Source organism: Haliotis asinina, chromosome 13 (genome assembly GCF_037392515.1).
Source record: "Haliotis asinina isolate JCU_RB_2024 chromosome 13, JCU_Hal_asi_v2, whole genome shotgun sequence".
NCBI lineage: Eukaryota > Metazoa > Mollusca > Gastropoda > Lepetellida > Haliotidae > Haliotis > Haliotis asinina.
Window position 1 is genome coordinate 13786300 of NC_090292.1, and position 72089 is coordinate 13858388.

The following is a 72089-nucleotide window of genomic DNA, read 5'->3' on the forward strand; positions in this document are numbered from 1 at the left end:
ATACCTGTTGGAATGAGCAAGTGCTTTGTCGTAACATTGATTATATAACACGATGTGCAGCTTGACAATATATAAAGCGTCCATACCTGTTTGAATGAGCAAGTGCTTTGTCGTAACATTGATTATATAACACGATGTGCAGCTTGACAATATATAAAGCGTCCATACCTGTTTGAATGAGCAAGTGCTTTGTCGTAATATTGATTATATAACACGATGTGCAGCATGACAATATATAAAGCGTCCATACCTGTTTGAATGAGCAAGTGCTTTGTCGTAACATTGATTATATAACACGATGTGCAGCATGACAATATATAAAGCGTCCATACATGTTTGAATGAGCAAGTGCTTTGTCGTAACATTGATTATATAACACGATGTGCAGCATGACAATATATAAAGCGTCCATACCTGTTGGAATGAGCAAGTGTGTCTTACTAACATGGCATAGATGATACAATGTGCAATTCAAAAATGTATAATGCGTATATACCAGGAAAGAATGTGCAAGTGCGCTGTGCTAACATGTAGTTTATAACAAAATGTGAAATTTGACAATGTATAAATTGTCTATGCCATTTTGCAACGAACAAGTGCGTTTTACTAACATCGTATGTATAACACAATGTGCAGTTTGACAATGTATAAAGCGGCCACACCAAGTGGGAATGAGCATATGTGTTGTGTTAACACAATGTGCAATTTGACAATGTACAAAGGTCCAGGTTGCAATGCTGATTTACGTTGTGATAATATTGAATATATGTATAACACAATGTGCATTTTAACAATGTTTTCTACCCACCAAAAGTTTCGAATCACAAGTGTAAATATAACCACTTATTTCAATCAGTTGTTCTGAAATAGATTTTGAAAAAATATCCATATTCTTTATAGGTAATGTTTACACATGTACTGATGTATTGTAAAACAATTTGTAACGTTGACAGGATTACTGTCAGGAGTTCAATAAATGATAGAACTCAGCGAAAACTGGCGAATTCTCTTTCTAAACTTTACAGCAACTTTACATAGTCGCCGTTCAAATGCACTATATTTGCCATGATCGTTGTGCATTTCACCTGCATAAGGTTTGCAGATGGCTACCCCAAGGTAGTCCAGAAATTCATCTTCCATGTAACCACATCTTCATATGTAACATACAGTGATGGTTGCCCCAAGGTAGTCCAGAAATTCATCTTCCATGTAACCACATCTTCATGTGTAACATACAGTGATGGTTGCCCCGAGGTAGTCCAGAAATTCATCTTCCACGTAACCACATCTGCATATGTAACATACAGTGATAGTTGCCTCAAGGTAGTCCAGAAATTCATCTTCCACGTAACCACATCTTCATATGTAACATAGAGTGATGGTTGCCCCAAGGTAGTACAGAAATTCATCTTCCATGTAACCACATCTACATATGTAACATACAGTGATGGTTGCCCCAAGGTAGTACAGAAATTCATCTTCCATGTAACCACATCTTCATATGTAACATACAGTGATGGTTGCCCCAAGGTGGTCCAGAAATTCATCTTCCATGTAACCACATCTTCATATGTAACATACAGTGATAGTTGCCTCAAGGTAGTCCAGAAATTCATCTTCCATGTAACCACATCTTCATATGTAACATACAGTGATGGTTGCCCCAAGGTAGTACAGAAATTCATCTTCCATGTCACCACATCTGCATATGTAACATAGAGTGATGGTTGCCCCAAGGTAGTCCAGAAATTCATCTTCCATGTCACCACATCTGCATATGTAACATAGAGTGATGGTTGCCCCAAGGTAGTACAGAAATTCATCTTCCATGTCACCACATCTGCATATGTAACATACAGTGATGGTTGCCCCAAGGTAGTCCAGAAATTCATCTTCCATGTCACCACATCTGCATATGTAACATAGAGTGATGGTTGCCCCAAGGTAGTACAGAAATTCATCTTCCATGTAACCACATCTTCATATGTAACATACAGTGATGGTTGCCCCAAGGTAGTCCAGAAATTCATCTTCCATGTAACCACATCTTCATATGTAACATACAGTGATGGTTGCCCCGAGGTAGTCCAGAAATTCATCTTCCATGTAACCACATCTGCATATGTAACATACAGTGATAGTTGCCTCAAGGTAGTCCAGAAATTCATCTTCCATGTCACCACATCTTCATATGTAACATACAGTGATGGTTGCCCCAAGGTAGTACAGAAATTCATCTTCCATGTAACCACATCTACATATGTAACATACAATGATGGTTGCCCCAAGGTAGTACAGAAATTCATCTTCCATGTAACCACATCTTCATATGTAACATAGAGTGATGGTTGCCCCAAGGTAGTACAGAAATTCATCTTCCATGTAACCACATCTTCATATGTAACATACAGTGATAGTTGCCCCAAGGTAGTACAGAAATTCATCTTCCATGTAACCACATCTGTATATGTAACATAGAGTGATGGTTGCCCCAAGGTAGTCCAGAAATTCATCTTCCATGTCACCACATCTGCATATGTAACATAGAGTGATGGTTGCCCCAAGGTAGTCCAGAAATTCATCTTCCATGTCACCACATCTGCATATGTAACATATAGTGAGTGCTTCAAGTGAGACCAAACTTTTAATGGGTAGTATATAATGTTATGTTCTATATTAATATGAAATATTGAACACAATGGGTAATTTGACAATGGGTTAAGCACTTCGTACCAATATGGAATGACCAAATTTCTTTCACTTTCTCCTAAAATTGAACACAATGTCATTTGAAGTTCAGCAAAACTCCTTACAAACTTGAAGTGATCAAATGCCCTGTACTAATTAACAAAAGAAACACACGATGTGTAATTTGAAAATGAATTAACTGTGCAGTACCAACTGGTAATGCACAAGTACTATTGCGTATTGTCGAATATTAAATAGGACGAGTAAACGGTGATCAGTGCTGCGCCACGCTGAGTTTGAATAACCAAATGAGCGCACTAACATGGAATATTAAACACAATGTGCAATTTGAAAGTTCACAACGCTCCCTGACAATGACGAAGAGACACTTTACGAAATTGGAAGACTAAGAGTTGGTGAATCTCAGTTATCAGTCTCAAGTCTATTGTTTAAAACGTTGGCTAGTCAAACTCTCTGAAGTCTGCCACAACAGGATGTCCTCACTTTGGGTGTTACCATAAATACTATATGGGGATCCCCCAATATCAGATTTCGTTATACCCAGATCACCATCAAAATACCAGACTCACAGACTCTAGTTTTCTTACTCAAATATACTTGACTGGCTTTACAACAATTACAATTTCAATATTTGTCTTTGAGGTGATCGGGTGGCATATTTGATGGCACATGTCGTCAGTTGCCAATTGCGCAGATCGATATTCATGTTGTTGATCACTGGATTGTCTGGTCAAGATTCGATTATTTACTAGACCGCCGCCATATTGCTTGAATATTACTAAGGTCGGCGTAAAACTCACTCTCTCACTTTGACAAAACTTAACTCTGTTTAACAGATATGCTGGACTGAATTTACAGTACTAATCTCAAGGTTTCCAAGAACAAAAGCGGCAAGGATGTGTCTTCTCCCCCTCCCGTTTGACATAATAGTACAACTCCAGCATTGATTGCAGAACATGAAACCTTGTTCACTGACGTATGCTGGTGACATCGTCAATAAAACATTCATCATGATCAGCTCTTGAACCCACTCTGATGTCAGCTATGAATTACAGTGAGTTAATTCATTTATCGTCACATCGGCAATATTTCATCCATTTCGAGATATGAATTGTGTCACCTGCAAGGTGGAAGTCATCTTAAAATGGAATAGCTTATAAGTAATATATATATATATATATGACGCAATAAGAAAGCGAAAAATGGACTAACAGGATCAAACCAGTGAGAGAGTGAATGGGTTTGGTTTTACGCCCCTGTTTGCAATATTCCAGCAAATGACGCCGGGGGACACGAGAAATTAGCTTCATGCATTTGCACCTATGTGGAGAATCACAGTGTGTGGTTCAGTTGTCACAACCCTTACTGTACTGTACACAGCCCTGTTATCACAACCCCTACTGTACAGTACACAGCCCTGTTATCACAACCCCTAGTGTACAGTACACAGCCCTGTTATCACAACCCCTAGTGTAGGTTACACAACCCTGTTGTCACATATCCTAGTGTACAGCACATAACCCTGTTGTCACACACCCTAGTGTACAGTACACAGCCCTGTTATCACACCCCCTAGTGTACAGTATATAGCCCTCTTGTCACACCCCCTAGTGTACAGTACACAGCCCTCTTGTCACAACCAACCTCTAGAGTACAGTACACAGCTCTGGTAACTCCTACTGTAGGTTACACAGCCCTCTTGTCACATCCCCTAGTGTACAGTACATAGCCCTGTTCACACAACCTCTAGTACGGGGTACAGAGCCATGTCGTCACATCACCTGGTGAATGACTGTATTTAGTGATGATGTCAAAGGTCCTATTACATATCAGAATATTGCAGAGACACAAGAAGCGTTTGGAAAATCAGAGGTACAGATGACAATTAAGGCTATGACTGTCAATGACAAAAACCAACATGTGAAGCGACCGTGATGACAGAAACACATTCCACAACGTAAATGCAAGAAGTGTGTATTTTCCAAGATTAATGTCTCGTTATGACAGCAGTATAAGAGCAGTTGCGTAAATGTATCGAGAGATGGAAATTGCCAGAAATATATTGGGTCAACACTTGTTCCGAAATCACAGTAAAGTGACCTTTTAATGTGAAGTAGAATTCAGATTCTATCACAGGAGTAACAGAAAGAAGACATACTCGCTAATCACATTCCGGTGCACTTAAAACAACCCATGAATCAGAGGGTGGCCACATGAATACCTGCCATCACTTAGTTGCGGGAACAGCAGCGCGCAGTAAACTTGCCAAAGGATAACATGCCTTAACTACGAGACTATGTCCCGCTACTTGTGAATAGGTATCTCGTAAGGATTGGAAAGTCGTAATAACTTGGTGAGCCAGGTGGATGCAAGAGTTGTGTGATTTTCATGTAGTTGGAATTGACGTCCAACGGTCTATGGGAACAATAAAGCGCCTGTGAGCAGCCATGCTGGATCTCGGCTCTATATAAATAGATCTTAATTTTACTATGAAGGTATCACTATGGCAGGCGGGAATTGTGAGTCAGTATAAAGTCAGAGGTAATGTATAGTTCAAGGTCAGTGCTTCCACCAGTCGGGTCAATAAGCAGTTGTAATCCGGTTTGGAAACACGCTCTGTGAGGAGAGTATCCAGGGCATGTAATGTGATATGACATAGAGGCACGAGTTTTCATGTCTGATACATCTCTTGAAAACTACACTCACTTCATGAACACTTTGTTTACCAGTTTACTACAGTGTCAGTGACTGGGAAAATGTCAAATTATTTATGTATGTTGTCAATGTTAGTGGTTTATGTTATAATTCGTGCAGGAGTGACGGAGTAGCCCAGTAGATAAAGCCTCCGGTTGTCACGCTGAAGAACCGGGTTCGATTCCCCACATGGGCATATTGTCTGAAGTCCATTTCTGATATGCCCAGCCACGATACTGCAGGCATATTGTTAAAACGGTGTAAAACCATGCTCATTCACACACTTCAGACAGAACACTCTGGAATCGGTTCCTTTCAACCAAGCATATTTCGGTGCAGTCATAGAATCGTGGAACTGGACAAGGGTCACTTTTAGTGAGTGAGTGAGTGAGTTTAGCTTTATGCCGCACTCCACCAATATTCCAGTTATATCGGGGGTGGTCTGTCAATAATCGAGTCTGGACCAGACGATCCAGTGATAAACAGCATGACCATCGATTTGCGTAATTGGGAACAGATGACATGTGTCAGCGAGCCTGACCACCCGATCCTGTTAGTCACCTCTTACTACAAGCATAGTGTAAGAACGTTGGTGGGTGCTTCTGTGAATAAATGAACTGTATATCAACTGTTCATTCAAGAGTCACGAGTTTCTGGGTGTACCTGAATGATACAGTGTGTCTGACGAGGACACCTTCATTGTAGGAAAACAATCGGTCCGGGATGTTAAATACATGCTTGAAGGCACGGTTACTAAAACAAGTCAGGGCGAGTGGAGCTCAACGACTTTCATGTGTTGAATCCTGTGTTGAAACATGCATGAAACAAGTGAAGGCTGTTCCTAAAATTGACCCGTGCACGTCCGGGGTAGAAAAGGCCTTCAGCAACCCGTGCTTGCTATAAAAGGCGACTATGCTTGTAGTAAGAGGCAACGAACGGGATCGGGTGGTCAGGTTCGCTGGCTTGGTTGACACATGTCATCGGTTCCCAGTTGCACAGATCGATGCTCATGTTGTTGATCACTGGATTATCTGGTCCAGACTCGATTATTTACAGACCACCGCCATATAGCTGGAATATTGCTTAGTGCGGCGTTAAACTAAACTCACTCACTCATTTACTATCTCAGTATCGTTGCAGTACGCTGAGTGTACAATGCCTTCAGTAACCATGCTTGCCATAAAAAGCGACTGTGCATGTCGTAAGATGCGACTTACGGGGTCGGGTGGTCAGACTCGCTGATTTGGTGGACACGTCATCAGTTCAACAGATCCATACTCATGCTGTTGATCACTGGATTGTCTGGTCCAGACTCGATTATTTTCAGACCGCCGGCATATATAGCTGGAATATTGCTTAGTGCGGTGTAAAGCTAAAGTCACTGATTAGTTAGTATATATGCTAGCACCGGCATGCTTCAGCCGTATTGTGACGAAAATAATTCCCCAGAAAATAAAACATTGATTTTCGTGAGTCCAGTTCCTTTTTTTCGTGCGTCTTCCTTCAATGGTAAGGGAATTTTTTCACCCAGTTAATCCAACTTTTGACTAAATATTCTTCAAAGCTGTACATGGTGTAGACACAGGAATTTAATCTGCGCCATCAAACTCACTGGCGTTAGTCACATCCCTTTGAAAGTCATCTCCAACCGACTTTCATTCCCCTTCTGCTGTCAAATCAACTAAGTTACACGTCGCTACACTGCAGGAGATAGCTCCTGATCATTCTTCATCTTTAAGCTTACAGGAGTTGTCTCCCACCTTTCTACATAATGTAAAACCGATGAGGTCCCTCCCATATTGACTACCCTTCCACATAATGTAAAACTTCGGAGATGCCTCCCATATTGACTACCCTTCCACATAATGTAAAACTTCGGAGATGCCTCCCATATTGACTACCCTTCCACATAATGTAAAACTTTGGAGATGCCTCCCATATTGACTACCCTTCCACATAATGTAAAACTTCGGAGATGCCTCCCATATTGACTACCCTTCCACATAATGTAAAACCTATTACCAATATTAGGAAGCAGAGACTTTCTCAATGATTTCTAGGATGACAATAAGAGATGGAACAGAAGTTCCAAAATTATGATCGATATTTGCATGTATGAAATAACGATTGTCCCAACTTAAATAACGTCGATTGCTGATTCTGGGCTTGGCGTAAACGTCGTACTGTTCGTATTCCCTAGGGGAACAGCGGGCCGGGGAGCTCTGGAATATTCTGATCTCTTAGGACATCTGTCACAAAACATTGACACGCGGACGATCATTATCTTGCTGTAGCATAAAGTCTCTGTCCCAGAATGCGTCCCAACTCCTTGACGGTAAACTGTTGTGTCTGACGATGCTCTCCCACACCATAACGTAGACTTTTGCCACCAAACTGTTGGCGTTAAAGAAGCATTCCGTTCACATCGCCGTCTGTACACCCGTGCCTTGCCATCTGAACTGCCCAGATGACATCTATACTCGTCAGTGAGCACAACATCATCACTATCATGTCTCCAGTACTGCAGATGCAGTCTGTACCACACACGTCGTGCCGAGTAAAAGTGGATGTACTGAGGATCGGTGAAAAATTGCCATCCCTGATTACCGGCCGTCAGAACCGGAAGTTCTCCTCAGTCGGTTCCATACAGTCCGGGAATAGACTGGAAATAAGCCAGGAATGGTGCCAGCAGTCAAACTGAGACTAGAATCGATTCTTCTAATGGGTCACCCGAATGTTGTTGTCTTGCTGATGTGACATCATGCGCATACGACTGGTCCGTGGCAAATCTCTGAGCACGGAGATGCAGATTTTCTGTGGGGCGTGGCATTATGTGTGTGCATAATGAACCGTTCTACAGTTTTCAGGCGACTGAACGTCAGGTGTCAAAACATGTGCAAAAAGTGAACCATGTCCATTTTGTACAAACGCAAAATTCATCGATATATCTTGCTTTTCTTAGCTTTACATGTTGTATTCAGACGTGTAATACGTCAGAAGTTTTGGGGATCATCCAGATCACCTTTCTTGGAGAGAAACATTGCCGAGAGGAACATCCATCACTTCCAACATATGTTCGAAATTGTACATGAGGAACAGCTTAATTTTAATTTTAATGAGTATCATCAATGTATTTCAAAAACGTTCCTTTGAAAAAGCATCAAAGACATGTGCTTGGACACACGAATTTCACACAATGCTTCCATTGTTTATTCGTTCATTCAGACCGATCACTATAAGCTTAAGTCCAATGATAAGGTTGTAGGTCCGTTGCCACAGTGACCTTTGCTGGCTCATGGACGTCCTGTATAATTCCTCCTGTATATTCAACAGGACGTGCTGGTCTGAGGCAGCGACGAGTGGGCAGCATGGACGCACAGCGGACCAGTCGCGACATCATCGACCTGTCTGCTAGCGAAGATGAAGGGGTGGGCATCTTGGAACTGTCGACAGAGGGCGCCCCTGAGGAGGTGACGGAGGAAGAGTTCAACAAGAAGACAGGTAATTCGTATCGGAGTCCATACTGCCACACCAACACACTATCATTACTCATCTTGGCGCTCTAACACCTGTACATTCTCATTCTCCTTCCTCATTATACCGCTGCGCTCTAATCCTTACGGGGGCTGTGTGGTTAAAGTGTTCGCTCGTCAGACCGAAGACCCGGGATCGATTCCCCATGAGGGTACAATGTGCGAAGCCCATTTCTGGCGTCCCCTGCCGTGATGTTGCTGAAATACTGCTAACAGAGGCGTAAATCTACATTCACGCACAAACTCACTCACTAATCCTTATGGACTCGCACACATTTTTCTCAACTTATAAAAATCCTCACTCACTCTCAAGATCATCACTACCATGATGACTGCGGCTACTGACTACTGCCCCTCCTCCCTTACAAAACACCCCAAAAACAAACAAACAAAAACAAGTGTCCACTTTCCTAGTCTTACCTGTTGACTAATCCTTACCTAAGGGTTCGAGTCCCCACGCAAGTGCTATGGGCACTTCCATGTTTGCCGTATAGCTGGAGGCAGTATTAAACCGCTGTAGTGGGTATAAGAAACGAAACAGTGGTGCAGCTACTCTACCACCGCCACTACGACTACATCTACACCAACAACGTGAACCACAATCACCAGCAAACAACAACAACCGCAACAACCGCAGCAGCTCCACTAGCTCCACCACAACAATTGAACACGACGGGGCATATGTCACTGTTATTTCACGGCCGCTGTGCTCGTTCATACAGCCATAAAATTGATTGACAGGTACAAATGTAGAGGAGAAAGCACAACGCATGACAACAATCTGGACTGAATAAAACAACATACACTTTCATGTGTAACCATCTACTATACCTCTATTTCAACATCACACGTGAAGATCCAGGTCAAATTTGATCTTCAGTCACTCATGCTTGTCGTAAGAAACAAATAGTGGCATCGGGTGGTCAGTGAAACTGAACCCACTCACTAATTATACTGTATCAATACCCATTTTCAGATACAGTCCAGCAGAGTCGGAAAGGGAAAAAGGAGAAGTCACAATCCACGCATGACGGAAGTCAGACTAAGAAACAAACACTGCCGGTCCGGTCAGCAACAAAAGGCGACAATGTCTGTCGTGAGAGGCGACTAACGGCATCGGTTCTCATTAGCGCAAATCGGTGCTCATGATGTTGACCACTGGATTGGCTGGTCCAGACTCGATTATTTACAGACCACCCGCCATATAGCTTGAATATTGCTGAGTGTGGCGTAAACTAAACTCACTCACTTACCCATGTTAGAATCCTTTTATACCAAACCCTTAGTCTGGTCATGTTCCGCCTGTCGCTACAACCCCCTGGCGCACTTGCACAACGCACCCGCAGCCGTGTGACTATCTTAAGTGTATGTTTGAGCATGAGATCTACAGTCATCGGTACGTTCCCCTTTTGAGTTTCGTCTTATCGGACCTTTGGCGGTGTCTAGTTAAGTCTTACCTTAAACAACTCTTAACCTAGTCCCAACATGCCCATCCCTTTCTAGATAACTATCTTGTCAAGCCTACGCTGAATAACCATTATGTTTAAAGGATACTTGAGGCTGGTTTTGTCTTACTTGCAACAATATCGTTATGTCTAACCCGTAGTAGACTACGATGTTTTTGAAATGATAGCGAAATATAGACATGCTCGGTTCATGATTCATCTATATAAGGTACATAATTATGTACCTAAAATGAGTGTTTGATTTTCATGATTTCCATTTTCATTTTCTTCGGGGAAACTTCTGGGTTTTTTAACATACTATATACATTTTCCTCTTCTACAGCCGGATGCACAACTTTGAAAACGAACTGTACACAACTGTTGACGCCATCTTAGAAATACTCGGCCATAAGCCCAAAGTAACACGTGATCAGTTTGATTCATGCGCATCTCCTACCTCCGGTAAAGATAAGTCTGTTCGTCCTAAGGGAGTAAAACTAATTCACTCGCCGAGCGACGGAGAGAAGAAGATGGGTTGAGGGAGAAACAGAGAGCTTGTGTTCAAGTGTTTGAATTCCGGAAACAAAACCACATGTTAAACGGCAACATGCTCGTGTAATTGTTGGAGGAAGTTCGTACGAGGTTCCTGAATAGTGCAGATCGGTTGAGGTAGCCATTTTGAGATGACGTCACGACCATGTTGAAAAAGATAACGAACGCCTTGCCCAGGAAGTTGATATGTCTGCTAGTGGTTACCAGATGCACCAATTTGTAACTGACTACGTCACACTGCTTAAGGAACCAAGTCCCGTAAAGTCACGGCCACAACGTTACGTTATTGCAACACTGCTTCCACTGTCGCAGGAGAATCGAATATGTCAAAGCTTGTTGAGAAGAGCTGGTTGTAGTTTGTGAATTTGCGTGCATTATGATGATATTATTTGATATGCTAGTTTTGGAATATTGATCAGTGTCTGATCGTGGTGATGCTCGGTAGACTATCAACGCTTTGCAAGCTGCGGTAGATGAACATTGTCTCTTGTCCGTTGAACAACAACATCGGAAGGTTGAATGAAGGATGTCGAAGTCAGGTTGACACGCCCATCAAAGTTAGTCACTTACATTATTTTACCTTGTGGTTTCTTGTTTAAAATCATCTCCAAGGCAACCGTGATCGTAAGGAGCGATACATTTGATCTTCCAGATTGGTTATGGGATGGTAACATAGCATTACATCCCGACATCACGTGTCTTTGCTCATTATGTCAACCCTATGTTTGCCATTACGTAAAGACCGCGTCATAAGCCAGGGATTTTCCTGAGGATGGATTTTAATAACTGAAATTCCTAACATGACTTTTAAATTTAAATTTCTCCCGTCATTAATCAGTGTCTTCTGTTATCACCAGTTTCTTCTTTGTAAAATGAGTGGAGTAGTTTAGTGGTGCAAGCGTTCGCTCGCCGATATACCTGGCTCGATTCCCGACACTGATACAGTGTGTAGAGCCAAGGTATTGCTAAAAGCGACCTTACAATTAAACTTACTCACTCACTCCAGTGTAGAATACCCTTGGAGCATGATGACTTTGTTAGTGAGTGGGATAATGTTTTAGTCACAGCGGCAGTACTTCAGCCATTTAGTGATTTAAACAGTTGTAAATTCATGATAAACAGTTATACATTCATGATAGATGCACAAATTACAAAACCCTGTGGACAAAGGAAAGTAAAACCAATTAGTATGTCACGGTACCATGAAATAAATCTAGCATATGTCTCTAAAGAGGAATTTCAGATTAGGACAATGCAATATTTAAAAAAGGCTGAGAATCACCCACAACCACTTTAGGGACCAGTTGGGAGCTAAGCTGACAGAATGTTTTGGGAGATGACTTGGACAACCTTCATTACATCGATGCCTGTGTAATGTTCACGTGCAATGTTAAACTTTAGGTACTCATAGTTGAGCAGAGTGCGTAGTTTTAGGTTACGTGTGAACGGTATTCGGCTTCACTGAAGCTATCATATGAGATTAATTCTAGGTCGTCTTTGGAATGTATTTATGCTTGTGCGTATATGTGTTCACGTGTGTGTGTCTGTGTGTGAGTGCATGTGCGTGTACATGTTCGTGGTCGCTTGCGAAGCAAAAACAACATTCAAGTTAGTGAAGTAAGCTAAGAGTTTATATGTCTTTATATGTACGAATATACATAAGGTTCGCATTAGGGTGAGATGTTTTTTCATGACCAGTCTTAGCTAGAACGAATTCCATTTTGCATAAACACCATTGTTGCAATAAAACGCTACAATCACAGCATCGTGGGCGTCATTAATATAATTTAATGATTTAGAAACTTTTAAACAATTAGAGACGAATATTTTCGAAGCGAACACGTATTTATTAAATAATTCATTCTTTTACATATTTATCAATGAAAATTTGTTTAATTATTATTATTTATTCATTTAGTTATTGCAATATTGTCTACGATTATTCTCATAAGACGAAAAAATGTTCATTTTATTGAGACACGGTTGGGTAGGTTAATCATTCGCTACCGGAGACATGAGTAAAATGCGTCCGTTCATTTTTTTCCCTCTTCTGAAAATTCTGGAGTATTGCACGAAAAACGATATTCACCCACTCATTATTTTACACAAACAATATTACTGGTGTAGAAATTATCAGTTGTTCAAGTTTAAATGGATCCTTTAAATGCTCGCTTACGTTGTTTCACGAAGTTTCACGAAGTCCGTTTTGCATCTTCGTGAAGTATTTGACTGTCTTCATGATCAGAGACAGGGTCCATAAAACGTGCGTAACATTATGCCATTCGTTAGACATTGAAACAGTATAGAGATACGTTAGGTCTTAACGCTACGAACGCTTTGTGGGTTGGGCACATGTGAATATTTCTTATATCTCAATCATACTTCCGGTCTGGGCCAAGACGATCTGTTACAGAACATTTGAGCTAAGACGATCTCGGACAGAACATTTGAGCAAGGGACATCCCGGACAGAACATTCGGTACATACACTGAAGCGAGCGTTGCGTCGTATGTATTTTGAGCGGCGTTGTACGTCTCCAAGAATAAATTTGTATATCAATGTAATATTTTTGTAAACCACTCATAATATCGTGTCGCATAGAATTGTATTACTGTGTCTGAGTTGTTAAGTTTACATACAATGATAGTCCGGCTTATCTAAACGAAATATGATCTGTTACTGTTCAAGTCTAAGTTAACCTGTTTTCTCCAATCGAAAGCACCACAAGTATCGACTTTCGGCAATAAACATCGAAAGCTTACCTGTGATAGAGTTACGTTGCAATAAATATTTGTATCTTGTGTGTGGTGTTCTGTTTCCTTGAGCCGAGTGTCCTGTTCACAGGGATATGTCATGAGTGCTGTTAGTATAGATGGGCGGTACGTACAAGCATACAGAATATTACACGAGGTCTCATTACCTACGGATTTTACGAAACGAGTGTCCTTCCTATGGTATCAGATACCATGGGAAGGTCACGATGGGAAGGTCAAGGTACCATGGGAAGGTGAAGATACCATGGGAAGGTCACAATGGGAAGGTCCAGATACCATGGGAATGTCACAATGGGAAGGTCAAGATACCATGGGAATGTCACAATGGGAAGGTCAAGATACCATGGGACGGTCCCAATGGGAAGGTCAAGATAAATGGGGGAATGTAGATATGCATATGTACATGCACATACAGGCACTCACAAGCACGCACGTAGGTACACACATAAATACATACAAACATACGTAAATGCGTAGATTCATCCACAAAAAAAACACACGTAGATACATCAGTGTATACATTGCATACCTTCGTACGTAGATCGATTCGTAAATACAAATATGCATCAAATTCACTGGCAACATCCATTGAATTACACATCCATTCCCTCTAGTCACGGAGAATTTATATTTGCCCTTCGTCATTCACGATACATACGGCCACTCAGCAGAGCAAAATGTCAATAACGACCAAAGGCAAAGCAATATGGCGATACTTGTACACAGATGACAGTCACCTTTGTCTCCATGAATGCGCCAGTCATCTTCAGTTCACAGTGGGACGTGGCTTATGATTGTAATCATAGTCTCCGAGCCTCAGCCTCTACATGGATACCTGACTCAGACAGAGAGAATCCTCACTTCTGAAGGCAACATCCCAGGTTGCTTAACGCAACGCCACGCACAGCACTGAACGTTTAAATCAATCACTGCAGTAGTATGCGTTTAGCCGATAGGGTAAATATTCCGATAACCCACGGGGCAGTGGGTAGCCAAGTGGTTAAAGCGTTTGCTAGTCATGCCGAAGATCTGGGATCGATTCCCCATATGGGTACAATGTGTGGAACCCATGTCTGGTGTCCCCCACCGTAATAATGCTGGAATATTGCTAAATGTGGCGTAAAAATAACTTTACTCTCCCTTCTTTCTTGAATCAATCTATTAAGTACCTGCACAATCAATTACATAACAAGCAATTCACTGATCTAAATACCGATATCTTCAGGTAGAGCCGAACTGTTCCAGCTAAAATGATCAACATATAGAAGAATACTTCACGGATACAATCCAGTGATCAACAGCATGAACATCGATCTACGCAACTGAGATACAAAAACATATATGTGTCAACCAAGTGAGCGAGTCTGACCACCCAATTCATCCAGTTGCATCTGAGGACAAGCAAAGGCTATTTAGGATCAGTTCTAACCCGGATCTTCATGGGACAAATCAGTTGAGAATTGGGCATGAAATCAAACAGACAAATCGTTACACATCCTTAGAGTCTTCAGCCTCCCCTCGTAGTTCAACGAGGTAATGTCCGTGTGAGGGGAAAGCTCAGTGGAGGCCTGTTTTATCTGAAATTTTCATTTACAGATCGTCAAAGAGCAACTCTGCAATTTGATCAGTGTGACTTTAAATAGTGCATACTGACGTAACTATGCGTGTCATCACTACATACCGTCATCACTACATAAAATCATCACTACATATTAAAATAACTACATACTATCATCACCATATACGATTATCACAAAACATACCATCATCTCTACATACCATCATCACTACTTACGATCAGCACAGAACATTCTGTGATCTCTACATACTATTGTGACAGAGCATACTATAATCACTACATACCATCATAACTTCGCACCATCATCTCTACAAACAATCATCAATACATATAATCCTGTCTACATACAATCATCACTACATACTATCATCAATACATTCTACCATCACTGTACACCATTATCAATATATATCATCACTACAAACAATCATCACTAGATATTATCATAACTACATACCATCATCGCTACAAACCATTTTCACAGAATATCCTATCATTACTACATACCGTCATCACTAAATACCGTCATCACTGGATACCATCATCACTACACACCATCATCACCATACACCATCATTATTACATACAATCATCACTAGATACCATTATCACTACACACCATCATCACTCAATACCATCATTTTTTATATCATTCTCACATACCTACGTTACTGTATCACACCATCAACGGCACACACTATGATGCATGCAATCATCACTATGGGTTATCACAGCCACATTCCATTGTCACCACTAATAATCATCATTACATATGTCAAGGGGCGATATTGTAGCCTTGGTTCAAACGTTTCCTCGTCACGTCGACCACTGGGTTCGATTTCCCAGCTGGTTACAACGTGTGAAGTCGATCTGTGGTGTCCCCTGCCCTGACTTTGTTGGAATATAGTTAAACAAAGGCCATCTTACTCACTAACTCACTCACGCATTCACATCTACATTCCATCATCACTACTTACTAGTATTTCTTGGACATTTTCCAGGCCGATTACGCGTTCTCTCCCGTGCAGTATTGCAGGTTCCATGTGAGCAGTGCTATTTATACCCTGGGTCACTGTCACCTATGCATACTCAACTACAACTTGTCTCGTAGTTTATCACTGAATGTGTATCAATATATAAAGCACAGAGTTTGAGTTATAGCAGCTGAGGGTTTGTCAAAGCGGTGTCAGCAGTCCGTGCTATACTCTTCACTAAATCCACTTCGAAGCTGTTTAACTTTAACTTTAACAAGTCGGAAAGTTTTATCAAATATACATCTTGAAAATTTAAACACGGCACTTTCAAACGAGAAATGTGACAAATGATCTGTTTTGCTGATGTCTGGGGTGTCATATTTAAGTACAGGGAACAAGAAGTTAGAAACCGATTTGGGATTCCAATATATTTTTCAGATTGGTGGTTGAATCCCGAATCTGACAAAAATATTCATAGATAAATAGATGCATAGATACGTAGATACATACACAGATACATAAATACATAGATACATGCATAGATACACAGACACATATACAGATGCGTAGTTACATACATAGGTACATAGACACATACACACAGAGATACATAGATACATAGGTACATACATGCATAGATACATAGATGCAGAGATACATACATAGACACAGAGATACATCGATACACAGAGACATACACACACACATATGCATGCATGCATACATACATACATACATACATACATACATACATACATACATACATACATACATACACACATACACACATACACACATACATACATACATACATACATACATACATACATACATACATACATACATACATACATACATTATGACTTCACTTCAGATGGCCGTTCTCCGTTTTCGTACAAGACGGCGGCTTTGCTGACAAGGGTAAACAGGATTTTGCGAAGACTCATCCCACAATTCAGAGACTGTTTGTACATATTTATGAGATGTAGCTTATCAGAATGACCCTCACTATCTGTGTATAGCTATATGGTTTAGTCTTTTTCATTTAAGTAAGAGAGGAACCAGAAATAATCACCATCGTCGTTCAGCGTGTTTGTGTCAGTTAAGGCGTCACTAAATTGAATGTTTCATTTTTCTACAGTAAACTACTCCGTAGCACCCCTTTTCTGGGTTTGCAGTTTCATCAGACATTTAACATCACTGGTGGAAACGTTGCATACCACACAGGTGTGACGTACGAGATTAGTATGCAACGATCCATACGTTACCCACGTGGATTTTAAATTCAGTTAACCAGCTAACTGCATACACTCATTTAACTTGATACCATCTACATAGTGCATACATTCAGTTTATATGATACCAGCTGAACATTGCCTACATTCAGTTAAACATGAATACCCCACTCAGACACAGCATACTGACTCCAAACCGACCAGTTTTGGAACTCACTGGTCGTCTTGACAACCATTAAAGGTGAAGGCTGAGGTATCGTCTTCCTAGACATTTAGTCACATGGAAGATCAGCTAAACTGTTCGGTGAAGAAATATGACATCTTCGTTTGCCTTGGCAGCTTTATGTATATAGTCCGCCTGCAACATATGAAACACAATAAACCATTGTTTGGGTAACAAGCGATCCACTGACACGTGATCCATGGACAACTCATGACATGTTCTTGACGTACTGGCGAAATAGTTAAAGGGCACCCCGTGACCTGATGCCAGATAATTATTGAACAGAATCAGGCGAAAACATTGATGGCATTAAGTTTCACGTGGTTTACATTTCAACTTCATGACTGACAGATGACATCTCTCACATTCCCTTTCTTCATATGGATGGTGAGTGAGTATTTTAGCAATATTCCAACAGTATCACGGCGGGGGACACCGGAAATAAATAACACACATTATACCTTAGTGGGGAATCGAACCTGGGGCGTCGGCGCGAAGAGCGAACACGTTATCCAACCGCCCCTCATCAGGATAAACAAATAAGTAACTATTTACACTGACTGTTATCATTAGGCGGTTAGTTTGTTTGAAACTGTTAGCATTACACAGACAATTTACCCGACGTCTCAGAACTGTTATCATTAGACAATTAGACAGTTTACCTGATGTCTCAGAACTGTCATCATTAGACAGTTAGACAGTTGACCTGACGTCTCAGAACTGTTATCATTAGACAGTTAGACAGTTTACTTGACGTCTCTGAACTGTTATCATTAGACACTTAGACAGTTTACTTGACGTCTCAAAACAGTTATTGTTAGACATTCGGACAGTTTACGTGACATCTCAGAACTATTATTTTTATAATGTTAGTGTACCTGACGTCTCAGAACTCTTGTTATTAGACAGTTATTTAGTTTACCAGACGCCTCAGAACTGGTATCAATAGACAGTTTATCTCACGCCTCAGAACTGTTTTATCCACTTAGACAGTTTAGACATGTCAGTCAACTTCAGTTAAGTTTGAACATCAAGAGGGACATGTTAGTAAGTCTTCGGTTCTATGTCAAGACCTGCATGTCAGTCTTAGTGCTAAACACATCTTTTCAATCTCAAGACTGACACAACCATTTCTACTATTCTTAAACAGTTTACATATCAACCTGAACTCTAACATGTCACCTTCAAGTATTGTGAATCAGGACGACATGTCAGTCACAGGTAGCGCCAAACTCTAATCACATAACTCCTGCTACAGCCGTGCATCTAAGTAAGTGTCAGTTTCGAATTCGATCCCAGGAAATGAGAATCATGGCTAAGTGAGAAAATTCTACAACGCATAAAGACGCCAGATACAGTTCGGTCTGTCAAGGTCGAAGCTCAAGGTGAGAGAAAACCGCAATTTGCCAACACAAATATGTTAGAACGTGCAGCTTGGCGCATCTGATTGTTAAAACAGATTGTAAAATCAGCGCGAATGCACAATAACATGTTCTTTCAACATGTACATTGGCACGGTGTAGTTTCTGCTGCTAATCTAAAGACTACAGTACAAGCTTTGAGGCTTTGTGGTCTTTTCCTTTCCTACCTGATATCTCTGTAGAAAACGTAAATTCCGAAGTCAGTGAGGATTGTTGAGCATTGTGAGTAGGTGATGTTGTATCAAGAAATTAATATTGTGCTTTTAATGTGTGAATGGCAAAGGGTTGAAGTAATATTGTGATTTACGTAAGTGAGTGACAAGTATCTAAGTAACATTGTAATCAAGCGTTAAAGAATTGAGTAATGGCGTGTTTAAGAATGTGGACGGAAGTGAGTGATTGTATCTGTTTACAGTATGTAAGCGGTACAAAGCACGTAATCAATGCAGTGATAAAGAACTGAGTCATAGTATCTGTTTACAGTATGTTAGTGTTACAAAGTACGTAAGACCTGGTATCATAACTGTGATTCATCACCTGTTGTTATCACTGTGATTCATCACCTGCTCTCTTCACTGTGATTCATGACTTGGTGTCATAACTGTGAGTCACGGTCTGCTGTATTCACCGTGAGTCATCACCTTGTGTCCCCACTGTGAGTCATCATCTGATGTCCCCACTGTGAGTCATCACCTTGTGTCCCCACTGTGATTCATCACCTTGTGTCCCCACCGTGATTCATTCCACCATGTTTCATCACCTGCAGTCTCCACTGTGAGTCATCACCTTGTGTCCCCACTGTGAGTCATCATCTGATGTCCCCACTGTGAGTCATCACCTTGTGTCCCCACTGTGATTCATCACCTTGTGTCCCCACCGTGATTCATTCCACCGTGTTTCATCACCTGCTGTCCCCACTGTGAGTCAGCACCTTGTGTCCCCACCGTGTTTTGTCACCTGGTGTTATAACTGTGAGTCATCACCTTGTGTCCCCACCGTGATTCATCACCTCGTGTCCCCACCGTGATTCATCACCTGGTGTCCCCATCGTGTTTCATCACCTGCTGTCCCCACTGTGAGTCATCACCTTGTGTCCCTACTGTGAGTCATCACCTTGTGTCCCCACCGTGATTCATCACCTGGTGTCCCCACCGTGTTTCATCACCTGCTGTCTAAACTGTGAGTCATCACCTTGTGTCCCCACTGTGAGTCATTACCTGGCGTCATTACCTGGTGTCCCCACTGTGAGTCATCACCTCGTCTCCCCACTGTGAGTCATCACCTTGTGTCCCCACTGTGAGTCATCACCTTGTGTCCCAACCGTTTTTCGTCACCTGGTGTCCCCACTGTGAGTCATCACCTTGTGTTCCTACTGTGAGTCATCACCTTGTGTCCCCGCCATGATTCATCACCTTTGTGTCCGCAATGTGATTCTCTTGGTGTCCCCAAATGTTTCCGTTTTGGCTTGAATCAAATTCTACAAACCATGAGTGGTTTTCCCAGTTTTGTTCTTTGTGCGGGTCGATATTCATGGTGCTGTCAATAAGCTCTATATCCAGTTATGATATGTCATTGCCCAATTTATCTGCAAGCAAGCATTCCTCATAAATAACTAATGAGGGGCAGGATCTAATGTCTGAGGAGATTTATATGAATCTGAAGTGTCAATGGCCCAAGAACTCGTCTGTGTTTTAGGACCCCTCGACAGTGGCCTGAGCTGTTCAGATGGTCTGTGAATGGTGTACCAGCCCAGAATGAATCTTAAGTACTAGAGGCCCGAGAACTGGTCTGGGCACAGTGACCTGAGCTGTTAATATGGAACAGACTGTGAATAGTGTACCGACCCAGACGCGTCTACTGAACGTGAGGTACTGTTTTCTCTTAGTCAGACATGTCTGGAGGTAACGTGGACACAACATTGGACGTATATCCCTGGATGTAGGTGCCAGATGTTGTGTTCCCTCAACCACTGGTGAACACTTCTCTCCGCGTGGCTATCTTCTTGTATTCACACGTCGACACTCGCCCCGCTGCGTGTATTTCTTTGCTCACGTCTTCAGAGATGTTGTTGCATATTGATGATCAAACTCGGTGTTCGCCATTCCAGTAAGCATGCTCATGGCATTCCAGAACGTCGTTTGTCAGCAATCTGTGCCACCGTTATAACATATAATGTATAATGCATAAATAGATAGTGCTGTAACTATGCAGTAAATCCCTAAGACAAATGACGGCATTTCGGGCGTGGCGTCTTCTCTTAATATGTGTTCTATAACATGATACACAACAGAGATTGTAATAGTGAGTGAGTGAGTGAGTGAGTGAGTTAGTATTTAACGTCACATCGGCAATATTTCCGCCATATTGTGACGACACACTTTAATATGACACGCAACATGTGTCCTGGAATCAGAGATACACGATATATCCTGTAAAATCACAAGTATTATGAGATGTAAAATATAACGAAGCAAGTGTCCTATGACTTATCATAAACGTTAGAGTCGCCATATTTGAGGTTCTCTTCCGCTTCATGACCGTGACATTCAAGTTTGATGTGCAGCTCAGCATTTCCATCTAGTTGGGCGCAAGGTCTACACACACTATTAGTGTAGCGTGTGGTTCCCCGAGCTGGCGTTGTTCCAGACACTTCAGTCGAGCTATATAAAAGCCTTTTAGCCAGCGGCGAGGCAGTTGCCTTCCTAGCTGCGTGTTCTTCTGTTGGCACAATGGAGCTATCAACAGTTGTATTCCTGAGTCTTGTACTGTGCGCTATGGGAGACGTACATGCTGGTGAGAGTTTGGAAATTCTGACTACACGTGTGAGGGTGGTTGAACAAGACCTCAACCTGTGGAAATTTTCAAGTATGAAAACTGAGACTAAACTGATGAACAAGATTAAGGTTTGGAAGGAGTCACTGAAAGAAGAACTGACTTCAACATTCCTTCCTTCACTGATAGAACCTTTCGTCAAACAAGCGATTACAAACATCCTAACTGAAGATGATATTGGGCATCCGACTAACGGAAAAGTTCTCGAGGAAGTTCACAGCGTAAAGGACAACGTGCAATACATAAAGACACGACTTCGAGCAATAACACGAGACTTAAGGCATGTTGAGCGGGAAAGAGACACCTACAGAAAAAGTGGTAGAAAAGAACGTAGCGTGTTGACCAAAGACATCCGGGCTCTACAGATGCAGGTGAATCAGGCAGTAGTTCGTGCAACCTCATATGCAAAGATGCTAAGGTCACAACTCAATCAGACCATTGATGACGTGCTTGAGACAAACCAGACACTTGCTGGCCTCACACAGGATTTCAGGACGCTGAATACCAGTTGTGTGGTAACGGAGAGAGAAATGAAATCATACCGGGAGGGCTTGCAAGAAATGCGGAGAAACGTATCCACAGACATTCGGAGTTTAAACATTCAACTGAATCAGAGCATTGGAGACCTGTCTGACTCAAACCAGACACTCTCTGGCCTCACACAGGACTTCAGGACGCTGAATACCAGTTGTGTGGTGACGGAGAGAGAAATGAAATCATACCGGGAGGGCTTGCAGGAAATGCGGAGAAACGTATCCACAGACATTCGGAGTTTAAACATTCAACTGAATCAGGCCATTAGTAACCAGTTTGACACGAACCAGACACTCTATGGCCTCACACAGGACTTCAGGACGCTGAATACCAGTTTTTTGGGGATGAGGAAAGAGATCAAGGAGTTTTCACCCATGACGTATCATGGAACGACAGAAGGTGAGACGTTTAGCAGAGATTTGTCGCTTAATTAACATTTTATTTTGATATGGCAACCGGAATACATAAGAATAACATTAATTTGTTTGGCAGCCTAGGGTTCACATAACGCGGTAACGTAGGATTAGGTTGGCATGGCAGCAAAATGTTTAATTTACACGTCAACGTGGAGTTTGGACATGGATAAATGAGCTTCATTTGATAACCTAGGGCCTACAATGCATGTAAACGTTGGATTAGCATGCAACCTAGGGTTTCCAAGACATGTAAACGTTAGCCAGACTAGGGCTTACAAGGCATGTAAGCGTTTATTTGGCAGGTAAAGACAACCTAGGGCTTACGAGGCATACTAACGTGGAGTTAGCAGGCATGATCCAATGTACATGATGGTTTACAAGACATATTAACGTGGAGTTAGCAGGCATGATACAGTGTACATAAGGGTTTACAAGGCATATTAACGTGGAGTTAGCAGGCATGACCCAGTGTACATAAGGGTTTACAAGGCATATTAACGTGGAGTTCGCAGGCATGACCCAGTGTACATAAGGGTTTACAATGCATATTAACGTGGAGTTCGCAGGCATGACCCAGTGTACATGAGAGCTTACAAGGCATATTAACGTGGAGCTAACAGGCATGACCCAGTGTACATGAGAGCTTACAAGACATATTAACGTTGTGATAGCAGACATGACCCAGTGTACATGAAGGCTTACAAGGCTAGTTGGACTAGCAGGTAAAGCCAACCAAGAGCTTGCAAGGCATATTTATGTGAGTTAGCAGTCAAGACGCAGTGTATATAAGCATTACAAACAACGGTACTTTTACCTTCATCTCAGGCCTAACTGCTGGTGGTCACGTGACCAACGACAGATGTGTTTGAACACATGGTCAGTCGACAGACAGCTGAAGACAGTCGACAGACAGGGGATTCTCGGCCGCAGGAACAAGAACAGACCTTGCTGAGGACAGTAATTGTCAACGCACAATCCCAAACTGTACCTTGTGATATGATACCCCAAAATAACTAGCAATCCATACTAGAAGATACATTTTATTTCTCTTCACTAATACTTCACACCATGTCTGATGTCTGTTTGAAAGCAAAGTAACACCAAACATCAAGATCAGCCAGTGTGTCAAGATCATTGACCACCCTGTATATCTTACCTCCACCCAGCTTCACAGCTGTTTCTCCAGTCTTACTAGTCTTATGCCTGGCATTATTTCTATTAGTAATTCACTCGTATTTAACGCTGAAGTGTACTGCCTGTAAATTTGAGTTTCAACTCTGCCGTGGTCGCACTGATTTATCTCTGTATCTCTACATATTTGGGTGAAATTACTGATTCAGTTAGGAACTGGACATCAAATTAGACGACCAAAGTTTTACCCCTATTCTGAATATTTTAACTTGCCTCGAATACAATCGCCCAATCCCCACTTGACAAGAAGGCCTGGTGTTTTCAGGTCAGAACCTTCAGGTCAAACCTGTCCAGCACAGCCCCGAGCAGTTAAACACAGCACGTTTATGTTTGAGATATTATGACCTGACAACTAAAAGCAATCTCAGTATGGCAGAAATCTGAACTTCATACTGAATGAAACCCTACACCAGATTATATCTTTTCTTGTCCGTGAATGCTAACGCTTGCCCTGGCAGAACTTGGTTCAGTATTACCCTTTAATGATTGACACCACACCTTCTGCAAGAATGGAATGTTACCCTGGGGAGTCAGGCAGTGCAAGACTGCAAATTAGGTCTTTAAATTACTTCACTGATAAAGAGCATGATTGTAAAGGTATATTTGTCGGGAATCTGATGAAATAAATCACCAGGTTATTACTCATGGGTGATGCAATGACAAACGCTGTGTACAGACAGAATCCCATGGTTCACTTTCATTTATTTTCAGTACACAATAATCATGACATGAAAGTAACAGGCCACTGACTAACACCCTGGTATTTTGAATAGGCGGGCGGCTTATGGCAACTGTATCTGAACATCAATGTACTATATATTGGTTATATTGCCACCGTTTGTAGAGGAGAAATTTAATCCTGGACTCAGTATAACCACATAAGACATTTAGAGACCCTTTGGAAATATAAAGAAAACAAGTCATTACTTTCTTGATCGTTTTATACGTGGCAGATGCATGCGCATAGCGCACGTACACACGCACATACATACAACATACAACTATGGTGCACTTTTTCTTGGTATGTACTTCACACCTAGACCGTTGATGCCGAGATCTTCACCTAAAAGAAATCAGATTCTAGTACTTTTTTTAGTTGATTCCTGTCCGGGATTCGAACCCGCAACCTTAGAGTCGAGCACCTAATCGCGAACACACAAAGTCAGCCGCCTAGCCCTCTCAGCTACCGCGACGTGGATGTCGTACTAGAATTTGTACTTTACTAAGAAAGTGTAATCCCAAATATGACATACGTTACATTTGACCACTTTCTAAATGGCATTTTGCAATTCGTTTGAGTTGAGCATTTTGAGCATCGTTTGAGCATTTTAAATTTCCTTTGTCTTGCTACTATGCTCTGTCCATACATATTCTAAACGTAATAAGCCATGACAAGCAATGAATAGACGTCTGGATGTCGTAAAATTCAGAACATGCCATGCAGTGTAAAATTGGAATTTTTCATTGTTTACATTTGAAACAAGCGCAGTCTTTCGTGCACAGCGTTCGTTTTCAAATCAATTAGCTTTCGTTTCATTTTTATCGAGAGAGTTGGTATTGGTGACAAAGACCAGCTGTAGTTTAATTCTAAACCGTAAGGGGAATGGGGGATCTTTTTGAATTTATCTTCCCTTCACTAATCTGCTAGGTGCGCTGATCCGGACGGTCCAACCTTAAACTGACAGCGCATGTCGTATGCCGTACGTGTTACTATTACCAGGGATAATCTACAACTATACAGTCTCCTTGTTATTACATTTAGAGAAAGTTTCACCTTTACTGGTAACGTTCACGCTTGTGCATTGAGCGTATATCTTTTCCCTCTCACGATGATATATCAAGTGTATTCCATGATTCTATCATACACCTGGGACAGTCGTGACTGCTTACATTGCAAGAATGAATGGCGCAAAAGTAGTTCGAAACGAGGCGGTGGAATCAGCTCATCATTTTCAAGTTATGTTTGTCGTTTTGTTGACGTTTTGCAATCGGTAATTTAAGTCTGGCACTAGACGTCTCAGTATCACATTTAAAAGTGCAGCGTATTTTCATTGTATATTTACTCAAATCGCTTTTCTATTACGGTCGATATGGCTGCATTCATGTAGCTCACTAAGGCGGGGAGCTGATGTGCATGAAATGTGAAACACTGAAAGTCTTGTTATGTAAATTTCATGGGTTGTACAAGATGGGATAGAGATTTTTGACAACACAAATATTTAGCAGGTAGAGAGAGAAGTGAGAAACTATGGTCAAGTAGTTGTAAAATAACAGTAACGGACGAATTATGTCAGTCATCGCCTACATGTAGCCAGTTTTCAAATGCGATAAACATGAGCATAACTAAAATCAATCTTTTACGTCTGTAACAGTTTGTGATGCATGAAATATAAAAATCACTGTATGGATAAATAATGCATAAAAACACTGCAAAATTTTAAAATGACCGCGTTTTAATTATTAAAATTATTATTCCTGAATTACGGTTATAAATTACCATATTTGGACTTTACTACGTATCAATAGAAGAAAATAATATTAAACTATCAGTTTATTTAACATACTATTTCAGAAGAAGTAAAATCACCGGTAGGTTAAGTACACATTCGAGGGCACTTTCCTAATTCTTTTTTTTTTTCATTACACAACTAAACAATGCATATATTCATATTGGTAATGAATTGCAATTTTTAATATAATTGGTACTGTTAAGTGTTGTCAGCACCAAATAGTTTACATTTTCCTGTAGTTTCTACATACATCTTGCCTTCACAATGAGCAGATTATTATAATAGTCTTGACAAAGCTCATTTTATTTTTGTAAATCTAGCTCTTCGTGTCTTGTTGCAATACACTGAGGTTTTGATATCCTAACACAAATATATTAATAAAGTCAATATCCTTTCGCACTTTACATGATATCTGCACTGCAAAATGTAATTCTGAGTTATTGTATGTTATTGTATTTGTATATTACATTAAACATGCATGACTTTATTCAATCATTGTACATATTATCTTTTAACTGTCTGATAAAATAATTAAATGCATAAACATATCTTCATAGAATAATTGTGGGGTTACATTCGAATCTATGTCATCTAAAATGTATATTTGACATTAAACCCCTTTTCTGATATTAAACCCATAACCTAAAGATTCTTTAAGAACTGTTGAATAAAAATCAGAATACAAAGTATACAAATTTAGATAATATGTGGTCTGTCATGGGAAATATTTGTCAACTTAATGTCACCAAAACAAGAAACACACGTGCAATGTAATTCTATCATACAGATCCGCTTGGGTGCTCAGAATTACATGTTGTTCATAGAGACAATTCTCTGTAAATGACTTTTTATATCAATAGCTTTAAGTGGTGTTAAACTATGATGAGTGGTGTTTCGGATGCAACCAACTGATTGCTTGGATAAACGGTGTATGGCATTTGCTTAAGTAATTTATATATAAAGATATACAGTAGAGTCAGAATTTAAAAGCAAATGAGGAACTGCTGCTCAAAAAGTGATTTATAGATTTATAACTAACTCTTACATTCTGTACGAAATTTCGCCAATTGTCAGGGATGTGTAATTATCACAAATGGACGAGAAAGACCTTCCAGGGATCGATTCAGTTCTAGTTGGTTGGAGTTGTATCTCCGATTTTTGCTTACATTGAGATCGGTATTAGGATGGGAACTATTTTTTAAGATTTTAATGCGGCAATATTTAAAGAATAACAGTTGGAAATAACTGAAGGATTGATAACATATACAAAGAAGTTTCATAGATGCTAGGACTTGCAGTAAGTTGAACTAGCACTCCCCCGGGTTCTGTCGTAGGAAATGCCGAGACAATATAACCGAATTTTCATGGCGTTTTCAGTCTTTATTTATATCCTGTCGATTCGCACTGCACTTGGAAATTAAGCAAACGATGCTTTTCTCAAGTAAAAGGCAAAGCAAAACATGTGTCAGTTAATGGCTTTTCGTCGAATGAAGGTGGCCAGGACAACTCGTAATCGTGGTTCTGTCTGTACATGTAGCAGGTTGTCGCAGCGCACATTGAGTCGGTAACCAGACCAGAAGCGAGAAATTGGACCGTCGCTTATTTCATTTCAAAAGGAGAGTTGTTGTCAGAAAGTAATTATGTGACTTTCGAATTTCAAGCAGATAAGAAGCCTAACCCATATTCGTTTCTTGACAGTTCGATAATTACATTCACCCGAAAACCTGATATCAGTGATCATTATCATGCTATTAACGGTAGTTAACGTGTTTTGATATTTCACAACACAGCAAATAACGCTGCGAATCGCGATTTTGTACTGTGTAAAAGGTATTTATGATGAAGCCTGTTTTGAAAGGTAATCTTAATCACTTTAGCTTTGTCTTAGATAATATTGAATGGTATCACAAAACAGGAAATTACCCACAGAATTCACAACTGTTAGTTATGTTTGTGCGCTTGATATATTTAGAATTTTATTGAAATTCAAAGTGAGGTTTGAAGTGGAAGGACATATATGTCTCTGTGGCATCCAGGGGGCTAGACTGAGCTGGGGAATGTCTGTCTACAAGTAGCACAACATACATTATAACCAGCATGCACTATATCTAGGTATCTCTGTTTCACATCTAGACTGAGTTGTGGAAAAGCGTCTATACTGAACGCAACAGGCTCAGAAAACCACAGTTAGTCTTTCAAGGTTATACTTAGGAGTATAAGCTCAATTCAAGTACCTCAATGTCCTTGTTTGACAGAGTGATCACAGCTATTTACACCGAAGTCTTTCAGGTCTACTAATATCCACATATCACCTATTTTGAAAGTGAACCTATATATGTTTTAAATAAATAAATTAGGAATGAAGCGATACAAACAGTCGGTGAATTACAACTATTTAGGGAAGTAGCCGATATGCTAATATACAATTGTCCACGTCATGCCACAGGTAACGCAAACTGTATCATAAAACGAAAGCAAAACTAGAGAGCAAACATGGGACAATTGGAAATATTTTCATATAGAGATGGTGATCAGTCCAAGCAGGTGAGCGCCAAACGTTGTCGTGCTCCTAACCTAACACGTCACAATGACGTCATAGCTGGCAGCTGTGCTTCGTGGCGTCGCCAGTCAAAGCATTTCTCCGCTAGCAGTGAAATGTATCTCTCGTGTTATTGGTGGGTAAGTTCTCAGCTTATGATTTTAAACTGATTTATGGAATTAGATGAAATGTATATTGTATGACTGCTGTAAAGCAGCATGAGTGTTGTAGGAAGCAAGTGTTTGCTTCACACAATGTTTACACCCAGACCTGTGTTTAGCCTGTCACCGATTGGGCACGATGGAAGGTCTGGGGAAACATAACAACGCAGCGTTTCACCTAATTTAATCGAATTATGTACTCTTTTTTTACCGTTATCCTTGACCTGATGGCGTTTACCTCCACACAGGAGACTTCATGAGAGTATCCTAAAGCTGTCCAGTCCAATATTTCATTTCAAATGCATTGTGGTTTTTACCCGGGGCTGCTGCATTGCACTGAAATACATCCCCGCTGTAGCACACGGCCAAACATATCCTTGTGCATGTCTGCAACATTTTATCAAAACTTCAATGGAAGGTAGATTATGGAAGGGGAATCATGCTGTATTTTCGCTATTTCTAATATTGAAACAAACGAAGAATGTCGGACAACCAAAATTTCGATCTTTACCACCACTCACTGCCATGTGTTTGCACCCTTGTCAACATTGCTTCCATCGACCAGTATGGTTGTGTCAGCTGCAGTGTCCGCCTGGGTTAGCAGTTGTTTGAGAATTGCTCTGTCTGCCACTGTAACTCGATATTCTATTTTTGTGAGAGTTTCACGGAGTTTGCCTGCCACAAATTACAACTGTGTTGCACAAACACCGAGTCAAGTTGCCCTTTTGTCCTTCACACTGTTTGATAAACACTAGTGTTGATGTGCTTCACTTTAGAATTTACGGAGTTGCCTAAAATACCAGGTAACTAAACAGAGAGGGTAGGGTTAGGACATCAAGGAAAGGCGGGTTTTTTTTAATATTCCAGCCATGGTTACTGAATTCAAACTAAAACGGTAGTCATTCCATAAAGAGGAATTAAAAGTACTGTTGCAATTGTGTGTTTATCTATCAACAACAATGTGAAAATAACATATGCTTATATATGAAGTCCCTGTAAAATGTGCATCCCTAACCTACCATAGCCATGAGGGTGAACTGACTGTTTTGTTTATACCATTCATGTTCATATTTTTAAAAAGAGACAATTCAAACGTTTCAACAAAGAGGATCTCAACTGTTATCAAACAGTCAATGCACAATGGACAGCTTATTAAATTTACTAAATCAAGCTGTGAAAACATATTGAGGAAATGAAATATCCTTCAAACTAAACCATCTGTTATAACAGATATATTTGGACTTTGTCCATACATAATACTGAAAGGCAAAATATTTATGGAAAGCAGAACCTGAGGCTAGTAGTCATATAACTATTTTTTTGTACATGTATAGTTCTGTGATTAAAATATTCCCTGTTTCAGCTTCGACTGATCCGAGCCCAAACAACACGTTTCCACCAGCGCCAGTAACGGCACAAGACCTACAGGGTAGGTGGGAAAACCCAGCAGGCAGGAAGTACAGAATTCTCACTGATGTATATGCCCGTGGTGATTTTGACTTGAGGCATGAATCTCACCCTGATACGGATCGCAATCACAGAATTTCGAACTGTAAAAAATAATAGTAGGAAGTATCACTTTTTTCTTGCTCCAAAGACTTACCTCAGTCAACATGAAAGATACATGATTAATCTTCTCAATGCTATCGTCGAACCCATACGACATGAGTGCAGGATAATGACATCTCCAAATAAAACTTCCAATAATTATTCAACGAGTCGGATTTACGTGTCATATGAATTATGTATGGAATGTACTAATTCTCACCTTTTTAAATATGTAATGTTCAATACGTTTATATACCTTAAAACGAAAACCCGCGAATTAAAAATGAGATCGCCGAATTTCTCGGCACGCAGTCGAAAATAACGGCCATTGTTGACTTCCAGCGCACCACGCCGTGTGGTACCCAGTCTAATATTTTCGTCATAATGAAATATTTTTTGATAGTTTAGTCGATATTTTTTTGTTCCTTGACGAAGAGAAAGCTCATAAGTTTCCCATTTTCTAAAAATTAGTAACATTCGGGTCAAATAAATATAAACAAAACCAATCTCAATGTTATATCATCGATTGGACGAACAGAAACGATCATGGCAACGGCGGTAAACAAACAACTCCACATGTATCGTGATGCCGAAGAAAATGTGCCATCCTTTTGACATATCCAATTATTTTATCTGGAATTAATTACACGGTGTGAATAGGTAAATGTTATTGCCTCTGCACAGAAATTACCAGATTTAGCGATTTTATTTTGATTTGGTTTGATAAACTTCCAACATTCAGTATGATTCACAAAGTTGACAGCCGTTGCTGACCCGAAAGGGCGTGGCCAAACTCGCGGTCTTTCTAAGTGACAAGATACGAAGGATGTTTGAAAATATGCGTTCATAAGCAGAATCTGAACACATATACATTGAAAGAAAACGACTCAATACCTATATAATGCAGATCATGAAACAATATCACAATATTTGTAATTGTACCCACCCTTGATGAAACCGGAAGCACGTACACGGCATGGCACTCGTGGAAGTAAAATGTGAACGAGTTGGAAAACGACCATTGATACATTTTCTAAACTGATTCAAATTCCTGTAAGATCCATACTATACACCAGAATTACCTTTCAGTCATCCTCAGTCATTTACTATTAGTTGTGTTCAATAGCAGTTGTCATTTGTTGCTTGTGTTGTAGTATTTCTCCTGAAGTTTGTGGTGGTAGGAAGGACAACTATCACAGAGGTTTGTGGGTTTATTTGTAGCTCAAAATGGGCTTACTCAGCCAACATGGCGAGACAGTGGCCATGTGCTCTCAACTCCTAGAACAAGGGCAATGAGAGTTATCTCCCTTACGTTAATAGTACTGGGGCCCTTTTGGGGATAGGGGCCTATTCAGGGTTGTACAGTTCATAGTGGAATAGCTGATACCACATTCCCCTTTGTAAGAATGGAACACTTAATCAGTGAACAAGCCAGAAATAATGAGTAACCTAATGTGCACTTGGCTGTGTATGAAATAATCACACAAAATAAACTTTATGCTAAGTTGCAACTATAATTAAACGTCCATAAGCTGAAAAAGAACACTAGGATATATTTATCTTATGCCTTCCACTTTCAACTGCAAGGTCACTAGTTTGGCTTGTCACACACTACACTACACTACACTACAGATCAAGTCTGTTTGGCTTGATGGACACCCTTCCTGATCTGGTGACTGTACAGTTTGGAGGCATGTCACTGCTTGACTGTGTCTGTGTCTGTGTGGAGACTGGAGAATGAGTTAGTTCTGCGTGATGTGCAGTTGACTGTTGTGGTGGCAACAAGACAAGATGTTTTCGATTTCTTCTCAGGAGACTGTCACCAGACTTCACATAGTAAGAACGTGGTGTGTTTGCTTTCTTGTATACTTCGGCTTCCCGAATTGCTTCAGGGTCACGGACGAACACCTTATCTCCCTCATTTACAGGTGGAAGATTGCGACTTCTGTGACGAGAGTCATAGTCAGACTTTTGTCGCTGTTTAGACTGCTTGAAAGATGAACTGACTTGCTGTGAAGAAGGCAGCTGAGGTTCAAGTTGTGATGGATGAACAGGAAGAGTTGTGCGTAGATTACGTCCCATCAACAACTGCGCTGGGGTGTAACCACATTGCAGTGGTGTGCTTCTGTATGTGAGCAATGCCAGATATGGATCAGTTGCTTTCTTCAGAGTTTGCTTGATAGTTTTAACAGCTCTTTCAGCTTCACCATTGCTTTGGGGATACCTCGGACTGCTTGTGATGTGATTGAAACAGTAGTCATCAGAGAACTTCTTGAAGATGTATGACGAGTACTGAGGACCATTGTCAGAGATGACGATATCAGGGATTCCATGTCTTCCGAAGATGGATTTTAGATGGTTTATAACACTTGCCGAGGTTGTACTTGTGAGTTTACTTATCTCGATGTACTTTGAATAGTAGTCTATGACAAGCAGGTACGGATTTGAATTGATTTCAAACAGGTCAGTGGATACCTTACTCCATGGACGAGTAGGGGTTTCTGATGGGATGAGTGGCTCATGAGGGTTAGGTCGACAGCGAGAGCAAGTACGACAACTCATAACAACTTGTTCAATCTGAGAACTAAGTCCTGGCCACCATACAGATTCCTTTGCACGAGCACGACACTTGGTTATGCCCTGGTGTGTAGAGTGAATGATATCAAGCATTTCTGCTCTCATACAAGATGGAATTACTAGCCTTTTTCCAAACAGCAAGAGCCCTTCAACAACGGAAAGTTCTCCTTGATACGGCCAGTATGATCTTGTACAGTTTGGAAGAGATGCATAAATTGGCCATCCCTCAAGACAGTATTTCATGATGACTGAACAGACAGGGTCTTGGCGCAACTTTAGACGAATTTCATCCAGACGCTGATCAGATGCAGGTAAGTTTGCTAATACTGAGTCAACGTAGATGTTTGTGTCCGCTAGAAGACGAGTTTCCACACTGGAGAGTGCCAAGTTAAGAGGAGCTCTGGAGAGTGCATCTGCGGAACACAACTGCTTCCCAGGAACATGAGAAATGTCATATGAATATGCCATGAGACGCATTCTGAATCGTTGTATTCACGGTGGGAGTTGGTCAAGGGACTTGTCACCAAGAAGAGTGAGAAGAGGTTTATGGTCAGTGTTGATGTGGAAGTATTCTCCCAGGAGATAATCACGGAAACGTTCGCATGCCCAAGTAATGGCTAGCGCTTCCTTTTCTACCTGTGCGTAGCGCCTTTCTGTCTCTGTCATCGAGCGAGAGCAATATGCGATTGGTGTGTATGTTCCATTGTCACACCTTTGTGAGATTACAGCACCCAATCCGTAGGACGATGCATCAGCTGACAACAATGTCTCTGCATTTGGATCATAATGTCCGAGAACTGGAGCACATGTGAGTAGAGATTTAATTGACTGAAATGCAGTTTGTTGAGGTTCCATCCATATCCATTGTCTATCCTTGACAAGGAGTTCACGGAGAGGCTGTGTGATGGAGGCAAGATTTGGAACAAATTTTGCAAGTTGGTTGACCATTCCAAGAAACCTTCGGATATCTGAGACATTCTGTGGTTGTGCCATGTCGAGAATAGCACTGATTTTGTCTGGGTCGGCTCGAATACCATTTTGATCAATGATGTGTCCGAGAAATTTCACTTGCGATGTGGAAAACTGACATTTTTCAGCATTGAGAGTTACACCTGCATCCCGAAGTCTGCATAAGACTGCTTCAACACGCTGATCGTGTTCATTGTCGTCACGACCATGTGTGAGAATGTCATCCATTTGACAAACAACACCATCCAGTCCTTCTAAGATTTGTTGCATTCTCTTCTGAAAGAGTTCAGGTGCAGACGAAATGCCAAATGGGAGTCGATTAAAGCAGTATCGACCGAAAGGTGTAATGAAACAGGTGAGAAGTTTGGATTCTTCAGACAATAGAAGTTGATGGAATCCCGAATTAGCGTCAAGTTTCGTGAATACTCTTGCTCCGCTTAACTGAATGAGAGTGTGATCTACAGCTGGGAGAGGATGATTTTCACGTCTCACAGATTCATTAAGTTTGCTGAGATCGACACAAATCCTTACTCTTTCCGAGGACTTGGGGACTACTACCATGCCGGCACACCACTCAGTAGGAACATCAACCTTCGATATGACGCCGTTGTCTTCCATAGACTGAAGTTCATGTTCCACACAGTCCATGAGAGGAAGTGGTACACGTCTAGGTGTAGAAATTGCAAAAGGTTTTGCATTCTCCTTCAGTTTGATGCTGTATTCACCTTCCATTTTCCCTAATCCAGAGAAAAGTTCTGGGAACAGTTCTTTCCAAGTGTCACCTGTAACACTGTCAATGTGTTTGATGAGGTGCAGTCCTTCGATTGCTGGTCTGCCAAGTAGAGAGTGTGTGAGACCTCTGGCCACATATATATCTTGTTCTGTTTCGACATCCCTGCTTATGCTATTCCGTTTGGCGCGAAACTTTCCAACGACGCTCAGGCAGGAGTTTGAGGGACCAAACAGTCTCTTGTCACTTTTCTGCAGACATGGAAGATACTGAGATGTGTAGACACCATACAGAATTACCGTCACATCAGCTCCTGTGTCAATCTTGAATTCCTCTGTGACAGATGAATTTATCTTCAAGTTTACAGTCCATGGCTGAGATGAACTTGTGCTAAGCATCCCAATAAAGGCATATTCAGGCTCACTTGTAGTAGGAGACTTGGGAGTAGATTGGACTTCAGAGAGTCTCGATTTTGAACTTCGACATACAACATCCCAATGTCCCGCTTTTCCACATTTGCGACATGTAGAATTAGATGCAGGACACTCACTTCTAGGATGAGAATTTTTTCCACAATATTTGCATGTTGATTTAGGTTTGAAGTGATCATTGAATGGACGAGATTTCTTTGATTTTGACTTGTGCTGTGATTTATTGGATTTTGCTGATGGAGACACTACTTCTTCCACACTGGAATTGTTAGTTACATCAGGCTTACTTGTGGTACCACGAATAACTGGTTGCTGTTTGTGAATAGTTTCTGACTGGCGCACATGACTAACAGCCGACTGTAGAGTGAGATTAGGATCATGCTGGAGTTTTTCTGACAGTCTCACATCACAAATTCCAACAACTATTCTGTCTCGAATCATCTCATCATGAAGAGAGCCATAATTGCAATTTTCAGCAAGAGAATACAGATCAGTAATGAAGGAATCTACAGGTTCTCCCTGTCTTTGGCATCGCTGATTGAATTTTGCCCTCTCAAATATCACATTTCTTCGAACTGAGAAATAGTCATCAAATTTCTGCTTTACAGTATCATAGTCATTTTCTTGATCCTCATTGAGAGAGAATGTAGGGAGAATATCATCTGCTTCAGGACCCATTAAATACAATAACTGATTCACCTGAGTGGTGGAGTAGATAGTCTGGAAGTGACCCGGTATCTCTCAAATCTTCTGATCCAACGAGTCCAACACTCTGGGTTAGAAAAGTCAAAAGATTCAGGAGGTGTGATCTGAAAACGTGCCATGATGAGCCTTGAACCACTTCTGACACCATGTGGTGGTAGGAAGGACAACTATCACAGAGGTTTGTGGGTTTATTTGTAGCTCAAAATGGGCTTACTCAGCCAACATGGCGAGACAGTGGCCATGTGCTCTCAACTCCTAGAACAAGGGCAATGAGAGTTATCTCCCTTACGTTAATAGTACTGGGGCCCTTTTGGGGATAGGGGCCTATTCAGGGTTGTACAGTTCATAGTGGAATAGCTGATACCACAAAGTTAGCCGTCGATGTGTTGATCTTTAGTTTAGCAAATCCGAAGTCGATGATTTTCGCGGTCTATTTTTTTCAAAGAATGTTCTGACACGGGGAGACATATAAATTGTCAGTGTGTCGTAACAATAACAGAATATTCTTCTGTGTATGAAGTACAATTTTGATGATTGAAGATCTCATGAAAAAAAATCATTTTTCCTTTTGCAGAAACGAACGAAACCAGAGCTAGTGTGAGAATGTAACGTACAGTAAATGTATTTCATAAAAATTAATTACTGCTTAGAAAACAACTGTCATCGTCTTTGTGAATCAGTATTTATTTTAGACATTAAAAAAGCTAAACATCACATCTTTTGTTCACGAATTTGGAGCAAAATTGAAATTATTTTGTTACTCCAAACAACAGAGCTTTCGGAGTTAATTCTACCTAGTATAATGCAGGTAATGTTTCAGATCAAATTGTTTGACGTGTGTGCATATTTGTATAAAAAAAAATCATGTCATGTGGCTCAGTCCGTGGTTCCATACAGCTTTTAGATATTGCACTAGTGCAATCTGAACTGCAAAATGTACCTCATGTTTATGGCCATACTTTTTACCTACTTGCACACTGTCTATGTTCATATTTTACTGTTAAAACAGACTTCATCTGGGAAACAGACTGATGATCCAAACTCTTGGAGCAGTGATTACACTGACAGTGATCGAAAGACAGACTCATTTTTTTCTTGTGATGAAATTTCATGAAGTAATATGAAATTATCATACCAGACCTAGAATAATTTTGTCGTAATGATGTTTTGAATATGGAATATCAAAACTACAAGTGACGGATAATTAAGTGTTGAGTAGGAGGTGCAACCTATGTTAGTCTTTGCCATCAAGGTAATCATGTGGTGGCAAGTATATTTCTTTTTTCCTAATACTGAGCTCTGCAGTGAGTGGTTTTTGTTGTCCAGTTTGGAGCTATTCTTTAAGATTTCAATTTGGATTTTTTTTTCATTGCCATGTGTATATGGCAAAGACATATATATCAAATGCTTCCAGATCTTTAACGGAAGACTGCTCAGTCCTTGGCATTTTGTTATTCAAGGAAGACTGGTCTTCATGTTTCTTGTTTCATGATGGTTTAGGCTATTGAACACTAAATAATTGGAGTATATCACCATCAGACACTTCAGCAAACAGAAACAATCCTTGAAAGTTCATTAGACCCATTTCATATTGTGACATTGCTCCTAAACCCAGGAAAAGACAATAAGGTAGAATAATATATATTTACAGAATATGAAGCATGTTTACTTTCACCAGAGACAATATAACTTCTTATATGTATATGGTTTCTTTTTTATCAAATGATAACATTTTCCGATAAATTTACATGTACTGTTACTTCAACAACATACATGACATTATTTGTCATGTGCGATTCAAAATAATCCAGCAAACAAAGTGGTACTGCTGAAAACAAAAATAACTCCATCACCCATTTGTATTTGATGTACATTTTGGCACGATATTATGAAGAAATAAAATACACAAAATAATTTGTAACATCTATCCATATATTTTATGGCATACATGTAGTTGTAATAAAAAATTGTGCAAAACTGTCAGCTTTCCACATTACTGAAAGACATTAATTAAAATTTGGTTATTTACACGTTGCAAATGCATTGACAGATTTTAAGTGTCTTTGCCTTTGTCTATTTGAGAGAGAAAAATAGTTGTCATATTATTAATATCATTTAACATATTTAAGTATATGAAAAGATTTAAAGTTGTAACCAGTTATGAAACATAAAGCATTGACAAATCTATCGTAATTATGCATCAAGAACGTTAATTCATTGCATAAAATTATGAATGTAATTCAACTTGTTCTAAAGTGAGACATATTATTTTCCCAATCATGTAATATGAACGCAATTTTTATCAAATGATCTCCGATTTCATGTGAAACTATAACTGAAAGTATATTAAAACATGTATACTGCAGTTCTTACTACACTACATCGTCATAAAAAGAAAACCATGAATGTTATTTTGAAACACAAATGCCACGCCCATATCCGCGCACCTGTTGTTGAGAATGATCTTTGTACACGTTTCTGTGTTGGACCATGTGAACAAAACAATAAGCTGGGATCAACATGCATCACAATTATATCTTTGCTATCTTTATATTCAGTGGACAATAAAGTAATGTGCCTAATATGAAAAAAAAATCAAATAAAAGATACTGAAAAACTTGCATCTGCAGTGTTGATCGACTACTGTTTCCGGGTCACGGGAGCATACAAGGTCAAACTGGTTCGGCTATGTGCAAATTATATAGTCAAAAATACACCAAGAATATTCTATGAGCTCTGATTAATCACTTTAAACAGTTATTTGTGCTAAATCCAGGCGAAATATCTCCAACTTTTCTGTTCATATTCAATAGCGAATGAATTTCATCAAGCAATCCCCGTCTGTGACATCACATCCGGTGACCTTTGCACTTACTAGAAAACAATTTAGATTTCACGATCTTAATTTTCGTCCGTCTTAAACGGAAAATGATACATGGAACACTTGTAGAATGAGAAATTCTCCCTCTTTCACCAGGTCTTACACAGAAGAGTTCTGTAATCTTTCTTCTGACCGAAAAAGCTATATTTTATGTAGGAGTTTGCGTAACACGATTTAACACCGTCTTTTTGTGGGTTTGTGCAAAAATTAATGAACCATAACACTTGATATTTGCACTCATGAATGCTTATGAATCATGTATTTTATTCTGCTATTTTCATTACATGACACGTTTAAATAAACGTAATAGTGCCATTTCAGTAAGACCTGTCATGACATCGAAAATATTATTTGTCTACGACGAACGTTTTCGATTATTTTTTTTCAGAATTATTTTTTAATTTGTCGTCGCGCGGATATTTGCCGATACAAATATACGAAATTAAAGTCAGATACTTATGAAATATCAGTAGTAAGAATATTGAAATCGGTTTGCGATAATTGGACAATTTATACGGTTCCTAGTATAAAACGCATCCGGCTACCAATCGAGTAATTCAGGTAAATTCAGGAAAATTTACTCTATTTATGTTTGTCTTGTAATTAATATCTGTACGTTTGAAATTATCTGGATATTTTTTGATAATAATGTTTATTTTTGTATGTAGTATTAATGAGCTGAATATTTTTTCAGTTGTCCCTTCTTTAGTGACGCACTGAGTGTTTGAAATCACCCACCCTCTTATTAGCGCCTTATGCTGAAATTAATTCAGCAGGCTAAAGGCTAATACTCTTTTTCCATAAGATATGTATTTAGAATTTAATCATACATAATATTGAAAGGCAAAACATATCAGGAAAGGCGAAAACAGACCAGAAAGTAGAAATGCTTATGTGCGATGTATAGTGTTCTGAACATCATATTGCCTGTTTCAGCGTCCACGACTGACGCGTGTGAGTATCTGACACCCAGCAAGACGGTTCCACCGGCGCCAGTGACGACACAAGACTCCGACACACACGGTAGGTTGGAAAACCCAGCAGCAACAGTTGTACTGACACTATCACCTTGTAAAGTTCAACAAACATCAACACTTTCAAGTCACAAAATAATGCTACAACATCTGACTCTAACAGAAAGTTATGTATTAAACACTCCGTCATTAATTCCAGAAATCACATGTTGACATTCCCGTCATGTTGGATTGTTGTCAGCCTTAAAATTGTTTAAATGAGGTAGCAATGTACGAGTCACGTATCAACATGATGTAAACATTGTAGATGTGTGACAAAGATGTCTGGTGTACATAGTTTACTTTGTGTTACAGCGACTCCATCAGCAGCAACAGGCCGCGACTTCTACGACGCCAGCATGCGCGGTGACCTAGAGAGAGTGAAGCGGATCCTGGCCGAGGGTGACGTGGACATCAACTATAGAGGACAAAACAGCAGGACACCGGTGATGGAGGCAGCATGGAAGGGACACAGGGATGTGGTGGAGTTCCTGGTGGGTAGAGGGGCTGATGTGTCACTGGTGGATAGGTACGGTGACAACGTCCTTCACTTCGCCTGTAGAGATGGAGACCTGGAGACGGTGAAGCTGATCGTGTCCATGAACGTGGTTGACATCAACAGTAGAGGATGGAACAGCATGACACCGGTGATGCGGGCAGCATGGAGGGGACACAGGGATGTGGTGAAGTTCCTGGTGGGTAGAGGGGCTGATGTGTCACTGGTGGACGGGTACGGTAACAACGTCCTTCACTTCGTCTGTAGAGATGGAGACCTGGAGACGGTGAAGCTGATCATGTCCATGAACGTGGTTGACATCAACAGTAGAGGATGGAACAGCATGACACCGGTGATGTGGGCAGCAGGGAAGGGACACAGGGACGTGGTGAAGTTCCTGGTGGATAGGGGGGCTGATGTGTCACTGGTGAACGGGGGCGGTGACAACGTCCTTCACTTCGCCTGTAGAGGTGGAGACCTGGAGACGGTGAAGCTGATCATGTCCATGAACGTGGTGGACATCAACAGTAGGGGATGGAACAGCAGGACACCGGTGTTGGAGGCAGCACGGTATAGGCACTGGGACGTGGTGCAGTTCCTGGTGGGTGGAGGGGCTGATGTGTCACTGGTGGACAGTAACGGTAACAACGCCCTTCACTTCGCCTGTATTAGTGGAGACTTGGAGACCGTGAAGCTGATCGTGTCCATGAACGTGGTGGACATCAACGTCAGGAACAACGACGGGCAGACAGCGGCCGACTACGCGAGAGGCTGGCGACATCAGCGAGTGGTGGATCTCCTGGTGTCACGTGGTGCACACTGAGTCAGTGTCGGTGTGGACAGAGACGGAGCACATGTCGTTACTGACACTGACGTGGTGTGTGCCGTTCACGTAGTCGTGGGTCACGATTCAGGTGATTTCCTTTTTTTCTTTGTGAATGTAAATAAACGTTGTTGAATGAATTGTCAGATATTTTGTCATGTTTTGTGTTTGGAACCTCGCATGATCAGGTAGGAAAATTATTAAGTGAGTGTAAACATAAACGGTGAGTGATTGTACATATATGTCGCCTGTCTTAACGTAATTCTGTGTTAATTTTAATGATTCTGTTCTGAGAATATCGCGAATTATGAAACAGACAACAAAAACTGTTTGTTTACATGTCGCTGCACCCTGTGACCTCAGACTGAGCCGAGGTTGACCCAACTGACGTGGCGCCATTTGTACAGTGACATGCAGAAGTGGTCGGCAGTCTTCTCAGCCAGCAATAGCGTCGCACTGCCACACAACACAAGCAGTGTTACTCAAATACCATGTTGTCGATGTTATTTAACAAAGGGAGACTGGAAATCTGTAGCTGATTACTGCAGGATTTAACCAGTTCGGTGATCATGCACCCATTCTGCAGTGACTAAACTCACAATATACAAAATTAAACTGAAAACAATCATCACCCGAAACATCTCAGATTTATTTAATCCTCGATGCCAGAAGGACAAATATATCTCCCCACTTCTCTGCTTCTCAATCTAACATACTGTTTTTAGGTAAAATACAATCATTGCCGAAATGACTGGCTGTAATTATGTACGTCTTAAATCTCGCCATTTCAACATATGACGAATTTGACATTCACGCCATTGTTTACTGTATGTATGCATTTAAATGTAACTTTTAATTGGGTATTTATCCATTGAACTCAATTTTGAGTGAATGAATGAGTTTCGATTTGCACACAGCAATATTTCAGCTATATGATGGCGGTCTGTAAATAATCGAGTCTGGACCAGAAAATCCAGTGATCAACAACATGAGCATCGATCTGCGCAATTGGGAACCGATGACATGTGTCAACCATGTCATGGAGCCTGACCACCCGACCCCGTTACTCGCCTCTTACGACAAGCATAGTCGCCTTTTATGGCAAGCATGGGTTGCTAAATGCCTATTCTAACCCGGTACCTTCATGGGTCGAACTTTGTTTGAAAAAGTTTGTTTTGAATAAAGCCACTTAGTGATCAGTGTCATGCCAATGATTATGCTGAAATCCCACCCATAAACATGTGATAAGCCTTTAAATGGTCTCGGTGGCAATCAAACAGAGACGCCGAAGTGTGCTTTACGTTATACATGTGTATTTGATAGTGTGAGTGAATGAGTTAGCTTAGATTTACGCCACTTTTAGCAATATTCCAGCAACAAGCTGGCGGGGGACACCAGAAATGGGTTTCACACACTGTACCCACGTGGGGAATCAAACCCGGATCGTAGTAGCCGTCTATCATCCATCAAATCGGCCTCTTTGAATCCACCTTGACCAGCGACAACCTTGACTTCACCTGTCCTGCGGTGTTTCTTTCACGAACTTGCTGATGACGCTGTCTTGTAATCAGTTGCAAGGACATGTCACCTCTCATGTCGCCATTTTGTGACTTCGGATTACTGGTTGTGGGCCATTTTACTGAATCGTCAACTCACACAGCACTACTCTTGAAACAATGTATTGGTAAATATGTACATGCATCCATTTCACCTGGGGAGGAGGGAAGAGTGAGTGGAACGACGGCGATGGGATGGGGATGCATCGTGTTTCAAGCAGTCTTTAGGGAGCAGGTGGGTGGCCCTGAAAAGGGCCGTGAGGTGTGGATGCTTCACAGATGAGTTGGAGTCCTCGGAAAACATATTTGCCGGGACAAATGTCATCGTGGAGGGATTACGTTCCTTTGGGGACACCCCCACCACAATAGAGACATACGTAAAACTTGGCTGTGGGGACGACATCGAATCGATCGGATGGACGGGCTTTCAGACAGGTAGGGCACATGATGAATCGCCATTGGTCTGCTAATTCTTGTAATGGCACCATTTCCGTGTTGGCTGTTTTCTTGGCTGTAGTGCCTGTTCTCGCGGTGGTTGTTGTTGTTGTTGGTGGTGGTGTTCGCGCTGTCGTGCCAGCTCCCGTCGTTCCGTCGTCGTCGTCGTCGTCGTCGCCGCCGTCTTCAATCTTGATGGTCGGTTCTAGCGGTGGTGAGGGTGTGGTGGTGGTGGTGGTGGTGGTAGGAATGAGGGGCGTTGTCCCTTCTTTTTCTTCTTCTTCCTTCTTCGGGCTGCACCGGAGACACTGTTTTCGTCCACAGTTTCTTCGGTAAGGGGTTGGTCGATCCATTTTCACTTTACGTGTATCCATATCTTTGTCACACACGGACTCGACGATATGTGAGGGTGACTAGTCATGGCCACGTTTATATAGCCTCGACGACGTCACAGCCATGACGTCGTGCTTGCACGTGAGATCGTGACGTCATCATGGCGCGTGAGGTCATGACGTCATGGTCGTGAGGTGTTGTCTTGTGATTGGCTGAGTTCTGTTATATAAGATGAGGAGGAAGACGACAGCGGACAACCATGGAAGAAAACTGGGATCTAGAACTGATCTCCGTGGAGACACCCCCACCATCGCCAGCGCCCATCCCTCCACCACCACCGGCTTTTCCATCATGGCGACACTTGCCGCCATGGCAGTGTCGCCAATGCCAGGGAGGGTTGCCCGTGTATTGCAAGGGAACGGATGACTACAGCGGGACTTTTCAATGCGTGTATTGCGGCACGGTGTTGAAAGATACCTGTCATCGCCGCTTGACTCACGGGGGCAAGTGCCCCGTGAAAACCAAGATAACCATTCACCCGTGTCAGTGCATGATGCCGCCCCTGTGGTCGTTGTGATCACCACAACGGAAAAAAACCCCGGCCCTTTTCAGGGCCATCCAACTTTCTCTAAAGAATGCTTTCATGCTATGACAATCATAACAAGGCATGTGTGTTGGTTTGTTTTTTTTTCAACGTTTTATTTCCCCCGCTAACAAGAACCATGGTGACAAAAGAGTCAGGATTAGGGGCGTCCCTGATCTTTTGTTTACAAACGGTAGGAACTCGAACATGAAGAGAACATCATAACATCAGAACCATAAGAACAACATGTTTGACAGGGCTGTGGATCCTGGACGTGGTTGTTGTTGTTGTTGTCTGGCAGGCGTGTGAGTTGAAACCAGCGTTTCACACGTTCTTCATTGACGAGGGTGTTGAAGGGATCAAACTGTTCCATCACGTCGTCGAAAGTCCATCCACGGGCACGATGAGCCAGGACAAACAGGCAGTACATTCCGCAAGAGCTACTGAACCAGGGTTGAAGTGAATTCACATTCCACCGCTGTGCGAGCCATCCACTGTAGGCCATGACATGCCGAACGTCCGGATGCAGTTGGTAGGGATCACTTATAGAATACCTTGGTCCATAGTAGTGGGTAGGGACGCCATAACTGTCAAAGTACTCAAAGACACCCGGTGCTGGACGATACACGCACACCCAGTGTTGTCCCGGGAGATGACTGGGGTCCGTGTTGACGATGTAAGCTTTAGGATAAGGTCCGTGTCGTTCACTTAGCACGGTGATGGCAAAGTGATCTCGGGCAAAAGTCCCTTGGTAAAGGGGTCGCAGCAGGGGGTCCTGTTGGACGTAGGCTTTCAAGTCCTTGGTCGTCAGTCCATCCATCCTTAGACCATCAGAGCGTTGCGGAACTGATCAATTTCCAACACGCTTTCGTATTCCTCGAAGCAGACGAGGGTGACCGGACGCGGTAAGGGTTCTGCAAACTGGAGTTCGAGTCCCAACTTGCCTGTGTGTCGTGGGTAGTTATGACCTTCGTCTGCTCCAAGATCTGCCGTCAAATCCACCACCCACAGTGTGAATCCGTTCCTGAACTCGTCTAGGGTGGGGTTGCAGGGATGTTCTTGCCACAGGTGTCCCGTGTTGCGAAACAGGTTCATGTACAACTGTTTGAGCGAACAACTGTTGTTCTGAAAGTCACTTTTGATTTCTGTGCCATGCACTTCCTGGCCATTGAGTTTCAGTTTGAGACTGGTCACGTTGTTGTGTTTGAAATGGAAGGGGTTCTTTTCCTTGCTACCGGCAAAAGCATCGTTGTCCACCAGTCCCAACACCACGCGTTTGGGCAGTTGTCCTCCCACCAGTTGATCTTTGTGGAAATCGCGCCCTCCTCCTGGAATGTCGTGAGCCGTGACTTGGACTCGGGTCAAAGGATATTTGGCCGTGACTCCTGGTGACATGTGTTTCACGTGCTGTTCCCGTATGGCAGGATCGATGTTGACTTCGCGTACGTAAAAATCGGCTTTGGTCAGTTCAAATCGACATTCCACATCTCCAGCACTCATCAAGTAGAAATCACTCGGGCTCCGAATCAGTTCTAGTTTCATGGGGACGCCATCCACCAGGTACCGGTCTTGGAGAAACAGGTCACAGTGGAGACGCCCTGTTAGTTCCACTTCTCGGGTGGGTAAAATGACCCGCCGTCGTGCGACGAGTCCTGCATTGACATTCTGAGCGACGGCATTGAAGTCATCCATTTTTCCAGCTTCATCGGTGTACCATCCTGGGCACTGGAGATGCGTCCCTTTGGCTGCCTTCCCATAACTCAGTAACGTTTCCAAATAGGCTCGGTAGGGATAGGTTCCCACGGAGGGGGTGATTTCCAACTGGTTGAGTCCCACTTGCACACGCACTTCTCGAAAGAGGGAATGCATCATGTTGTTCACCGTGGACATGACGAGTCGGTCATCCCCATCATGAGTGGCATCCGTGCCATTGGTATTCTTGATTTTGAGGCAGATGCGAAGGTAACACTGATTCAAATCGATGTACGCATTCACAGGGTTGGTAATGTTAAACTGGAGGGGACCCGCCACCGAAGGGGGTGTCAGAGGACTGTATCGAATCCACTGACCCTCTTGAACTGACGTCACCACAGGAGGAACCGAAAAGAGATCCAACTGTGACTTGCCACATTCACAAGCATCACGGCGCATCATCTTGGCAGGTCTGCCCAACAGGTCTTGACAGGTTCGTGTCTGGTGTTGAACTGACCCTTGTTCATGGGAATGATCCTTTTTTATGTCAAGTCCAATGTCACAAAGTTCCATGACGACTCAAACAAAGCTTGGCGTTTTTTGTTGTTGTTTCTTCTTCTTCTTCTTTATGGCACCAGATGACGGATTTCGTTTTCTTTTGTGTGCCGGTGATGACTGTGACTGCAAGGTGGTCAGTAAGGCCTGTTTTCCATGATGTTTCAAACTGTCCCGTACACTACAACGTCCAGAACGAATATCTTGCACTAAGCCTGGCAGCATCTTCACACCGGTTTTGAGAGCCGATTTTCCCAGCGTCTTCAGCATGGAGAGGGCTGAACGGCCCAAGCTTCCCAAGATGTTTCCGAGACCTCTCCCGCGTTGATGAATGCGACCTCGGTACGCGGCTAAACCTTGTCCTTGTTGTTGTAGGCCACCCAAGCCGGTGCTGCACCGGTGTCGGATACACTGATGTCCTACCATGTCAGTACGTGCCCAGACGACGGGGACGGAAATGGAGTGTCACGATGGTCTTCCCTTTCTGGAATGGCACGGGTCGTCCTATGTCATCCATTAAATAGATTTGAATGGCATCCGTGGTTCCCTGACGCAATCCCATGTAGCGTACATGCTGGGGAGTTTTCATCATGATGCTGTCTTCCATCATTCGACGAGATACGGGAACATACATCAGTAAGGGAGCCATGGTATCCCCAACAATTTGATCTTCTACCACATCCGAGTAGACGTAAACCATATCAAAGCCAGCCAGATGGTCGGCTTCCTGTTCCCCCACCACAAGAGGACGGTCAAACACACTCACATGGACAGGGTAAGTGGAGACTTGACTTATTTCCTCTGCTTCGTCGACCACGGGGAGCTGCATGAATCCGAGCATGCGTACCAAGGAAACAGGCAACACCAGTTGAGTGGTGTAGGCAGACCTAATGGCATCGTGGTCTGGTTGGGTGGCTGTTTTGCAGGAAGAACCCGAGATGGCCCTGCACATGTCTTTCGGTGTGGGAGCATAAAAGTTGACGTGCGTTGGGCCGCGCATTTCAAATCAGAGTTCTTCTTTGGGGTAGTTCACGGTGACGGTGTAACGACCTCTGGCATCCGACTGGTACACAGTAGCTGTATGCTTTTCCAACAATCGTGCACAGGCAAGCTGAAGCAGGATGTTCAGTCTCTGGACCAGTTCTCGAGCGGAATACACGTCTTCGGGAATGATCACCTTTTCGCTGACGGCTCGTATGATGCCTGGGTTCTCTTCGATCACGGTCGCATCCGGTGCTCCTGAACTGTAAATCCTGGTCAAGCGTTCCAAGTTCACGCGAAGCACAAACCAGTTGAAGGGGTACGACACGTTGTACCACGTCATGGGAAAATGAAGTTCACTGACACCCACTTCCCACTCTTGACGATTCACTTGAATGGGAAAGGGGAGTTTGACTTCGTAATGGTTCACCTTGTTGTCGGGATGAACATCCATGGACGCATCGCTGGGTAAGGTGACGTAAAAGTCCTGCTTGGAGGAAAACAAGGTCATGGCCATCCTTGCGCTTAGGGAACCAGACTGGACACGGTGGGAGTCGAAGATGCGGTAGCGGCAGCAGGAGCAAAAGAAGAAGAAGTCAACGATGACGGCGACGATGATACCAACGTGGGTTGTGGGAGCAAGTATCCCAACGAACTGGCCAACAACGCTGTCCACAACTGTTTCTCACCGTGGTCCAATGCCAACTGAACCATGCTCATGACGACCACGCCATATATCAGCAACACTTGGGAGAAAAACACCACTTCACTGCGTGGCAAGTCCATACCAAAACAACACCAACGTGAGGAGGAGGAGGAAGCCTTGTTGTTGTTCTCCTTGCACCTGAGCCTGGGTTCGCTCTGCATGATTGGGCAGGGAGTATGACCCAAATGACGGTGACAGAGGGATACCACCCTTATTTAAAAGACCAAATGAGCCGCAGGGATCCATGAATCGAAGCTGGCCGGGTAATCTGACCACCTCACTAACACTTCGTCCTTCTTTTGACGCCGTCGACGTTTCAAGACCTGATCGACTTTGTACACGTCATCCGTTTTCTGAATGGGTTGTAGTTCCTCGGGGTAAAAGGTGCCTTGGAGCACTTCTCCATGATCATCTTTCACTCGGTAGGCAGGAGGCACACGCCCTTTCACGACGCGATCCACGGTGAACAATTCGCTGGTCCAGTTGGGAAGATACCCTTTGTCAAAGGTCCCTTTGGCCTTGTTCAAGCAAAAACGGGTCCCAGGTAACAAGAGAGAACGCTGGTGTTGATGGTGCTTCTGCTTCTGCTGACGTTGCTTCTGCCGTTCCTTCTGGCGCTCCATGTGATCCAACACCCGAATTTCGTCGTAAGGGTTGTGGGGATGCACATCCACGGGTCGCTGTCCGATCGTGCGATGAATGCGATGATTGTAGGCATGCATCAGCTGGGGTAAAGCCTTGAGGTAGTGACGTGTTCCATGTTGGGTGAAATAACGCCACATACGGTTTTTCAACGTTCTTTGAAAACGTTCCACCACCGAGTCCCCTTCTGGGTCCTCCCCTTCTGGGGTTTCCCCTTCTGGGATTTCCCCTTCTGGGGTTTCCCTTTCTGGGGTTTCCCTTTCTGGGATCCCACGGCTTGCTGTTTGACTGCTGCTTGCCACAAACCACGCCACCCTCCATAGCCTGCTGGATCTTTGGGATCGTAATAAGTATGGTGAAGCCATCGTACCCAGGCAGGCGACAAAGAGGAGGAGGAGGAGGAGGAGGAGGACTTGCTGCTGTTGTTGTTGTTTCTCTTGGGACGTCTCATGCTAACACTGTTGTAGATGTCACCCTCTGCTCTCGTTTATGATTAAAAGTCAATCCATTGACGCACTCGGTTCAGAGGGGAAGAGGGAGTCTCTGTCTTCTTCTTCTTCTTCTTCTTGACGCCAGCAAGATTCGATTGAGGTGGTGTTAAAAACAAGGCTTCTCCTCCTGGACGTTTAACAGGGGTGTCAGGTGGTGTTGCCTGTTGTGTGCCAGGTTGCTGGGTGGTGGATGCTGATCCTTTTGTTTTCATCATCCAGGACCAACGGAGAGGGTTGCCAATCAGTTCATGAGGGACGTTGCTGGAAGCGAGATACTGAGCCAGAACGTTCCAACCCCGTGGAGGATCTGCTTTGGTACGTTGTCGCACCAGATCATTGATGAGATCCACCATGTGAGTCCCAGGCATGGGTTCCCCTTCCACCACGAATTGACCGTTTTCATTCCAACCCAAGTCAGGATGGGCTTGTATCCGTGCCATCAGCTGTTTGGCCTTGGCTTGCAGCGTTTTAGGAATCGTTTGCACCACGTCATTCAGAATGAGGTCAGAGGAGGAGGAGGAGGAGGAGGAGTGTTCTGAAACAAAAGAATCAAAGAACAACATGAGTCAGTGACTCTGTAACCGGCTTCGCGCTCTCCATGCTTAGGATGACAGCTCTCTTAGTCTTAAGACTTGTAGACCTAAAACTTCTAGGCGACCTCTACACAGGCCAGAGTGTAACTCAGTAAGTAAACCGTACTTACGGGGAGCAGCTAGGAGGGGAGGAGTCCCTCCTTTCCCGAGGGGTGTTGTTCCTTCCTGATTGGTGTTGGCAGGGATTCCGTTCCATGGTTGCGTGTGGCTGGTGCGTCGTGCTGTTGTTGTTGTTGCTGCAGCTGCTGCTGCTTTGTCTTGAAACGCCAACATCTGTTGCAACAAGGTGTTATACTGCTGCTCTCTGTCCCTGAAGGGAATCGTGTCATCACGAACGAGGGTATCCATATCGTGAAGCGTGTGTAACCGTTTCTGTTCCAATAGGTTGGACTTGAGCAAATGACGTCGTTTTTCGTCTTGCAGACTTTGCCATACCTCTTCGGGGACCATCACCATCTTCCGTGCATGCTTCATCATGGTGCAGAGACAACTAACCCCAATCCGAGAGGATCCCTGTATTTATGATCATCGCCCCAACAGACCAGACACCAAAGGACCCACCACCGAGGCCAAGGCAGACAAGAGACCCAATCCCCTGCCTTTCTGTTGTAACAGTTTGCGTTTCTTGGCCACAGACACTTTCTTTTTCATCAACGTATGCATGAGGGGTCCATGCTTTTGTAAACGATGGCGTTGCTGTGCTGTCATGGGAATGTTACCTCCATACAAATTCACCACACATTCGCAGATGGCTTGAATCAGTTCAGACGGAGCATGTTTCAAAATAGCCTGTCGCATGGCTGGTGTTGCTGTAGGACTACACACATGACAGAGCGCTTCTTTGTGACGTTTCAAACGGGCAGACATGATGTTCCTGCTGCTACTGCTGCTACCATGGAACTGACGAGGATAAGGATGGGATACCTCTATTTATTTAGGGTAGCGTTGGTGGAGGAAGTGGGAGTAATGCCGTTGTCTTCTTGTTCTTCTTCTTCTTCTGGCTTCGTAACACCATGCGGGTCAAGGCTGCCCCTGGGTCTGTTTTCTTGTTGTTGCCCTTCTTGGTCTGTTTCCTGGAGTGACGACGCCCCTGAGGTTTCCTTTGAGGCTGTCTTTGAGGTGGCCTTTGAGGTTTCCCTTGAGGTTTCCTTTGGCGACGAGTTGGATGTTGTCGCTTCTGTTGTTCCTCCTGCAGGTAGGACTGCCAGTTCAACAAGATGCGTGTCAACACACCTGCCAACGTTCCACTGCCACTGCGTTTCATCAGGTAACTCAGACGTTCATCCACAGGCAAACGTGGATTGGTCATCTTGGTTAACACGTCTTGGTGTCTCAACAGCCAGGTCTTGTGTTGCGTCTTCAAAGGAACACGTCCTGCTTGCATATTTCTCACGGCGATGGAAAACCATTGCAACAGCCGATGACGTCCTTTGATAGCCACACTCTCTGCCAAAGGCAAGCGTTTCACAAGGCGGATGGGTTTGACTCTTCTGCGTGTCGTCGGTTTGGAGCGTGTCGGTTTGGTGGAGCTAGGAGCACGAGGTCGTTGAATCATGGCCGGAGACGTCAAGGGTTGAAAGGGTTGAATCATGGTAGGAGACGACGACGACGAGAACGAAGGGGTGACATCAAAAGAAGAAGAAGAAGAAGAAGGAGGCGACAAGGTGACGGCAGGTGAAGCACGATGCGTATAGACAGGGACAAACGTGTTTGCTGCTGCCGCCATGGTGGGAGTGGCGGGGTACAACTCTTTTAAGGAAGGTCTTCTGGGTTTGGCAGAGGAGGAGGTGGAAGCAGGAGGAAGAGGTGTCCTGAGACTTTCGTACAACCGTTGTACACCCGAGCGATGACGTTCGGTGGGATCACGTCCCAAGGTGGTGGGGAGGGTTTTATGAGCGGGTTTAAACAAGCCTGTGGCAACAACAGCACGTTTGCGGGGCTGGGTCTGTTTTCGTCTGTTTCCCATGGCAGGTCAGACTCAACTGATGGGTCAGGTCGACAGTCAGCGCTATTTATCACTTGGGAACGTAAAGGGTGGTGGGGTTGCGAAAGAGATGGGTACGCACACGATGCTCTTTGGCCGTGGTGGGTTTCAAGTCCAGAAACAGATAGGAATAAGGAGCCAAGGTGGCATCCTCGTAGGCTTCTCGAAGGAAAGCCATCTGTCCTGGAAAGATTTGTCGAGCCAAGTGATCCATTTGAGAGGCATCTCTCGGGTTTTTAAACAGCACCAGATAGTGAGCATTTAAACTAATGGTGCGATGATGAGGTGTTGAGGCAAAGAGGTTTTGCGTCAGGTACAACACGGACGTGTTGCGATGATGACTTTTCTTGGTAAACCATCGCAACACGTCCGCCTCTTCCTCTTTGCTATGATCGCCCAGAAAATCGTCAATGATCAACCAGTGGGGTGCAGGCAAACCACCCCCACCCCCAGCCCCAACAGACCCTGTTGCAGGTAACTGCGTGTTGGCTTCGCTCATGGTTTGCACAAAGGTCAGGGGAAGGTTTAACTTTGATGTCAACACTTCCAAATCTTCGTGCATGGGTTGCCATTCACTGTACACCCAAACGATCCCCTGAGGCAGTAGATCGAGAATCCCTGGTTGAAACACGTGTTCCAGCAACGTTTTGACGAACGACGTTTTACCCGACCCTGTAGGGCCTGCAATCAACATGGTAAAAGGATGACGTAACGTGAGTGGGGTGACCATGGCATCCACCAGGTCGTCGCCCCTTAACAGTGTCCCTGACTGTGTCCCTGACATGGTCCCTGACATGGTCCCTGACAGTGTCCCTGACATACGTCTTATCGCTCTGCAGGTGACACCAGAAATGACCTCAAGGATCAATGAACCTTGAAGATATATACAACACATTCAAACCATTCACGTTGAATTTTATTGGAACAACACCAACAACTTGTGAACCACAACAACAACAACAACAGATCACCACCAGTTCAAATGGTCGTGGGGATTACAAGTCGAACAACGTAGAAAGTCCATTTGTCCAGGAATGTCTGGATAGTCCTCGGGAGGCATCATCTCTGATGCAGTCATCTCGGATGAAGTCGTCTCTGGAGCCATCACGGATGTCATCATGGGATCTGTCGTCATCAGGCCTGAATGAGCAGACGTGTCGGCAGAAGTCTCAGCTGACACTGTTGTTGTTGTTGCTGTCTGCTTTGCATCAGTCATGGGGATAGTCGACGGTGTCATCTCTGGTGACAGCATCGGTAGTAGATCATACAAGTCTTGTAGATCAGGAGGCAACTCATCGTGGGGTGTTGCGTCGGGGCTAGCAGGAGAGGTTAACTTGTCGGGGCTGACATCAACAGTTTGCTGATCATTGTTCCACAGCACATCAGACGTCATCTGTTTCTTGACACTCTGTGGGTCTGCTGCCTTGGTGGTGGTGGTGGTGGTGGTGGTGGTGGTGGTGGTAGGTGCTTCCTTCTTCTTCATCTTCTTCGTGGTAGGGGTACCTTTGGGAGGGGTACCTTTGGGAGGGGTACCTTTGGGAAGGGTACCTTTGGGAAGGGTACTCTTGAGACAAGTACTCTTGGGAGAGACACTCTTGGGAGAGGGACCCTTGTGAGAGATACTCTTGGACACCTTCTTAGGGGATGTCTTGACGGGAACCTTCTCCTCCAACTTCTGTTTCTTTTGTTTTGGAGGAGCCGTGGCAGGGGTATCCATAGGATTAACCAGGGTCTTCTTGGTGGGTGTTTTCTTCTTCTTCTCGCTGACCACCACCACCTCCTCCTCCTCCTTCTGTGTCTTCCTCGTCATTGTGGCGGCAGGGGTTGTCCCTGGTGGTGGTATCACCACCCATTTAGGAGGGACGGCCTTGGGTGTCTTGACTTTTGTCTCTTTGGAGGATTCCGACTTACGAACGGAATAAGTGACACAGATGAGGTCCTCATGGATGATGAGTACGTCCTTCACATGATAACGTTCATCCTGGAGAAGAGCAAAGTACCTCGAAGGGGATTGGATGTATTCAGCCCTCATGATGTGGTCCATGTTGGAAGAAGGGAGCAGTGGACAATCTCTAGTACCTGTAACATGGAATGGTAAAAAATATTAACATCAACGTTTCGACGGTTGCATTGTGCAAGCATGATGCCCTCGGGCCTACAAATGCTCTGTGCGGTCGCGTACTTTGTTGAGTTAAGTAAGTGAAAAACCATACTTACTGTGCTGACGTGGAGATGCTGCCATGCTGACTGAACTGGTACGACTGAAGACGTCTCGATGGATCCCGAGTTTTTTATACAGCAGCTGCACGTGCTATGACGTCACGCATTGACGTCACGCATTGACGTCACGCATTGACGTCACGCATGGCGTCACGAGCCTGTTGCTTCTGCACCGCCTCTTGCACCGCTTGTCTGATCTGTTCTAAGAAGTGTCTCTCTTCCAGATACGTGGTGATCACAAACAGCAACGTGAACAACATGATGATGAATGACAAGTCTCACACACAAACTCTTCTTTATATATACACACACATGCGATGACATCATGACCTTGGATGACATCACTCATTCGTCTCTGTCACTGTGACTGGTTCTGCATCGCTTCTCTGACCTGTTCTAAGAAGTGACTCCGTGACTCCGTCCCTCCATAAGATCAGCATTCTACGATCATCCCAAACATCCTGCAGAGTCAGTTGTCGTCTGTCACTGGGTGGAGCCTCTCCGGGAGTCTCTGTGGGAGTCTCTACTCCCAACACTCTCATGGCGTCTGTCTCGCCACATTCCTTCAACGCTTTGCAAAAGAGGGTGTAAGCTTGGGGTCCTCACCGGGGCAGAACATCTAATAAAGCTCTGATCCGATTGTAAGAGGTTTGTGGTACCTCCATGATGTCAGCCTTCATGAAGAGGGTAAGGAGTTTAAACTCCACCAATTTGTCGACCACAGCTTCGATATCTTTGATGGCTACGACGAGACTGAGGCGATTGGTCCAGAGCTTATCACGGTGAACAGACTGCATCCTTTTGTGTTTTCTGGCTTGGGGGTGGAACATACTGAAAACCAAGAGGTGTGTGTGTGCTCTCTCTCTGACGACTAAAGTCGGAATGAGGAGTTGCGTTTAGGAGGTCTTTATGACGCGTGACGTCAGGACACGTGACTTTATGACACGTGACAACAGGGTTTGACCAATGAGGTGCTAGGAGGGTGTGCGACCATGGACTCCACCAGGTCTGTGCTTAACAAGATCATCATAAAAAAGGGTGACCATGGACTCCACCAGGTCTAACCCTGAAGACAAATGACACGACACATGAATATCCATACATCACATGATGTTTTATGACTCTTGATAAATAAACAAACAAACAAACAAACCATGTATACAGTATCAACAGTTTTCTTGTCCATGACATGATCAGCAACCACCACAACAGTCACTTTGTTGAGTCCTCAGGCATAGTCACTCGCCCTTATAGCCATAAGGTAGTGTTTCCACGGGCATGCCTTCGGAATCGTAAATCACGCGTCGCTTGGTGTACACCATGCGGTACACTTTGCTGGTGTCCTTGGACAGCAAGGTGTTGTTCTGGCGGAGTCCTGTCCGTACGATCCGACGTGGATAGGGGACTGTGATGCTGACTCGATCCCTCTTACAGATGAGGTTCTTCATGCTGTCAAAGTGAACGTATTGACTTGCCCTGTGATTGAGAGTAAATCCTCGGACTTTGCTGACAGCTACTACACTGCCGTCGGGTTGAGGATGCCGTAGCTTGTAGGTGTAGTTCTTAGGTCCTGCCGATGCAAAGATCTGAATGCTTTTGCCCCCTCCCAGCTCGTCGGTGAGTTCTCCCAAGGTGTCTCCCAGGGGAGGGTTGTACTGTAGGGGACGATGAATGTAAATGATACTGTCTGTATCAAAGTACAGGACGCGGCGATCCAAAGGTTTCAGGTAGGAGTAGAGCTTGAGACGGGCTTGTGCTGTGACCCAGGCTGCAATGACCACGTTGTGAGCAGGATGTGGGTCGTGAAATTCTGGGCGAAGTTCATACGTGACACAGAGGAGGTCTTCGTTGATAATGTTGAGATTCTTTACTTGGCAACGTTCATCCCGAAGGAGGGCAAAGTACCTTTGTGGAGAACTGATGTACTCTGTCCTGTCGAACCCGATACGTTGACCAAACCTGCCCCAGTGGTTGTTTAGGCAGGCTTTCGCGAGGGCACGTAGTCCAGGGTTTTTGCGAATGTGAGCACGATCCAACGTGACTCCTTCTTTTTGCTGAATCTCCCTGATGTACTCCTCGGGGTCTGTACAACCTTCAGGGTATCCGCTGGCCTCTTGTTTGATCTGGAAGAAATTGTTCACATACTTGGCAAACAATCCTCCCTCTTGCGTGTCAGGGTCGTAGGTGGTGAGACTGTCAAAATGCCAAGCCTCGTAGATGTCAAGGACTTGATAGCCGCACTCTTGAACGGCATACTGCAACTCCTTGCTGACGTAGGTGCCCACCCATGCTCGGCCTTCGTCACCGTGGGGACAGGAGCCAACAAACTCTTCTTCAGCACAAGTGCGACACAGAGGAAACAGCAGCTTGCCATGCACGCGGTAAGGAAGCACAGGATGGTAGAGGTCCGTGGGTGGCAAGACCCAACACTGAATGAGTCCATGTAGGTCAAACAAGTCTGACACGGGAGGATGATCCTTGATCTCGGGATGCCCCAAGGGGTACGTGCCATACTTGCAGATGTAAGGGTAGAGAGAACACACGTCCACATATTTGATCTCTTCCTCTTCCTTCGCTTCATAGTAGAGTTTGGTGGCGTTGGTGCGTCCTCCAAAGAAAGCCTCTCTGGGATCCAATGGGTCAGGCAGGTAAGCATGAGGTCCTTGCAGGGTGGTCAGGAACGCTCTCAGATCCTCGGTGTCTTTCTGTTCTTTCAAGAAATCACATTCCCACTGGGTCACTACTTGATCGATGTCAGGATGCTGTCGTAACACACCGAGCCGGTACATGGTGTGATGGAATCGTTCCCAAGGGGTTGTGCCCAGGGTGGCATGGGGTACACATCGGTCTGTCTTGTAACATCGAGTACATCCATGCCAGAAACAACCCAGGTATTCGTACACGGTACGTGTGTTGGCATCGTAACCGTCCACCGTGTAGCGGCTACCATCACCACCATCAAAGCCAGCTTCCCCACCATTACGAGCATGTTGTATGTGGAGGCCAGGGTGTTGATGCATGATCCAGTTCAACCAGTGCAGACACTGAAGAGAGTAACGACGCTGTGGACGATAACCTTTAGGAGGTATGATGGCAATGGTACGTGGTTCCAAAAACAGCTTTCTGAAAGTGAGCATGCAAGCCATGGGGAGAGTCACTGCTTCGTAGAAAGGGTCCATGTCATTCTGCTGAATGAAGATGTGACGAAAGGCAGCACAACCTCGACGTAAAATATCCACATCACTCTGACAGTAGGCCAACAGTTCTTCGTCCAGATCAAAGGCGACCCCTTCAGCCACTCGTGCATCGTACCAGGTCAAGAAAGCTTGACGTTCTGCAGGAAACATGCTGTCAGGATCATAAGTGGAGGCGGGAGGATAAGGACCCACATAACCTTGGTTATGGTCGGTGTTGAAAAAGTGTGGAAAGTATCCTTTCTTGAGTTCCGTCAATCCAAACGTTTTTGGAAACTGTTTGAGAGCCATGGTGAGGAAATTGAGGGAATCCTTAAAGACGAGACGCCCCACAGTCATCTGCAAGATGTGATTCCCTCGTAGCGTGACCTGCGGTGCTTTCACGAGATGGCGGTGGAAGTACTGTTGGAGCAAGTGCCCATCATACCCACGGTAATTGTGAGCCATGACCAACACTTCGTCATCGTCAATGGCAACGTTTTCTTCTTGTTCTTCGTCATCGTCTTCTTCTTGTTCCACATCAACTGGGGAGGATGGTTTGGCGTGTTTCGAGGGTGGACAGTTTGATGATGGTGCCTTCCGTTTCTTTACGGTTTTCTTTTCCACCAGACTGAGCAACCAGTCGCCCATGTCCTTCAAGGTGGTCGCCCCTCGAAACACTTTGACACGGCTAGGTCCTTCTCCTTCTTGACGCCATGGACACTTTTCACAAAGTTCGCTCGAGGCCTCGGAAATACATTTGCCACATCCCAGATGGACGACACACAAGTTGGGAACGTGTGTACCTTGATCTTGGGTGCATTCAAAGTCGTAAAAGATAAACTGACGCTGTTGCCGTTCTTTGTCTTCATTCCTTTTTTCACCATCATCGTTGCATTTGGGTGGTTCGATGGGTGTCATGTAGCACTGATGGTTGGGTTTCAAAGGCTCTTTGCAGATTTTGCAATTACGATTCGTGCCACACTTGTGGTTGGCCATCCCCTGGATGTGCCGAACGTTGACTTTGGCATAGCAGTGATGACAAGTGTGGATGGTGGAGCAGGTGCTGGGATGCTTGGGGGAAGCTGCTTGATGGCGCTGAAAACAGGTGGGGTTTCGAAACCATCCTCCACATTGAAGGCAGGAGAGTCCTTCGTTGACCACGTCACCACAGTACCCAGCATGTAGGCACCAATGGCAGCAAAATGTTCGGGTGCAGCGATGATCTTGTGGGTGATCATTCTTGATTTGGACAATGCATTGTTTGTTTTCCAGGAAAACGTTCAAACCAACAATGTTTTTGAGACGTCCGTGTCCCTCGCCAATACGATCAGGATCATCTACGTGCAGTAAGAAAATGTCCATCGTGTCGTCGATGTTCAAGTCATGGTTACTCTGTTGCACGTTTTCCACCTTGGCCATGATGTGTTCGCCCTGGAGGTTCTCCATACGTCGAAATGTGATTCGAATGGGTGTATCCAAGGCAGGGTGTTCTAGGGTCAGTCCCACTCGATCCCCATCATGGCCATTCACTTCGTTTCTGAGATCTTGCAAGACGGCATCAAATTGCTCCCTGAGAACGATGGGTAAGTCTTCAGGTTGTTGACGTTGCAGCCATGCTGGGTTAAACCTAAGTTTGTAGCGATGACTGTCAGTACGGAACTTTTTAGTGACTAGTTTGGACGCCGGCTCCAACTGGTAGGGTACAGGATCCTCTTCAAGGTCTTCTGATTCAAGTTCATCGCTGTTCGTGGTCGTTGACGGCATGATGAGAACTGTCAAGACCCACGCGGAGCCGACTTTATATAGACGGTTTATGACGTCACCCTATGACGTCATCGCAGGCTGAACAGAGTGAGCCAGTGCTGGCAGTGTTGGTCTTTGTCGGCCTGTGTCAGTCAACCAGGAGTTCGTGGAGTGCACCAGGAGTTGGTGAAGTGCTTTTTTTTTTTTTTTTGTTTCCGAGGGGCAGGCCAATGACGTCACACATCCTTATGGCGTCGCGTCACACGAGGCCAGTGATGCTGATTGGCGGTTCGCATCAGCGTGACGTCATCGACTCTATATATAAACTCGAGGTGTTCCAGCTTTTCCTCATCAGTTGCTGACTGAAGCCTGAAGCATGCAGACGTCTCCCGCCGTCGCCGCCTCCTCTGTGTCCTTTCGTTGCCGCCTGTGCGAAACAGATGACCACAGTTATCTGCACTGCCCCAAGGTGACCTGTACCGAGTGTGGTGTTCAAGGACATCGCCATTACATATGTCCAAAGAAGACCAACAACGGCAGTACCAACAAACACGATAACGACACGTGTTACAACTGTAGTAAAAACGAAGGTCATCGCAGTTACGACTGTCCACATCCCTGTCGTCACTGTGGCCATGAAGAGCACAAGAGCATGAACTGTCCTAACAAGACCTGGAAACGTTCGGCTCCCACCAACCGGTCGAGTGAACCGCCGAAGAAAGTGAGTAAACAGGAAGACAATCGCCTACTGACTCGTCTCCACGACAAGATCACCCTCGTTCAAGAACGCATGGACACCATGTACACTCTCATCCAACGCATCTTGGAGTTTAATGAACCCATGGACGATGACGTCTCCAGCGACAGCAGCAGTGGACCACAGTCATAAACCAACCCCAAAATAATACCAACGGCCCTTTTCAGGGCCACCCACCTGCTCCCTAAAGACTGCTTGAAACACGAAGCATCCCCATCCCATCGCCGTCGTTCCACTCACTCTTCCCTCCTCCCCCCCTCTCCCCTTCCCTTCCCTTCCCTTCCCTTCCCTCGTCCCGTCCAGTGCCGTCCGTCTGCCGCCATCTTGAAACACGCTTCCTTCTCGCGAGATCACGCGAGATCCCGCGAAATCGCGCACAAACCATCGTTGCATAGCAACACCCCCGTTGCTAACGACCACGTCACACCTCGTACACACCAACTCATGACGTCATCCTAGAACAATCAAATGACGTCACACCCCGTACACACCAACTCATGACGTCATCCGAGAACAATCGAATGACGTCACAATCGGGGTCACGTGACCGAGAACAATCGAAAGACCCCAGAGAGACGTTGTTCACTACTGACAGACTTACATAAAATGACAAACTCACTGACATCGGCACCCAGGATTTATTGAGGAATCATACTTTGACTTAGGAGTAGTTTGTACATAAAAACGTGACGTAAAGTAACCAGAGACTTCCTGTCCTGACTGTTTGTTAGTTAGTTAGTTAGTTTGTTTGTTTGTTTGTTTGTTTATTGCAGCATAGAGAAGTTAGAAAGGCCGGTGATTCCGCTGTCATTGCATCGTGACGATGGACAGAAACATTGACAATTTTGTAAATCGGTGAATGTCTGATAATTTGAGAAAATGTTACACAGTGTGAAAACGTAAAAACGTGATTTTTCTGTGTTTGCATGTCAAAACAAGCGCAGTCCTACCAGCACATTGTTCGTTTTTACATCAAGTATATTTCCTTTGGTAGCATCTCTACACTTGGTATTGCTGACAAGGACCATTTGGTATTGCATTCTAAAACACATGAATGACTTTATGGCGGTTTCATGGAAGGCCTTTGTAAACACTATCCAGTCTGTCGAAAGTTCACATCGGCGTTTGTACTTCTCTATTGTCCACACTATCGCCGTCGTCGATGTCTGTAGGTACCTTGCAGACTTGAAACAGGTGACAGTTGTGGCTCTTATACAGTACGTGAACCCGTGAAGATCCGGTTTAGAATCTGTCTTCAGCAACCCATGCTTGTGTAAAAGGCGACTAACGGGATCGAGTGATCACGTTCGCCGACTTGCCTGACACATGTCATCGTATCCCAGTTGCGTAGGTCAGTACTGATGTTATTGATCACTGGATTGTCTGCTCCAGGCCCGAATGTTAACAGACCGCTGCCACAGCTGGAATATAGACGAGTGTGGCTTAAAAAACCCAACAAGCAAATCTTACTCAGTGATTAGTGTGTTATGTTCTCAAATCGATGCTACGGATATTACTTTCATTTTGGAAGGTGCGTCGTGAAGTAGTAATTTCAGAGCGCACCAAAATGAATTGGAACGGCTGTACGAAGTTAGCATATCCAAATTATTCTAAATCACTGCTATCTAACTGAAGAAAATTAAATAGCTTTATATACATTTGTATCGTATTTACATAGTGGCAGTAAAAACATCTTGGAAAATAGTCGTGGCAGAAATTCGACTTTTATGTGAAACTGAAGTCAATCTATCATGTTTGACACACAAAGAATAACAAAACGGTTCTGTTGTTTTTGACATCATATCGACAATTGTAAGATTGGGCTTGTTAAAACTGACAAGCAACTTTTATGTACAAAACTGATTTGTGAGGGGGTTCTTGGAAAATTTGATGGCATGCATTTTTCACAAATCACGAATTTACGAAGTAAATGTTATATAGTAACAATGTGGAATATGTTTTGTACAGTTTTTACATTCTATATTGTTTGAAATAAAGATCATTCATACATTTCATTCACTGTATAAAATTCATCTGGCAAAGGTAAACACACCTCAGATAAGCTCCTTTCAATAACCATAAATTAAACCCTATCGCTTCCCTCTCGGCTTGTCAAAACAACTATCGCTGCACACCCATCAGTATAGCCTCCGGCCAGGACTTCCTGGTCAGTATCCCATTATCTTCTGGCTAAGCTCGTGAGCACGGCTCACTCCATTGTTTAAAGTTGTCTGAATTACCTTTGCCAGTCTCAGTGACATTACACAAGCCTACGGCATAAATAGGCCACACTACTGCATTGTTCATTTAGCTTTAACCAAAAGAGTTATTGTGAAACATTGCCGCGGGTCTTACCCCAACAGGTTTGACTGCATGTTCCTTGCACATAAATGCAGGGTATCGTCCCCTCATCTTCACTCTTGAACTGCAGTCAGACTTGTTGGTCATATTTTGATATTGTTCAGGTAAGACCTTGCATTCTGTATTTTTTTAATGTATTACTTGACTTACGTTTCATTTATGAAATGTTACTAAGTTGATGTTGGACTTACTATTTGTACTTGAACTATTTTGAACTTATATCTGATTAGATTTATAACTCTTATTGTATTACTTGAATACGTATGATTAAAACATTCACTGGTAACGTTTATGTAATGTGTACGCTTAATAAGTTATATCCTATTCTATTGTAAGTCATGATATGAAATATTAGACCCTATATTGTATATGTAACTTACTATTATGTTACTCTTGATGTTATTCAGGTAGTTCTATCTATATAATAGTATATCATACAGATATAAAAGTAATCTACAACGATGTTATCATTTCTGATATCTGTTGCAGACGATATTAATAATCCACTGATTATTAATATATATTGATGTTATCAATTCTTGCCTTTTTCAATAAATACTCTTGAACTGCAGTCAGACTTGTTGGTCATATTTTGATATTGTTCAGTTTTAGATAACTTGTGAGATACAGGCAAACAGCCCGATCTCATAAAGTTGAAAAATAGCTCCCAGGGTCCCCCTCCTCAAAGCGATCATAAGTCTTACGTAGAAGTATGGGAGTCTTAGCGACTAGCAGGATTGGGTGATCAGGCCTGCTGGCTTGGTTGAGAGATGGTATCCCAGTTACGTAGATCGATGCTCATGCTGTTGAACACAGGATTGTCTGTGTCAGACTCGTTTATTTACTGAGCGCGGGCATACAAGTAAAGTATGGCTGAATTTGGCGTTAAACATAAAACCAACAAGAATTTCATTTCCTCATATTTTAAAAATACAACGACATAAATTGATTATCTGTTGTGATAGACTTGCGTGTATTTGTTGGTATCATCCTTTAAATATAGACCGCCTCCACGGTTTAGTGGTTAGAGCGTCGGTCGGAGAGCGGAAGGTCGAAGGTCGATCCACGCCCGCGTCCGCGTCATAACAAAACACGTTTAATGTATAGTACTTGTTGGTCCCTGTCTGGCGCTCGGTATTAATGGGTACAACAAGGACTGGTCAGCTCGGAGTCAGCATAATGTGCTCTTGTATGGTCTCTTGATCAGCAATGTGGTGTCTTACCATCTCCTTGAGATATTCTGCTGTACGATATGGCTTTTGATGCTTCCCGCTTTTATCATTGGGAGGAGTAGAAACGTTAGTGTTCCGATGCAACTGCAACCGCCTGATTTGTTTGAGTCTAACACCATAAAGGCAGATTTGCAAAATCCGTAGCTTTTCACCATTTGTAAACAGTAGTTCATACATGTACGATTCCTCCTCATGTTGTCTCCAGATCTCTCATTGTTGCCACGTCTACGTAAAATTTTGCGCTTTGAAATTAGACCAAACAAAAAAGAACCCTACTGGCCTTTTTCACCAATGTCAAGAAACTGTCTAAATAAATCAACATATTTATCGGATGATACTTCTGCGTCACAGTTTATTCAACAATGAGAAGGTGGTGCTGAAGGAGATTTAGCATCCTCGATTTCGCCTTCAGAGTTGATATAATTCTCACCCTTTGCATTTTGAACCTTGGATACCTTGCATTTCCAAGAAGCCTCATTTCGTTTTCGTTTTCGGTGTATTTCCTTTGTTTGCTCTTCTGTCTGTCCATTTTGCTGCAGTTTTTCTTTCTACTTTTGTCGATAAATTCCAGGACTAGTTTCAGCTTCAGGTCAGTTTTCAGTTTCAGGACTAGTTTCAAATTCAGACGCTAAGGAATCACTTACTTCAGTGTAATCGGGGTCATCAGACACTATTTTACTGCTTTCTATTTCGAACTTTCAATGCTTGGAACAACACTTTCAACATTTGGCAAAGAAATATCTAGGTCACTGTATATAACATAGATGGTGTTTGCGACAGTGTATTATCATTGTTTAGTAAATCATTAACAGTGTGCATGTTGATATCTGTATTAAAAACGGTGTATGCAGTTCCACGTCACTTTCAGATGCTTGACTCTGAGATACGTCTTCACTCTGTATAGTAAGTAGGAGACCCTTTGCTTGTTTGGCAGTGAATCGTCGCCTCATTTTGAACAGAGAAGGAAACTAAAATAAGCACTTCTCAACTTGTTACACAATTTAAATAACTGTTACTTGACATTGTGTACACTAAGGACACATTTGTCTACGAGGTAGCTGTTTAAAAAAATATATCAGAAATAGTGAACCGCTTTAATGATCCTCATAATAATGAACATTTTGTTTGCAGGTCATTTTGGAAAAAAAATGTAATTTTTCTCTCAAAGAAGCAAAAATGCCTTCACGAGATTATAGGAGCAAAAAGGACAGATGCGCAGAATGCAGATTTCTGTCACATTAGATTTTTGCAAGGTTGTGTATGCATTCAGAAAAAAATGATCTTCACAAAGCAACAGAATAAACAACAACGATATTATTATGTCTATAATGGCATGATGCATATATACAAGGAAACTCTACTTACACTACAGAAGGAAAGATCCTTTCACCCGGTCGCCGTGCTGCCTCAAGGAAAAGTTCCTGCTAAAAAGTACACACGTGAAGGGTCTGCAGATATGTGATTGTTGTCTCTGGAGTTGATCAGTTCTTTTTCAACATATTTCCTCTCTCAATTTAGAGATCTATTTGTTTGCATTGACATAACATTAAGTTAGTTTGAAAAAATGTCATAATATGATTTTAAGATATATTACATGTGACCATTTTGCATGCAGTTGAAACAATAAATGAAAAATATCCTCAAGACATGGCATCAATGCGGGATATTAATATTCCAATATTGTTTGTTATCGTTGTACATGCGTGGGGAACTTTTGTTCCGCCTGCATTTTTGTACCAATCTAGATAGCAACTGTAATGAGGATGTTTCCCTTTTGCTCATTTTATACTCGAGTACATGAACCCATTTGTCGCTACAAATATTGTAAATTGTAGTAATTTTATATACACAGAATAAATGTGATTCTGAATGCTAACAGGGGCACATACTGGCCGGAGACTCTTGGACGCTAAATTGTAAATGATCTGATTATGAACATAAACATAAACTTGAAATCAAGCAAAGTATGTCTCATCAATATTTATTTAAGATTTATTTCCAGGCTTTGTGAAACCCACCAATAGTCAAAATTCATTCATCTTGAGTTTTTTCGGTGAAGGGAAACCGACTGCGCATGAAAAATATGTACCAGTTGTCACAAGTGCGTAATGCTCATCTCACATTAGTGACCGAGCAGACCCATGAAAGTCCCGGGGTAGAGTAGGCATTCAGCAACCCATGCTTGCCATGAGAGGCGACTATGATTGCCGTAAGAGACGACTAACGGGATCGGGTGGTCAGACTCGCTGACTTGGTTGCCACGTCACCGTGTATATGACAGTATCCTTCATTATCAACCAACATGTGGCTATGTGTAGTCCAAGTATTGTGAGGTTTCAGGGTTTGTTTGCTCCCAGATTGTGCTTTCTCTAAGTAAGACCTATTTCCTGGATTTACATTTTCCTAACGTAATATTAACATCATTTAAATTCAGGTAATATGTGAACATTTGAAAGCAGTTGAAAAATATAGTCAAAGATGATCTTTACTGTATAAAAGTTGTCCTAGCAGTATCCGCATCTTTGAGGTGAGAAAGCAGACGATCTACTTCGAAACCACCAGGCCGACAAGAATGCCGGGGTTAAATTATTTATTTATAGTCAGACCTTGTGTCATTGGTTTTACTAGCGCTTCAGTTACTTCAGGTAAATGATAATTAGATATTCGTTTACGTATACGTCCACGTATTTTCTTGTACGCTGGTAGTGCCTTGTGAAAACACTACGGTAGTTCCTGTAATACCAGTGTCAATTAACAACACCAATTCTAGGCAGAGCAGGCATTTTAGAGTTTTATCACTTTTTAAGGAAGAAACTTCAGCATTACCACCGACTTTAGTCTACACACATTAACGTTACGATTTCATTTATACGTGTACTTGCTTTTTCGTTTGCCAACAGTTTACAATGATTCAGGTAACACGCTACGTCATTCTTCAGTTAAGGCAGCACCAAAGAAATCTGTGACCTTAACACTGTCATTGAAAGTTAAATCCTTGATCTAATACAAACGAACTGAGGCACCCAAGTAGGTGTCAATAAATTACATGTAGTCAAACCAACGATCGGTAATACCAACGTAAGCTATCCAAGATCATATTAAGACGATGTCGTATTGGCCATTCACAATTCCGTCACATATGAAAGCTATTTTCAAGAATGTTAGTTCTGATTAATTCTTGATTTTATAAAGGGAATTGATTCATACGGTTTGATGTATGTACGTTACCAATATTTTGAAAATATCATTTTAAGGTCACAATGGGACGTTGACGTTTTTTCCTTGTCAGTGAGATATCTCATGAACCGTTCACTGGATTGTCTTCATATTCAACATCAAACTTAATCTCTCTTCCCTTACTTTCATGTCATGGCGACACAGACGATTTCAGCATGTTAAGCTGTATGTTGCGCTTGTCAGTGAGATATCTCAAGAACCGTTCACTGGATTGTCTTCATATTCAACATCAAACTTAATCTCTCTTCCCTTACTTTCATGTCATGGCGACACAGACGATTTCAGCATGTTAAGCTGTATGTTGCGCTTGTCAGTGAGATATCTCAAGAACCGTTCACTGGATTGTCTTCATATTCAACATCAAACTTAATCTCTCTTCCCTTACTTTCATGTCATGGCGACACAGACGATTTCAGCATGTTAAGCTGTATGTTGCGCTTGTGAGCGAGATACTTAAAGATGATACCTATCAATCTTCATCTAGTGAAGACGCAGAGCCCAGAAGATTTTAGTGACCATTATAAGATTTGCAAGGTCATGCCGACACTTAAAAGATTTTACCATGTTAACCTGCATGTAAAGACTGTCAGATTATGCAGATGTGTTAGCAAAATCTCCTAACAAAGGTTCTCCCTTTTTTCTGATAAAGGTATCGTCTTTTGCATTACGAATCATCGCATTTGGTTTGAAGTGGAAAGCGCAAAGGGCGGAAATGCCCATAAGGGAAGGTAGTTATAGGAACAATTTGTCAAGTACAGTACAAACGTTCTGGAGCAAAATAAATCTTCCTGTGTAACTAACGAATTATAGTGTGTCCCAAGAGTCTTTTAAGTATGATATGTGAAATGTGGTTTACTACCACGGGATTTTTGTCAATGAGCTGAAGCCGAAAGTGGCAAGAAAGCAAGAAAGTTGCACAAGGACTAAATGATTGGCATTTGCACAGGCCATGCCATTACTAAGTGTAGGACATAGTCTGTTGCTTGTATGTTCAACCAGCCATGTTGTAATCTTTCGAGATGCTACAGTCACTCTCTGGTTCTTGTAAGGTTGATGATAAGACTTCACAGGTGAATTTCACAAACGTAATATTGAGTCCATGAACAATTCATATCATTCCACTTGAAGTCGGAGAATTTTGGTAGTTGGATACAGCTGCCATCACCAAAAGGTTCTTCAGGTCCCCAGAGTGCGGATGTGACGGCGGTCCTGTCAACCCACTGCCATTCTAGGGCAGATAAACTGAGTCGGGCTCCAATCCAAAATCCTTCCTCAAGTTTTTCTGCAAATTACCAAATTATGAATTTAGTCTGCTGAATTGTTTCAAACCGCATAATGTTTCCTACAGATTAAGACAAAGACGGAGCTGGGAGAGTGTGGGTAGTTTCTAAGTCAGATTGTAAGGCGTATCATCAGATTATGTATACTTGCATGCAGCCCTAAGAATGGGACATTTCCTAGGAAGGATACCTAGTCGAACCCACCAAGAACTTTCAGGAGAATACCAAAACTCTCCAACGCTGTTACTGGTGGAGAATGCCGGTTCTCTCCAAACCGGGGTCCAGAACGTACATGTACTAAAGCAGGAGCACCGGGAAAACTGAGAACTTGACGACTTTAAGGGCGAGGCATTTTAAAGGCGAACCTGATATATTTGCAATAGTTTTCTTAATCTTATGAATCTCATCACTGTAGACAATTTTTGTGATATGAATAATTTCTTTCTTTTTATCAGAAAGGATCATATCATTATTTTTTACATGCTTCATAAGAGAATCATCAGGTAATAAGGTATGTGCTAAAATTGCCTACAAAACATTTTCAATAGCCAAAGCACTCGAAACGATGTAGGTGGATTTGCCAGTGTGTTCCAGATGTACACCTCGTGAAGAATGTCACGTGACACACTACACTTTTAGTACAAGAGGCGCTGACATTGGATGGAATGACAAACGGCTGATCACAAGTCGGTGTATAGTTATGAATATAAACAGAGTAATAGAATTGTTGCCATAATTTATTTGAGCATGTCAATAAATATGTTTCAAAAAAATAAAATGCCCCTTTAATTCTATTGCCGTTTGACCAAATCTCAGTTTTGATCATTTTATCATAAACTAAGCCATCCCGAGTTATCTACCTTTATGACCGTTCCGGAGAAATCATGGCCAAACGTTTTGCATCTCATTCTGCGGAAGACAGATTTTTGTATTTAAAGATAAGGTAAACAAAGAGAACTTTACAGTAATAACTTCGTCACAAGGTGTTTTCGAAGGGTGTACAGGACTGAAAGGCCATTTCAAAACCTCGTATTCAACGAAAAACAGATCTTGCAGTCCCTTGTATGTTTTCAAAACACTGTGCAACTAATTATATTACTCTGGAAAGTTTATCTGGCATTTCCCGTCAGTCGCTAGTTATTGTCTGTAGGCAATAACTCCTTTCTCAAACAAACGGACCGATCCTCTCTCTTCTACCATGCCACGTGTCAGAAAAAGAATGTTGCTTATGTCAAGCTGAATGTACAATGTCAATGGAATGGACCCTTCAAGAAGTGCATTATCCTATGGCAAGAGGTTCTAGGTCATTCGAGTACAGGAGCTGAGTAAGGGATCTATTCTGATAGGTTCATCATGGCAACGCTCCTGTTTCTTAAGTAAAATGTCTCACGTAATCCATTGTAATCAGCATTAAGCAAATAACTGCAATATTCACAGGGGAAAATATTCTTCTAATAAAAATGAGTACTGGGGTCACGTTGGCCAGCAGTTCATTCAAGGTTTAAGAAAAACAAGCAATCGCCTTGGAAGGTCAGCATATACACCTTAAAGTCCCTTGTAGTCTGTTTAGCACATTCACATGTGAATTTGTTTTCCTTTCAAAGGATCCCAATGTGAATCAGAAATTGTTCTCTGCAATCCCAAAATCCAGTCTGTCTGTATGTAAATAATATGAGTGGGAGAGGAAGATGATGGCGCAATACCTGAAAAAAGCGGTTGCCGAAACCCAGGGAATGAGCAATAACAGGAACTGGGTACAACACAGGTATCTTCCCATTATGAATACTCCCAGATTGACTTGTCCCAGGTGTCCTACTCCCCAAAATACACATAAACTGACGGGCAAAAGAAACTTTCTGTGTGTTGCTTATGCAATGACGGAAAAAATAGCATAAAACGTGTGAGGAAAATAACTATATTTCTTCAACAATCAGTTAGGGACATTTCACACTAAAACTTGTTATGCAGTTCAGTTCATTTTGCCACATGTGGTGAAAAGTGTGATTTCACATGCGGTACAGCATAACAAGAGTCACAATAATGCAGGAAACAACGTTCTACATTTCGAGTATGTCCACCCCTGGCTTGGATACAGGCAAACACACGTCTTCTCACTGATGTGGTCAAACGTCTAATGACGTTGGCTAGGATACGCTGCCATTCTTCAGTGAGAGCCTGAGCCATCTGTTGTCTGGTAATGGGTGGAATCTGTCGCTTGCGAATCTGTCTGTCAAGGTGATCCCACGAGTGTTCGATGGGCGACATGTCGGGAGAGCGGGCCAGCCATGGGAAAATGTTGACGCTGCTGACGTTGAGGAAGTTCTGAACAAGTCTGGCAACATGTGGTCAGGCGCTGTCGTGTTGAAATCACACTTCATGTAGTTGCTGTTGCAGAAATGGCAGGACAGTTGGTCTCAGTACCGTTGCGAAGTCAGTTTGCCATTTACCACAATCAGATCAGTGTTTTGCTCACCGCATATCCCAAACCTGACCATGACGCTTTCTCCCCCATAGGGCTCCGGCTCCTGTATGCAACATCGAGCTGTACGTTCACCCCTCCTTCTGTACACTTTCACTCTTCCATCGCCAATGGACAAACAGAATCTGCTTTCGTCGGAAAACAATACCATCCGCCGGTCACGTAACTGGCAGCGTCGAACTTGATCGACCCAACGTAGTCACAACTGGCGATGTCTATCCGCCAGCAGTGTTCCCCGGTATGGTCGACAGACCCTGGTACCATAGGCACGTAGTCGTCGTGCAACTGTCCTTCGGCTCATGGGGTGACCTAATGCCGTTGCCGCTGTTGACGTCACCGTCAGGAAGCGATTTCGTAGGTGCGAAAGTTTTGGAATTCTGGTTCTCAGGTGCCGGTCATCCTTACCGGGGTCTGTCTGACGTCTGACCAGTCTGCTGATACCGCTCGCGATTGTTCCTGACTGTGACTACGGAGCAGCCAAACGTTTTTGCTAAATGTCCTGTTTGTGGCTCCCATCTGCAGCATACCAATAGCTCTCTCGTGTTGTTCTGGTGATTACTGTGGCATGTTTTATTTGATTTTTTTCTATTGCGTTGTATGTCCTTCTGTCATGTGCCACCGTATTTATACCCACTTTGCACGTGAGTTTCCATGAACATGCAATGCACGTGATTTTCAAAATTTCTCCCACAAACCTTCACCAGGGTGCGTTGGTGAGCAAACGTCTGCCAATAACACACTGCCTGGTATGCCACCATTGTTTCGACTATATACGTTTAAAAACGTTCGGAGATTATTTCAGAATGCAAATTGTTTGAAGGGAAAGTTTCTTTTTCCGGTCAGTATATAATGAAGCACACTGCAGACAGAAATTAACTTTACCCGATTACCCGATCATTCCGAGTGTGACTACGGTTTGACAAAAACCTGTACCGGAGCCTCCAGGGCCTACCTATAATCTTTATACCCCGCAACGCGTTTTGGAGGGAGTATTAAAATGCATTCCGTCCATCCGCCCGTCCATCCGTCCATGCATCCGTCCGTGCACATTTATCTTTTCCGTACCAGAACTTTAATACCATTCAATATTTCTTCACCAAACTTGGCACACAGATACATCTGGTGGTGTCCTAGTGCGATTCTTGATAAAATAGTTTTTGGCGTTTCCATGGCAACACGTGTGACTTAGACTGCAATTGGTGACAATGCTCTTTTTCGGTGCAGAACTCTAAAACCGTTCACTATTTCTTCACCAAGCGTGACACATAGATTGATCTAGTAGGGTACTGGTGCCTTTTGATAGTTTTGAAGTTCTGAATAAAATATTTTGCCGTTTCCATGGCAAATAGTGTGTATTCGACTGAAATTGGTGGTAGTGCGCTTTTCCCTAGCAGAACTGTAAAATCGTTCAATATTTCTTCACAAACTTTACACATAAGATAGGTCTAGTGGTATACTGGTGCCTTTTGGTAGTTTTGGAATTCTGAATTAAATAATTTTCCTTTGCAAAAAGTTTGACTGAAAGTGGTGGGTGTGCTCTTTTCCGGACCGGAACTTC

General features: G+C 43.0%; 3 protein-coding genes across 3 annotated transcripts; 1 reads left to right on the forward strand and 2 right to left on the reverse strand.

The window, feature by feature from the left end:
• The first annotated feature begins 21837 nt into the window (after positions 1 to 21837).
• Positions 21838 to 41636, forward strand: LOC137259253 (uncharacterized). The gene is made up of 4 exons (XM_067796882.1): positions 21838 to 22904; positions 30686 to 30751; positions 40100 to 40186; positions 40492 to 41636. Exons 1-4 carry the CDS (start codon positions 21869 to 21871, stop codon positions 41493 to 41495), a joined length of 2193 nt encoding a protein of 730 aa, XP_067652983.1. The 5' UTR covers positions 21838 to 21868; the 3' UTR covers positions 41496 to 41636.
• Positions 41637 to 45224: 3588 nt separating this feature from the next.
• On the reverse strand, positions 45225 to 46667 carry LOC137259356 (uncharacterized protein F54H12.2-like). Its single transcript, XM_067797033.1, has one exon. The coding sequence runs from the start codon at positions 46665 to 46667 to the stop codon at positions 45225 to 45227; it is 1443 nt and encodes a 480-aa protein (XP_067653134.1).
• Positions 46668 to 55504: 8837 nt separating this feature from the next.
• LOC137259357 (uncharacterized) lies at positions 55505 to 59206 on the reverse strand. The gene has a single exon (XM_067797034.1). It carries the CDS (start codon positions 59204 to 59206, stop codon positions 55505 to 55507), a length of 3702 nt encoding a protein of 1233 aa, XP_067653135.1.
• Between the last annotated feature and the right edge of the window lie 12883 nt (positions 59207 to 72089).

Excerpts from the sequence above, each read along its gene's own strand:
- LOC137259253 (XM_067796882.1), top strand. The coding sequence starts at position 21,869 with ATGGAGCTATCAACAGTTGTATTCCTGAGTCTTGTACTGTGCGCTATG. Across the intron at positions 30,752-40,099 it reads AACGGCACAAGACCTACAGG|CGTCCACGACTGACGCGTGT; the intron begins GTAGGTGGGAAA and ends TGCCTGTTTCAG. Across the intron at positions 40,187-40,491 it reads ACAAGACTCCGACACACACG|CGACTCCATCAGCAGCAACA; the intron begins GTAGGTTGGAAA and ends TTTGTGTTACAG.
- LOC137259357 (XM_067797034.1), bottom strand. The coding sequence starts at position 59,206 with ATGCCGTCAACGACCACGAACAGCGATGAACTTGAATCAGAAGACCTT.
- LOC137259356 (XM_067797033.1), bottom strand. The coding sequence starts at position 46,667 with ATGGAACTTTGTGACATTGGACTTGACATAAAAAAGGATCATTCCCAT.